The sequence below is a fragment of the Episyrphus balteatus genome, chromosome 3, assembly GCF_945859705.1.
Source record: "Episyrphus balteatus chromosome 3, idEpiBalt1.1, whole genome shotgun sequence".
NCBI classification, from domain to species: Eukaryota; Metazoa; Arthropoda; class Insecta; order Diptera; family Syrphidae; genus Episyrphus; species Episyrphus balteatus.
Window position 1 is genome coordinate 84,283,442 of NC_079136.1, and position 72,089 is coordinate 84,355,530.

The window sequence follows — 72,089 nt, forward strand, 5'->3', positions numbered from 1 at the left end:
AATTGCAAACCCAAATCCTCTTAATTATTTTTATTTGTTGAATCGACTTAGTTTAATCCCCCCTTTGATTCTGACAATGACAGTCAAGGAATCAAACGAAAAGCCTTAAACAAAGAAAATATATGTGTGCGTAATAGACGGGCATAAACAACAAATTGCGATAATAATGTACGCTCATCTCTTATTTTTTTAGGTATACATACATACAATACACATAGATTTGAAGATATATGTATTATTGTATGTATATATTTTTTGTTAAATTATCCCTTAGTAATGGAAGGCTAAAAACCACGAAGCAAAGGAAACATGTCAAAGATCAATCTTAACCGATTTATTCTTATATAAATAGTTGCTAGGATACTCTTATACCTATTCGTCTTCACGATTTGGCTTGGTTTCTTTATGCTTCTTCATCTACCACTTAGAACATACACTACGTTATCATTATGTGGGAAGGAAATAAAGCTTATTTTTAATGACCCCACTACATATAAATCAGTAATCAATAGAGGTTGGTTTATAATGTAAGAGATTATTAAAAACATGACACGTTCATGTTGATATTAAAGCGTTTCATTGAGTTTACCTTTAAAAAATTATAGGTATGTAATCAAAGGATTTAATGACTATGTCGATAAAATTAGTGTACATTAGTGCGGAAGGCACTGCTTCTGGTATTCCTGGAAAGGTCAACAGTCGAGTCAATCAAAACAAAACTAATTATAATAACAAACATTTGGAGTGGGGAAATAATTACTTATATCTTTTAAAGAAAATGCATATTGCATACATACAGCCAAACAATTTCACTGAGTGTGTTGAGTCAAAACAAGAAAAATGTCCTAAAAAGGGCCACTTCAAAAATGCTGTACCTACTCAATTTTTCAATTAAATTTTAATTTATTTCGTAATCAATAAGAAGTTAAAGATGACTATTAGAAGCTACAAAACCAATGTGGAAAAGTGCATATCTGCATCTAATATAGACTTAAAAGAAGATATTGGTTAGGGTGGGTCAAAAAAATCGAAATTCGTTTTTTCGATTTTGAACTCCGAAAAATCGATTGCTAGACACCTCTAGAATATACACACCAAATATGAGCTCTTTTATAATTGGGAAGGTGATCATTTTTTTATTAATTGACTTTTTAGCAAATTTTTTTAACATACATATTCTTGTAGAAAACAGATTGCTCCCCAAAAAAGATCTTATTAACTTTTTTCATTAATCCATTAATCCATAACCATTTTAAAGATATTCGAGGTCAAAGTTAAAAAAAATTATAAAAACAATTTTTACTTTTAAAAATTTTCCAATTCACTGAAACTTCATTATTTTCAAATTAACAAGATGTATTCTTGTAGGAGCTTAAACTTTCTACAAAAAATTTAGAAGATATTCGTATTCGTATCCAAATTGCAATGCATACGGGTGATAAGAAAACTATTGAAATCAGTGGGCATTGGTTTGATATTATAATTTTTCAATTTGTTACAAAATTAAGAACAAAAAACGAATTTTTAAAGATTTTCTTGATTTTTGGACCTCAAATATCTACTGAACGGTTAGGTAATTGAAAAAAGTGTATAAGGCCTTTTTTGTACAGCGTTTCTACAAGAATATTTAAAAAAAAATTTGCTAAAAAGTCAATTAATAAAAAAATGATTTTTTTTTCGTAGAAACTTGATGTAAAAATTTAAAATTGCGAAGCGGATGACCTTCCCAATAATATCAAAAGCTCATATTTGGTGTATATATTTTAGAGGTGTCTAGCAATCGATTTTTTAAAGTGCGAAATGAAAAAAACGAATTTCGATTTTTTTGACCCACCCTAATATTGCTGTCATATTAAAGATAATATTGTGAACTTTCAAAACTCAGCGGTCTTTCGGGTCGCAATTTTGGAAGTCGCGACACAGGTATGTACAATGTACATCCTCTTTTAAAATTATAAGTGATGAAACTGAGTTGTTTTTGAAAAAGTCCTGTTTTTAGTGTGTTGGTCGACGAGTTAGGGAAGTTTTTTTGATATTAAATCAAAAGTAAAATTAAGCACTTTCCTAACATACAATACGTTTTTGAGGATATTGATAGTAGTGATGGGAACTATCGAATGATTTGAACTATCCACATTTAGTAACTGAATGATTTGAACTATCGAATAGTTCATTCATTCATTCGAATAAACACTATCGAATAAACTATCAGATAAAAACTATCGAATAAACTATCGAACCGAAAAAAATATTCAAATGAAAAAACTATCGTTTAAGAAAACTATTCGAATGAATAAAATATTTGAATGAAAAAACTATCGAATAAAAAAACTACTCGAATGAAAAAACTTTCGAATAAAAAACTATCGAATGAAAAAACTATTCGAATGAAAATAGTAACTAAATGAATGAATGATTTCCAACTATCGAATGAATGAATATTTTACAACTATCGATAGTTTGATAGTTTTTATTCGGTAGTTCCCATCACTAATTGATAGTTTTTTTTTTAATTTATGAAAAAGGTTTATTTAAAATTAATAAAAATAAGAGGAAAATTTTAAAAAAGGTTGTGCTACAAACATTTATAATTGAATCGTTTATTTCAGAAACAGCATAAGTCCACTTTTTACAAAAATTTTTTTTTTGGAAATTTCTCATTTATGTATAGTTATTCATCTTCTGAAAAAAAAATTAAGTATGTCAGACCCCCCAAAATACGAAAACTGAAAGAAAAGGGTTCAAAATACATGGAAAATTTTCACCTGGTGACAACATTTTTGACTGTTAAATACATGACTTTTTACCAGTTTTAAATTATTTTGGCAGCAATCTTGACACGCACCCCCTTTTGTTATATACATATCTATAAAAAGGTAAAGAATTACTCTATCTATGTCTATTAAATTCATTAAAATTGTACTCAGGATTCAAAAGTTATAGCCAGATTTCTGGTGGTGGCAGCATTTTTAACTCTTGAATAATATGACATTTTACCAAACATCATGACACGCAACCCTTTAAGTTATACATCTATAAAAAGGTAAAGATTTAATCTATCTACTGCTATTTAATTTATTAAAATCTAAAGTAGGGTTCAAGAACTATAGCTAAATAAAAACAAAAGTTTTACCACAAAAATTTCGTTTATTTCAGAAACGACATAAGTCCACCGACTTTAAAGGCTTAAAAACCCGCAAAGACCTAAAAAAAAGTTTATATTTTAAAGGTTTCTAAATGCATCTTAGGCTAGATTATAACTCGGCATTCTCTAAATTTGAAGTGTTGTGGAATTTTAAGTAAAAAACAGTTTTTTGTTGCTCCTGAAAAGTTTATGCTCATGGACTTATGTCGTTTCTGAAATAAACGATTCAATTATGGCATTAAGGGATCAATGATGTAAAAATAAAGGTAATAATATCTCCTTTCAAAATTTAGAGATCAAAGTATGGCAATTTGCTGCGAAAACTCTGGGAGTTTTAGAAGAAATGAACGTTCCCAACCATAAAATAGGCTGCATATCAAAACTTTCAAATGTTTAATTAAAAAATCTCTGGCTCTCAAAAGAAGACGTTATAGCCTTTAGTAAAAATGACCACAACTAATATTTAATTTTATTTTTCCTGAGTTAATCATAGTTTAGCATATACTTACTTTGGATTATTATTCTAGAACTGTCAAGCTATTTGCAGAAGATCATTTCAGATCTAAATGCTAATGACGCGTTATTTTGTTTTTTTATAGACAGAAATCTCGTCCACCAACACGCACAAAAACGCTTCTAACCTTATTTTTTTTTTGTCCTTGAAATTTTATTTTTAATTTCTTCTAAATTCAATTTCATTTAATGTTTAAAAACTTGTAAATAAAAAAATTATTATTATTTAAATTTATCTATTTTATAAAAATTATTAAAAAAACTGCTTCATGAATTAAAATGAAATTAAAAAACAAGGAATCAAATGGCATAGTTTGTTGAGAAATGAAATAAAAAGGAGTTTTCGTTATTTCAATAATTTTTCAAATATTTTTTTAGGAAAATTATTCTTAATATATTTACATATATGTTTTTTTTTTTTACTTTTTTAATCTTCAACTAAACTATTTTTGCTTGCAATATTGAAACTATTCCTAAGGCAAGTTTAGGATTCGGAAAAAAATCGAACAATTAGACAAGACATTTTATAATAGGGAATGCTAACAAAATTGGACTCTAAATTTTGTCTGGCTGTTTGCATGAGTGTGGTTTTATCTCTATCTTGCGCTGTAATCTTAGCACCTGAAACGATTCACTTCCGATTTCGTTGCAAAGGACTTTAAGTGATTTTTTAGAGTGTAAATTAAAATTTTTTTTTGGCCAATTTTTTTATGAAATTTGGTTTTAGTTTCTATTAATATTGTCTTTAAAATGGCTTACGAATTATTTTTGTACTTTTTAAACGTCTTTGACGACTTTCAATTTTTTTTTTTTTTTATTTTATTTCAAACTCATTTCTAAAAGTTTTTGTAATTTGAAACAATTTTTTTAAGGTTTTATTTTGATTGTTTACTTGGCAAATTTTCAAACAAATTTAAAAATTGGTAATTAAAAGACAATTTGCCAAGAAAACAACCGGTAGGTACTACCGAAAAAAATAAATCAAAACCGGTTCTACTATTTCGGTTCTATTATTTCATCAGCAGTAGTCATATTAACTGAAATGAGTCCCGAAATTTTTTTTGGGACTTATGCCTCAGTAGTGAGGAACATATGTACCTAAGTCCGGAATTGGATTCTAGTAAAGTGGGACATACAAAAAATCGGGGCTTATGCCCCTGCGCTTTTTTTTTTACTAAAAAGCACTTTTACGAAAAATCACGCTTATTTGATTACTTTCGTTATTGGTTATTAAATCTTTTTTGAAAATAAATTCTCTTTTAATTTTTTTTTTTTGAGTGTGTACTAGGTTCCCATTAGAGAGTGGAATTCAATCCAACCTTGAATATGAAAGAAAACCACTTTACTAAAGTGGATTTCGTTCCCACTGAATGAGAACGAAGTCCCTCAGTGGGCTTAGTTCCCGTGGACTTAGTTCCCGTGGACTTAGTTCCCTACACCTTTTTGTACCAGCATAATTTAAACACATAGTTCCCCTATTGGTTTTTTTTTACAGTTATGTTTTTGTTGTGATAGATATTTTCTGTCTGATGTTAATATTAGTTTTGATTTAGTGCTAGTAGGTCCTTTTTTTCAAAAGTTATTACTTCATAAGTTTGTGAATAAATTACCGAGATTTCTTGATTCACCATAAAACAAAATCGTTATATATTTAGTGGATCCTAAAAATTTCCAACTAAAATCTTCCAATATATCACATATTTATTCTATATGTTACCATCAATTTTACTGACATGATTATTGTACTGTAAAATGTCCATTTTACACTCTCCTTAGTAAACGTCGTGTACAACTTAGCCCACCATTAAACTTTCTTGACATTGAAGTCGTTTTCAGATTTTGTGTGTGTTTATTTGTTTTTTTGTTCACTTTATAACCATCTAAAATTTCAGCTACAAAAGCGGACTCCCCTCCTCCGCATTCTCCTTTTTTTTGGTATTTATGTTTATGACCCCACTACATATACGCATCGAACAAAAAAAGCCATAGCGATTTCTGTAAAATTTTCATTTCTTGTTTTTCATCGTTCCGTTTCCGTTGCGCATCATCTACGTACAAGCTGATTGAAAGGATATTTTACGCCTTATCCATCATGTCAAATAATAAATCATGTGGTTTTGCTTTGATTGATGGCACAACTCAAATCGAATTCAAAAGGAAAATCACAATCGAGCTCTGTGATGCTGCTTTCGCGGTAAAATATATTGTTGTGGTAGAGTAGGATAGTGGTGGTTTATTGTATACATTGCTGTGGAAAAATAAATAGTTGATATTTTTTTGCAAATTGTAGTGCAATCTTCTATTTTTGGCTGTCTCGTAACTACTGTCGAAGAAATACCTTGAATCGTAAGAAAAAAAGAAATCAGTTCTTATAGAAAATGTAACGATTTATGTTTAAAAAATTTTCCTCACAAAAATGAATAACGTTTAAAGTAGTCAAAATAAAATGTACGACTAGGTTGGACGAACTTTGCTCTTGGAGTTCAAATTGCTTTAATTTTTAAGGCATTTTTTTATAAATAATTTTGGAAAAAAAAATTTAAAATAAAATTGTTATGCCATTTTGCAGTAATAAATTATGAATCAAAATATTCCTATCAATGTTCGAAAATTTCATTTTTGAAAAAAAAAAATCATTTTTTTTTTTTGTTTTAATCCAAAAATTAATTTTTTCAAAAGTTTTATTTTTAATTTATATTAGGATCACAAAAATGCATTTGCATGAAAAAAATCTTTGAAATCGAATTAGTAATTTAAAAGTACATCAGATTAAAAAAAAAGTTTTATGTCAGGTATCATTAATAATAATGATTGTCAAAAATAAAATTTTCCATTATAAGATTACTAGCTGACCCGGCGGACTTCGTTCCGCCATTTCTTGTATTTATTTCTAATTTTCGACTCTTTCAAATGAAAAAGGGGATACAAACTTGAAAAGTTCATAAAATGAGTTTAAAAATATTAACTTTTAAACTTTTAGCAAAAGTGGCCTATGCAAAATACTCATGCATGTGCATGATTAAAACCTATATTTCCTACAAGTTTGAGATTTTTTGCAGACTTTTAAAAATTCCAAAAAAATAAAAGACTACTCAAAAATGTCCCTAAAAATTAGTTGTTTTTCAAAAAATTTTATTTCAAAATACAGGGCCTATGAAAAAAATCCGTATTGGACCCCTAATTTTTTTTTTATATCTTTCTAATGGTGTAACTCAAATTTCTGTGCAAAATTTTGCGTACCTGTAATTAGTGTTTTGTCGAAGGTCTATGACTGCAAAGAAAACCTTCACAACTTGGTTCTGAAATTTTTTTGAATTTTTTCAATACCGTTTTTAACTATTGAATAAATTTGTCTATCATTTAAAAAAAAGTCAACTCTTTATGATTTACCGTTTAGAAAATAGCCTCTTTTTTCAATGTCGTGTTACCCCTATTTACCCTATAAAATCTTAAATTTTTTTGCCTTAAACCTTCTCCTCTTATGTCTCTTTGATTTTTTTTACAACCAATCAAGAATTTATTACAGTTTAAGTTTGTCTCAAAACTTTTTTTTCTGCGGACTACCGTTTCTCCACAATTTTGAATCAAACACAATTTTCTTCGTTTTTTAAGTTGTTTTTTACACTTTCATATAGTGATCGTGGGTGCCGTGGTTGATTTAAAAAATGTATTTATTTGCTTTTCTTAAAATGATATTTTATTATTTCAATTTGTAATAAATATTGTAACTTCAACTTCTGACGATCAAAACACAACTGGTGTCAATAGGTATCTTAAAAGAGAAGCAAGCAGCAAGTTGTGGGCGAGAATGCATTGCAGCTAAAAGTGCTGCATTGCATTCTGCGAATTTAAAGATAGATAAGATTCTTATTAAAAGCATTCTTATGAGAAGCATAAGAATTAAGAATGTGCTGACTCTATTTAAAGGGTCCGGATGTGACTCCTCCCCCCATAGATTCAACGGTCTCCGTTGAACAAGGATTAATTTTTAATTCAATAGTATTGCTTGCTTTTCCTTTAGATTTACATTTAAAATATAAAAAAATTGTAATTATAATTAACATAATTAATACAAAAGTTAAACTTGAAGTTACCTTGTGGTTATTTTCAACATATTTTATATATTTTCTATTTTCAATATTCCTTAAATTTAAATCAGATAATGTAAAGTTACTAAATATTTTACTTGTATTGGTTATAAAATGCGGTATTACAAAAGTTTCATAATAAGTTTTCTGTTTTACACTTATTTCGAATTCTTTTAATTTTACTGTACAGTTTTCAATACTAATAATATTGTGATTTTTAATGACAATTTTTTGATCAATGCAGTCTTGATCAATTTCAATGACTTCCAGATTTTTAGTTACAATGGTGTGTTCGTTAATTTTTGTTATTGAAGTTTCTTTGTTACTTTTATAGTTACAAACATTATTTTCATTTAAAAGATTTCTTATACATTTGTTCGGAAATGGAATTAAATTATTTTTTAAAAGATTTTCTGTATTTGAGAGGTAAATTTTCATCTCATTTATGATTACAAATGTTATATCAAATTCAATTTCCATTGAATCTAGGTTTGGAATAGGTATAATGGCTGAATTATAAAATTTTTCTTTGCAAAATATCGGAATTGATACAACGAATATTATAAGATTATTTTTTAATAGCACAGCAGTTTTTATAAGTGGTAACATTTCAATAGTTATGTTATAATCTCTCATTTCATCAATATTAAACATATCGTGTTCTAGTAAATTTATTTTTGATAACAAAATATTGTCTTTAATTTTAGAGATTTCATTTTTTAAATTACATGAGTACATGTAAAGCTGTAGGATCAAAGAGTTTTTGTCCGTCTTAAAAAGAATGTCTTCTGTCAAAGTCGAAATGTTTTTATAAAATTGATTCATTTTCACATCGTTTTCTATGATGTGCTTTCTGATGGTTTCAAAATTCTGAATCATATTATTATTTATTTCAACTTGTTTGTTCGTTTCGTCAGTTAATTGTTTCATATTCTTTTCTACATTTTCCATAAACGAATATATTTGCTTAGAGTCTTCACTGTCCATAGTTCCTGCTAACAATTTCATACCGTTACCCCAAATATTTATTAAACCTCGCTTTTGGCGTGTAGTTTTCATGTAGTTTCTAAAGCAATACAGTTCTTGTTTTATTGAAATTATTTCTTTTTCAATAATTGTCATTCCGATTTCCATTACTGAATTACTTGTTTAAAGCTTGTTTCAATTGCTTCTGTCGCCTCTAAATATTTTGATATGTTTACAATGTGTAAAAACTTATTGTAATGATCAATTATTTTAGTTTCTTCGAATCTGACAATGGTATACCCATTGTCATTATGAATTGGGGTAATGTCAATTCGTTGTCCGCTGATTAGAGGAACTAACAGCATTAGAATTGCCAACGTCATCATTTTGTCTGTAATGATAATTTTGGAATTTAGTTTTACGTTTGACTTGGTTCTTATAAGATTTTTTTGGATGTTTGTCAGATATCAAATGATTGCCTGCTTGTTTATAGTTTTTTATATTTATATACTTAGGATTTGACTTCCCTATTCTATTATTTCTAACGAATTCATTTTCAAAATTAGTAACAGTTTCTCTGTTTTCGTTCAACTTATTTATTTTATTTGTTTTATTTGCATGTAATAACTTAGACAATGAGGTAATTTCTTCCTCTGAAATAATATTGTTTATAAAGTCTATTGGCCTCATTTTCGTACTTGTATGAATTGTATTGTTGTATAAAACAACAGCTTTAAAAACTTTTTCATCAAGACTATCTTCGTTGCAAGGATCAGCATTAAACAGTCTTATGTGTTCATTAAATGTTGAATGCAAGCGTTCTATGTCAGCATTGCCAGTTTTCAAATAAGGAGTTGTGACATGAAGTTGAATGTCATATGAAGTTAAAAATTGTCTTATTGAAACTGTGTCTAGTTCGTTATCAGTAACGATAAGTTTTGGCTTTCCCAAATATTTCATTCGGGTTTTAAGTGCTTTTGTAATTGAAATCCATGTTCTGTCTTCTAAAAGGTCAGCCGTAGCATATTTGGTGAGTTTATCAATTGTTGTCAAATACATGACATTTCGCATAGGAAACCATATATCTACGTGAACAATATCGTTATGTCTTGTAGGGGTATCTGTTATATTAAATTTATGTTTTATAGGCATTCTGTCAAATTTAGCTGAGTTACATATGTTACAATTATTTATGAATTTTTGAATTTCTTTTTGAAGGTTTGGATAATAGTAGTTAGCTTTCATTTCTAAGAATATTTCGCTAATCCCCCTATGATTATTTTTCAAATGTTCATATTCAATGATTTTCAACAATTTTTCTTTATCGGTTAAATCTTCCAATACTTTACTAGTTTTCATTACTTTGAGATTTTTATTCTTTGAAAAATATTTTACGTAATTGTTTTGAAAAGTCAAAAACAATTCATTATCCTCACAAAATACAACTATTAAACCTTTTTCGGGTAATTGATTTCTCATTAATTCTAATAAATTGCTTTCAGAATTTATATACAACGTGGTTCGTATTTTCTTTTTAAAAATGTTTTTTTTTGTCGTGGATTCCCTTATTGATTTTTTTAATACGAATTGGTATTTAAAAATATTCAGTGGTTTTTCAGTAATAGATATAAAATCGGCACTGTCAGTGTCTGCACTGTGCACGGTGTCAATTTCGTCATCAAAGATCTCGTTGAGATTTATTAAAACTTCATCTGCATTGTCGATCTTTTCATAGTTTATTCTGCTTAGCCCGTCGGCTACTACATTTTCTTTGCCTTTAATATACTCTATTATGAAGTCAAACTCATTTAATTTTATTTTCCAACGTTGTAATTTCATGTTGGGCTCTTTTAAGGAATTTAACCAAACTAATGGTTTGTGATCAGTTTTGACCACAAAACTTCTTCCATATAAGTAAGGCCTGAAATGTTTGGTTGCCCAAACAATGGCCAAAAGCTCTTTCTCTATTGTACTATATTTTTTTTCGTGATCATTCAGAGATCGACTTGCGAAACTTATAGCCTTATTATCTTGGGTTAAGACTGCCCCTAACGCATAGTTGCTGGCGTCTGTTACTAATGTGAACTTCTTTTTGAAGTCAGGGTGTACTAAAATTGGATCATTTTTAATTAGTTCTTTAAGCTTATGAAACGCAGCTATGAATTTTTTGTCTTTTTTATTGACTTTGGTATTCTTTTTCAAGTACTTAACAAGGTGATGAGCAACTTTAGAGTAATCTTTAATAAACCGTCTGTAATAACCTGTGATGCCAAGAAAACTTTTAATTTCTTTCTGATTACTCGGGAGTGGTATTTTGTCTATAGCTTCAACTTTTTTAGGATTAGTTTTAATGCCGTCAGGTGTAACCACGTGACCTAAAAATGCGGTTTCTTTTTTCATAAACTGACATTTATTCAATTGAATTTTTAGATTAGCCTCTCTTAATCGTTTCAAAATTTTGGATAGTGATTCCATGTGTTCTTCAATACTAGTTGAAAAAATCAAAATGTCATCCAGGTAAACAAGACAAATTTTGCCAATATATTCTTTTAATACATTGTTAATCAGTCTTTGAAATGTGGCAGGTGCATTACGCAATCCAAATGGCATACGAAGAAATTCGTAGTGACCATTGGATGTGGAAAACGCGGTCTTATGAATGTCGCTATGATGCATTTCAATTTGATGAAATCCCTTAGCGAGATCCAGCGTTGTAAAGTACTGACATCGACCTAATTTATCAAATATCTCTTCGATATTTGGCATAGGCTGTCGGTCTTCTATTGTTATCTCATTAAGTTTTCGGTAATCGATAACTATGCGCCACTGTTTTTTACCTGAAAGGTCTTCTTTTTTGGGAACTACCCATATTGGACTATTGAAAGGACTATTAGATTCCCTAATTATACCCTGCCTAAGCATTTCTTCAATTTGTCTATCGACCTCATCCCTATGTACTTCCGGGTAACGGTATAATTTTGAATAAACTGGTAGTTCATGTTTTGTATGTATGTGATGCTTTACTTCATTTGTAAACGATAAGTCATCATTTTCATTGTAAAATGTTCTTTTAAATTTCTTCAAAACACTGTAAAGTAAACCTTTCTCATGTTCACTTAAATGCTCGCTTTCAATAAATTCACCTATATTGTTATTGATTCCCACCTCATTATTAAAATTAATTTCTACTACATTTTCATTATTATATGCAAGATTGTCATAAATTTCTTCTTGTTTATCGAAATACAACTTAAGCACTGCTTTATTCAATATTAACTGCTGTTTAGGGTAATCTACAATTGCATTAAATCTTTTAAGAATATTATTACCTATTATTCCATCGTAGTTATTTTTGAGATCGTGTTCTAGAAACTCGCAAAAAACATCTTCGTTTTCATTGAATTCCTTGAAAACTGGAATTGAACACATTGTATTTAAAACAAAACTATCTCCGATCGATCTCACTGGTACCTATGTGAACTTGTTTTTTCCATTTTGGATGACATATCTGAGGTTTAATGACACTGACTTCTGCGCCTGTATCAACAATAAAGTAAAGTTTTCTAATTTTAGTATTAATTATTATATAGGGAAGGTGTTTGGGCTCTCCATTAAAAAATTTCCCAATTCCATTGGTTCTGTAGATCGTGCACCACTGTTTTGTTGATTTCTACTTCTGTAGCCATTTCCTGTTCCCTGATTTTGGTTCGAATTGGAATTATTTCTGAAGGGGTTTCCATTTTGCTGGTTGACGTTAAAATTCTGATAATTTCTACTAGTACGCGTATTTCCTGACCCATAATTATCAAAAGGGTTTTGATGATTTCTATTTATGTTTCTGTAAGTATTTCCTGATACTTGGTTTTCGTTTAAGTTTTGATTATTCCTATTAATATTTCTATATGTGTTACCTGATTCCTGATTCTCATTAAAGTTTTGATTATTTCTGTTTCTAAACGTATTAGTACCTCTTTGATATACAAAAGAGTTTTGATTGTTCCTACCTCTGTATGGATTTCCTGTTGATTGATTTTGATTCAAATTTAAATTATTTTTGATAACAGGACCAAGAATCGTATAACTTTGGTGACGCGCTTCTAGAATAATTTTGTAAGCGGCATCTAAGTTACTTGGGTTTCTACTAAAAATCAAAGTTTTAGTAGGCTCTGGAAGGTTCTCTCTAAAAACCTTCAGAGCTATCCTGTTTACCTCATCAGTTGTGTAGTTTGTGTCACCATGTGATAGAATACGAATATGTATTCTACTGGTAATTTTGTTTATTTCATAAAAATACTTTTCAATAGTAGAGTCTACTCTACACATTTTCAATTTGTCTATTAAGGTGAAACTATTTTCTTTTTCACCGAAATTCTCAAGCAAAATTTCTTTGATTCTTTTCCAGCTTTCTATCAAGCCGTGTCTTTGGAGAACTGGACGTGTGCGTCCAACGCATTTATTTTTAAGGAAACCTATTAGAACTTTTTTGTTGTTGTCGTCAAAGCTGTCAATCGTAGGAACTAAATGTCAACCTGCTGTAGAAAGTCCACTAAATGGTTTTTGTCAGTTCCGTCAAAGTCTTGTATGTTCTTAATACAATTAAGAATTAAATTCATATTTTCTACTGAATTAGCCATTTTTTTTTTTTTTTTTTTTTTACAAATCTTATAATAATGTGGAGAAAAAAAATTTATGATTATATTTTGAATAATGAATAATTTTTGTTTATATGTATTAACAAAAACATACACTAAAAGACAATTTAAAAATTCACTGGAGTCATTTGATTTCAAAACAGCTTAGCTAGCTATATTATTTTTTTTCTTCTTGCACTATGTATCTCTGTCAATATTTAGATAGGGTTTGCTTTTTTGTCTTACAATTTTGGATTAGAAACTTTGTCGCCTTCTTTTTCAAATAGACCATTTATTTTATATGATCAGGTATTTATGAAATTCACTTATATTTCGTTATAAAATACTAAAATAAGAATTGTAACAACAAAAATTATAGTTCTGTTTTTTTTTTTTTCACTTCATTTGGGAAAACACATTAATGAATTGCTCATCAAATTTTATACACTAGGTAGATGGCATAGACTTTTTTTTTTATTTTATTTATTTTTCTTTCTTTTCAATTCTTTTTGGCACAGCTATGTTTAGTTAAAATATAATGTTTAATAATAATAATCACCATTTCCTGCATTTTCAATCCTATTTCGTGTTGAATTACATCTTTTGAGCTCATCCATCGCTTGGCAATAATTCTTTGTCACTTCTTCAAATTGGGATTTCGATTTTGGGCACAAATTTTTGTTGTTGTTGTTGTTTGAGTGTGGTTTTGTTGTTTTTCTTTATATTTTTTTTTTTAATCCTCGTCGCCAGTGATCGTGGGTGCCGTGGTTGATTTAAAAAATGTATTTATTTGCTTTTCTTAAAATGATATTTTATTATTTCAATTTGTAATAAATATTGTAACTTCAACTTCTGACGATCAAAACACAACTGGTGTCAATAGGTATCTTAAAAGAGAAGCAAGCAGCAAGTTGTGGGCGAGAATGCATTGCAGCTAAAAGTGCTGCATTGCATTCTGCGAATTTAAAGATAGATAAGATTCTTATTAAAAGCATTCTTATGAGAAGCATAAGAATTAAGAATGTGCTGACTCTATTTAAAGGGTCCGGATGTGACTATATCATTTAAGTCAAAAAAACACGTTAATGAGTATTAATTAATGAAAATAAACTGGGCTTAAATAAAAAGCACAAAAAATTAATACTCATTAACGTGTTTTTTTGACTTAAATGTTATGAAAGTGTAAAAAACAACTTAAAAAACGAAGAAAATTGTGTTTGATGCAAAATTGTGGAGAAACGGTAGTCCGCAGAAAAAAAAGTTTTAAAACAAACTTAAACTGTAAACTGTCCAACCGTTAAGGATGTAACTACTTATAGAAACAACAACTAAAGTTGATTAATTTTTTTTTACTTCGGATTCGAGTTCAGCACACTGAATACCTTCAGAAAATTATGTTTTGTTTAAGGACACAAAAAAAAAGTCTAGTTTTGTAAACCAGTGTTATAGATATAAACATTTACTACCGATAGCATATTTAAAAGGTTATATCCTTAACGTAAACAATGAATTTTTAAAAACTTGATCATTAAATAATAGTCTAAATAAGGGTGAAATGACTTGATAAAAAAAATTATTTTCTAAATGGTAGTATTGTTAGAAGAATGGCAAAAGTGTTGAAAAAAAATCTAAAAATTTCAACACTGAGCTATGAACGTTTTTTTTAACTATGCAGGTTGAGGTATCCTTTCGACAAAGTGGTTATTATTTTTACAGAAATTGTAGTTATATGTACCAATAAAAAGATGATGATGAAAAAAAATTAACGTCTGATACCGATTTTTTTTTTTCAAAGCCCTAATTTTTGAAATATGAATTTTAGTAAAACACCTATTTTTCTTCGAAGTAGTTTTGAGTTTTTTTTTTATTTTGAGGAATTTTTGAAAGCTTGCGAAAAATCTCAAATTAATTAAATCTTAAATTAATTGATTAACGTATGTACGTGTGCGAAATTCATGTGTAAAATATTTTTTTTTACCGAATAACGGGAAAAACTATTTTTGTTTACCCAAATATTTTGGGGGTTTTCAACCGTTTTTTATTTATATCTTTTTTTTTTTATAAATACAGTCGACTCTCTCTCTAAGTCGAACTTTCACGGGACACAAAAATTGATTCGAGTTAGAGAAAAAATTTGAGTTAGAAGGATTAATATAAAATTTTCTTCGAAAATTGTAAAAAAAAAAGTTCGAGTTAGAGGGAAACTCGACTTAGAGGAAGTTCGACTAAGAAGGAGTCGACTGTAGATGGATGGAATTAATAATTAAGATAATAGGCACATTAGTGTGATCCAAAAAATATATTTTTCGATTTTCGGTCGGGCCTACCGCTAAATTTGTTCCACTTAGCTATAACATTAACGTTGTGAAATTTCAATTTGCTATCTTACGCGCAAGAGGGTGCTTGTGACAGTTCAATTTTTAGGTTTTGTAGGTAATCTTGATTTTTTTTTTCATTTTTTTTTTTTTAATATTTTACTTACCTATGTTTTACTTGTCTTTATAGAACATATAAAATATTTTTTTTTTTTTCGGAAAAAAGTGAGAAATAATTAAAAGTAGGTAATAAATAATAAGAAAAATGTGCAAAAAAAAGTCTGTGTATTACCTGTTGACGAAATTTACTTGGAAGTGCCCCCAGAAATTTGTATTTCAATATTTTTTCAGAATAAGTACAACAACCACAACTTTCAAGTAATTTTTAACTAAAAAAAAAATATGTTTTATTTAAAAAAAAAAAAATTTCAATAGTGAAATTGATTAAACATTATCTATTCTGTAATTAAATAATAATGACGTTTGATTTCGTATATCATTCATAAGAGTACATGAAAATTTATAACTGACAAAGGGTTATTCAATTTTTAAAAATATTCCTGCACAGTAATGTTCTTTGGCTGTAGAAAAAAAATGACCTTTTTTGTTCAATTTTTTTCCTCCTCTCTCATCCTATCCATTTAGTTCTACGCGGCTGCTGCTGCCGAAAATTATTCATGCTATGGATGTGATAAAAAAAAAATACAACATAAAGCAAAAGAATCGACTGAGCTTTCAGCTTTGGTATAAATAATCTAAGCACATATGTAAATGGGAATTTAGATTTGACGTTTTTGACTGTTTGTCAAATGTTTGAAAAAGGTTAAAAGGCCTTAAAACTTAATAAAAATACAAAAAATAAAAATAGAACGCAAGTATAAAGTTTTTCTGTTGTGACTTTTATTACCTTTTTTTTTTGTTTACACACGCTGGTATGCAATTTTATGATTTTATACTAACGATCTGTCGGTGGTGGTGGTGGAGAAGGTAAAAAGCAAGGGTGTTAGTAATAGTAAAAAAACACTTTTTATTCACACAATCCTTTGAAAACGCCCACTTTTGCAGCACCCCCTCATCCAATAAAACCATATACTTGACCAAGAAAATTGCAGTGTCATAATGGTATCGGTGAGTTCATGCTGAAAATTACATCATTGCTCGAAGAGTCCTTTGCCACCCTTCGAGCTGCGCTGCTGAAAAAACTCCTTATTATAACCACATCATGCCATAGAAGTCGCGTTTTATATAGGTCGCGCTGTTTAAATTGCAGGGCTTCAAACAAGCTCATTCGGGGTGAACTATAGCCATTAATGGTGCACTTAAATATATTAAAACGAAAAAATAAAAAAAAAAAAAATGAAAAAGAAATAAAAAAAGACCGTAGGAAAATTGACGAAAACAACAGTTTGCAATATATCTACATAGTTGGAGAGTTGCTGTGTGTTGCGATTGTAAAAGACCAAGGGGAGCGGTTTTGTTTGTGGTGAAAATTGAGACTTTACTATTATAGGTCGACGGACCGTATGATTCGCGTGATCTAAAGGTGGGATTTTTTAATTGAAGTGTATCTATAGCTCAATTATGTTCTCAACCATAAGACAACTGCAAGCAAGGGTTGAAGTTTTATTTTGACATGGTAAGTAATAAGGGCGGGTGCAAGCATATATAAAAATTGTTGCTTTTATCGCCTGCAGATAATTTAAATATAAAATGTATATACGATTGCGGGTGGAACTGATGTAATTGGTAATACTGAGAGTTAGAATTCTTAGAAAAAGGAGTACAAATTTGTATGTGTGGCTGAAAACGTAACTTATCAAATCGAAATAATTTTACTTTTTTATTACTTTATTAAAAACCATTTTTTTTTTAAATACTATTTAAATTCAGTGACAGAAATCGTGAGAAAAAAGCGATGATAGTTGTTTTGAAAGTAAATAAGGAAAAAAAAGACCAGGTGACAAGGTTACAGTACAGAGCCATAGAGCGACAAAGCCTCAAAATTACAGTACGAAAATTTGACAAGGAGATAGAGCGATACACGGCAAAGCGACAAGGGACAGGGCAACAAGATGACAAAGCAATAAGGTGACAAAGCAACAAGGTGACAAAGAAACAAGACTACAAAGCAACAAGGTGACAAAACAACAATTTGACAAAGCAACAAGATGACAAAGCAACAGGGTTACAAAGCAACAAGGTGACAAAGCAACAAAGTGACAAAGCAACAAAGTGACGAAAGCAACAAGGTGACAAAGCGACAAAGGGACAGGGCAACAAGGTGACATAAAGCAACAAGGTGAAAAGGCAAAAAGGTGAAGCAACAAGGTGACAAAGCAACAAGATGACAAAGCAAAAAGGCGACAAAGCAACAAGGTGACAAAGCAACAAGATGATAAAGCAACAAGGTGACAAAGCAACAAGGTGACAAAGCAACAAGGTGACAAAAGCAACAACGTGACAAAGCAACAAGATGACAAAGAAACAAGGTGACAAAGCAACATGGTGACAAAGCAACAAGATGATAAATCAACAAGGTGACAAAGCAACAAGGTGACAAACCAACAAGGTGACAAAGCAACAAGATGACAAAGCAACAAGGTGACAGTGTGACAAGGCAATATAGGGCAGCAAAGCGACAGGGTGGTAAACGATGAAGCGACAATGTGCTAGGGCGACAAGACAACAGAGTAGGATGGTGGCTTCTGGGTGACAAAGTGACAAAGTGACAGAATGACAAGGTGACAAAATGACAAGTGACAAAGAGACAAGCCATTGAGCGGCAAAGTGATAGAGTGACTGAGCAGCAAAGTGACAAAGTGTCAGGGTGACAAGGTGATCGTGCGACAAGGTAACAAGGCGCCAGAGTGACAATGAAAAGGTACCAGAGTGACATTTTGAAGCTGTTATTTTGTAAAATAAACCGTTGAGAATCCTTAATTTTCGTCTACCCTTGAATTTGCTGATACAGTAGTATCAAGTGAGTTGACACATTTTCATAACTTTACCTTGCCGTCATTATTGCTAGAATATCTGGCTAATGTTAACTTTACCTAAACACCCATGAACTCTATAAATATTTATACAAGAAGTTATCCTACAATAATTGTTGACAGAAAGAAGTAAAAATAATTTAAATAACAGCTTCTACTTCTAATGCAGTTTCCTGCGCAAAATGTTCTAATGGTTTCCAAATAACATAAAACTTCTTATTGTTTCTAAGCAGCTTGTGTGTCATCCCTTTTGACAATACAAGAACCAAAAAGCAGTTTAAATACTAGAAACTTTTTTTTTTTGCTCCGAACTCAAGAAAAACCTTACCATTACCATTTACTATATACGTTGGAAAGCAATTAACATCGGGGAATAGTTAGAAGCGACTTGATGTTTTAATTGTACACCGTACAGTTGTTCGTGGATGGCACGATGACGACCAAAGAAGAAGAGAAAGGTGAAAAAAAGGAAACTGTGTTTAACCATGCAAAGGTGCAAATTGCATGATTTTGAGAAGGAATTCCCTGGAAAAGTGTTCTCCTTTTTCGGTCATGCTAATGTTTTCAATCCAATAATCGGGTTGGCGAAGAGTTTTTCAACAGCTGGCTCCCAGGGTACAACACAAGTGCACTCATACTCTTGCGTTCTTATAGCGGTACACCTAGGTTTTTTTTTACTTCATTTTTGTTTCTATTCCTTGTTTTGTATGTTTTTTTTTTTCGTTTTTTTGTTTTATTTTATTCCCAAAGGAAAACAGTTCACATTCCGTGTGCAAACATCTTGCAATTAAGGATCTCTGAACTTGTCATGCTCCTTAATTTCTGTTCTTCACTTCACATTGGGAATTTATATTTAAACCCAAATGCTATGTGCGGAGATGCTGTTGTACTGATGAAATGCTTTCTTTTGAAAGTGTGTCGCTTAGTTAAGAAGGTGCTTCTTATTATGTAAGGGAATATAATGAAAGCATTAAGATTTTAAAAGCAAAATACATTTTAGATACACAGTATACTTTTGCACTCACTATGTTATGCATAATATAGATATACAATCGCAATGCATACGGGTCATAAGAAAACTATTGAAATCAGTGGGCATTTGTTTGGATACGAATATCTTCTAAACAGTTAAAGCAATCAATTTGATGCCAGCAAATTTTTTGTAGAACGTTTAAGCCCCTACAAGAATACATCTTGTTAATTTGAAAATAATGAAGTTTTAGTGAATTGGAAAATTTTTAAAAGTAAAAATTTGTAAAAAATTGTTTTTATATTTTTTTTTTTAATTTGACCTCAAATATCTTTTGAATGGTTAGATTAATGAAAAAAAATAATAAGACCTTTTTTGTGGAGCAATCTGTTTCCTACAAGAATATGTCATGCGCGTTTGATTATTATAATTTTTTCAATTTGTTACAAAATTAAGAACAAAAAACGAATTTTAAAAGATTTTCTCGATTTTTGGACCTCAAATATCTATTAAACGGTTAGATAAACGAAAAAAGTGTATAAGGCCTTTTTTGTAGAGCGTTCAATTTCCTACAAGAATTTAAAAAGAAATTTGGTGTGTATATTCTAGAGGTGTCTAGCAATATATTTTTTTCAGAGTACAAAATCGAAAAAACGAATTTCTATTTTTTTTTAACCACCCTAATATACATGTAGGTACATATTTATACAAACACATAATTTAGTTTTAAAAATTAAAGAGTTTTTTAAGTTTAACATTTTTGAAGTTTTGTGCTACGTCAAAATACATACATTTTTGGGACGACAACTCTTCGAAAATTTAAAGGCTATTGACTTAGTTTGCAAGAATGAAAGGGATCTACAATTTTCTAAACGGACAAGCAGAGGTACATTTTTTCATGACAGTGATACCTCTTGGTAGCTTTATCAATTCCGCACAAGAAGCCGAGGATGGATTTGAACCCGAAACCTCTGACGTGACATTCCATCGCACAAAGCATTGCATAAAGTGCTACAACGTTACTTTACGGAGACAGTAACATGGCTTCACTTGACATATCAAGTCAGTTTTGAATCAAGCTCTTCTAATACATTTTTTAAAAATTTCATAAGGTTGCTTCAATTTTAAAATATTTTTACACAAAATGTAAAAAAAATCTAAAGCGTTAAGACGGCTTGTAGCCTCAAGACAAGGGAAACATTAAATTAGGTAGGGTTTTTTGTTTGCCTCCATATAAAAGTGAGGGGCATTTTGCAGAATGACATCCTATAAAAACAAGATATAAGGTGTCCCAAAATAAATGGTCCACATGGACCATCATACTATGAACTCTCAGAATTCATTAACTTGTTCATCCCGTTTTCTTGCGGTTTTTGAATAAATGAAAGTCTTGTGAAATTTTAAATAGAAATTGAATTTCAACAAAACTAAGCACTGTTAATTTTTTCTGTCAAACTGATGGACAAAATAAAAAATTTTCAAGTAAATACATTTTTCTGAACTATGGACCAAAGTTTAAGTAAAAAAATTGCAAAAATATAAAAATCTATTAAAATACCTACCTAGTGGTTCAAATTAGGAGTTTTTTTTTTTAATACTACAAATATTTAAAAAAATGGTTGTAGCCAAGTTTTGTAAAATAAAATATTTTTTTACGCATAAAAATGTTCACGCATTGAAAAAATTTTTAATGAGTATCATTCAAAGGAAACAATTAATGGAAAAATAAAAAAAAACTCGTATTCATAAAAACAATTATTTTTTTATTTTAAATCCAAAAAATATGTTATTTGAATACATAATTTTACTTATTTTTCTTTTGAAATCAGTTGAATCGCTTAAAAGTAAGCCAGAAGTGATAACAATACTTATATAACAGGCAGGTACTACTAATAATGGGACAACATCTATTTTTCGGAAGACTCCTTAGAGGCGATTTTGAAATTTGGTTTCTATGGAAAAATATTTCTCGCCAATATTACTGTTTTTTTTTTTCTCAATATTTTCTGCAACAACAGTATAATTTTTCTACATAGTCTTAAATAAAAGCTTTTAATCTAAATAACGGCATTCCAAACTTTTGAAAAATCAAAAATTTTTTCGGTTACTTTTTTGATTGAATAATAGACTATTTTTTCAAATTAAATTCGTCAAAAATCCAAAAATTAATATATTGTTCAAAAAAATACTAAAGCAAATTATTAGGGAACCCGGCCGAACAGCTCTGTTTTGACGATTTTTTTTTCAAACGTAGGTAATTAAAAATACTTTAAAGTTTTTTAAAATTAAAATTAATTTTTTTTTTTAACAAAACCATTTTTTTTGCTTAAATTTCATAAAACAAATGATAGCAAAAGATTCTCTAGGTAATTTAAGAAAAATATATAAAAGGCAGTAAGGGACAATCTTCCATCGTTTAAGCGATAAATGCAATTTTCTAACATTCTGACCTCAAACACAAAAAAAAATATTTTGAAAACAACGGCAACACCTACAATATTTTAAAATACATTTTTAAAAAGCCAGAAGCTCATTCTTATCTCTTAAATTTAAATCCACTAAATTTAATCAAGACTTTTTGAAAAAATGGTCCTCAAACTCAGAATTAAAAAAAAAATGTTTTTAGAAAAATTTAAAATGACTTTTTTCCAAACTTTTTCTAATAAAATATGAATTTATTTAAAAAAAATTTTTGGCCATAAATATTATCAGTTGAATTTATAAGCAAAAAAGGTAAAATATATCACACTTTTGAAAAAAAATGAAAAATTACTTCAATTTCAATGGTTTTTTTTTTTTTTAAATTAAAACTGAATTTTTGCATTGAAATAATTAATTTTCTCAAAGACTGTGGTAAATAGGAACTTTAAATTTTTGCTATTTAACTTTCAACAGTTAATAACAGTATTAAATGACTAAAAAATAATTTTATGTTTAGATGTTGAACTTAAAAAAAAAAATAAGTTACATTTTTTTTCAAAACTTTTATTAAAAAAAGTTCTTCGAAAATGAAATACTTTTTAATTTTTTTCATAAACCGTAATACATATTGACATTTCCTTTTGTAATTTGAAATCATAATAAATGCGGCCAAAAAAATTTGAAAATAAATGCATTTTATATTACGACCAAGTTTAAAAAACGACATGTTAAAATTTTTTCAATAATTTTTTTTTTTTCAAAAATCTGAGTTCACTTACCATTCTTTCAAAAGCCGTTCATTCAATTAACTTAATTTTAATTTTACATATATGACTAAGCTTCTAGCTTTTAAAAAATGTATATTTGAATATTGTAGGTGTTGCCGTTGTGTTCAAATATTTTGTTTTGTGTTTGAAGTCAATTAATAAGAAAATTGCATCTATCGCTTGAACTATGGAAGATTGTCCCTCACTCCCATATATTTTTTTTCCTTGAATTTCCTAGACAATCTTTTGGCATCAATTAATTTATGAAATTTAAGAAAAATTTTTGAAAAAAATTTGTTTTTGTTCACAAAAATCTTCAATTAAATTTAAAAAATCAAAGATCATCAAAATCTAAGCTGTTCGGCCGGGTTCCCTAATATTGCCAATTTTTGAGCTTTAGTTACTCCACTAAAAAATAAAAAAACAAAAATATCTTATTTTTGCATTTTTACCAATATATTTGAGGTTATATAAAAAAAATGGATTGAGTTAAAGTAGCAGACCTTTTTACTATCTACATCTTTTGTATTTTACTTTTTTCGATGGGAGGTCCACTTTTGACAGAAAATGTTAAAAACCACCACATTTTTTCGAACACCCTGTTCTTTATTTTCCATCTTTCATATACCATTTATCCTCAAATTTCCCACTACCCTTACGCTGCTTATAATTGTTGTCAACTTTTGCCCTCCGAAAACCGAATTGGCACTTGTCTATTAATCCAGGCGCCTACAGAGGTTAACGTTTTTTTAGACCTGAAGTATTATTATCCTTCCCAGTATTTAGATCTTAAGTTCTCAATATATATTTGCAGCAGCTTAACTCTAGTTTGAAACACAAAAAACAAAGGTTCAAGTAATTATTAACTCAACTACTGCTTATAAAATCAATAATTTCATATTTTGAAGCAAAAGATTATTTTAAAACCCTTATAGGTTCAAGTTTAGAAAAAATAATGTTGCTGTGTCATATTAAACATAAATTATAATATCTCAAATTAAGTTCTCATTGAGTATGAGTATGAGTAACACTCAAAAAGATTCGTTTATTAAATTGTTTATCAGATTTGTTGAGAAAAAATATTAAAATACAAAAAAAAAAAGGAACAATTGAACAGTCTGCTGCTTTAAAAACAATTTTGAATCAAAAATCATCTGCCTCTCTCTCTCTCTCCATTCGATTCGATGTTTATTTTGTTCTTTCGCTTTAATTTTAAATTTTTTTATTACACAATATAATAGCTTAAAAAATCTCAAAGCAGCAGTGATTTTTGCCTGAAGCACATCAAATTGCGATTCAAAAAACGGGACTCGGTTCAATTTCAATCAGAATATTGAAAGTGGTTTGGAATTAAAAATACAAAAAAAAAAAAAAAAATGATTTAGGAGGTAGAGGTGTCGCAGGAGAATAACAATAATGACGACACAGATGGTGATGGAATGAGATCTACCCATTAATAAAGTGAAGTCTATCGCGGAGGATAATCTTTCAGACGGAAATTACTTTCGAATAATCACTTCAAAAACAAAATCCACAAAAGCTTTCAAAAGAAGAAGAAGAAAACGATGCTGCTGTTATATTCTCATCCTACAAACCATCGCTTGTACCCTTGTTTTCGTCTTTCTTCAAAATGATCCTGCGACAAACGGAGTAAATTAAAAAAAAAAAAAAATGCCATGAGTGAGTAGCGGGGGACAGAAGGATGTCATCCCCAGTTATGGATCCACTAAGATAGAGTGTATTACCCTGTTTCAGTCTTTCCTTCGTTTGTTTTTGTGTCTTATATATGTATATATATTTTTGAATAATTTTTCTTTCTGTTAAAAAAAAAAACAACGAACGAAAACCTACACCATTTTCTTCATCCATCTGTTAAATTTAAGCTGGAGTAGGAAATTTCGAGGTTGAGGGATTACAATAGCTGGAATAAAAGGGGTGTTAGATGTGTGTGATGATTGTGGTAGGGATTAGGGTAGTGCCAGGAAACAAACAATGCACAGAGACTGTCTATTTAAGAGGACTCATCTTCTTAGAATTCTATTTTTGTTTTTAACGAAGAAGATATATGTAAAAATAAGATTCATAACTAAGCCGCTTTTACCCTCTTCAATTTGATCTATGTATACTTTTTTCTCGATGAGCAAAATGAGCAAACAATTATCTAGACGAGTTCAGTTGCAAGCAGCCGTTTTAATCTCGGAGGAAAAAAAATACATTAAAAAAAAAACATTTCCAGACAAGAGATCGTTGAACTTTTTACTACAGCTAAATTTAGTAAAAAACCGTCTTTAAATGATTTTATGTGCATTTTTTGTTGTTCCGCTAAGACGAAATGCAGTCTGAATTTGGGGATTATCTTAGCCAACAACCTCCTCCAACCAGCTCTATTCTAAGCTAACTACTTTCCAATATAAATAATAACTGATTTTCGGGGAGAAAAAAGAATGTTCCGGTCAGTTAAAACCCAGATTTTGCTCATTTTCGATTACATTAGGTGGTATAAATGTTAAATATATTTTTTTTTTTAATTAAAAATTTCAGACTTAATGCTTTTTTACAAATAAAAAAAAAAATATACTATCACCAATGCACTTAAATATTTTCTTCATAATAAAAACATAATCAAAAACACGCTCTTACTCTTAGCTTACACGTGTGCTAGCTTTTAAAGAAAATCTCTTATAATCTTTTTGAAAAGGTAAATATTTGAATACACATAACTTTATTATTGTTATTTTCCTCTGCGAAAATGAAAATTCACTTTTTTTTTAGCATGAAAAATATAGATATTGATTTTTCTAACCCTCATTTTTATATATACCATTGACGGGAGTCAACATTGACATTATGTTTTTTTTTAGCATTTTGACTACTACATTATTTGTCTGAAATGAAAATTCTCAATTCTTACCATGTTTTAGAGATATAGAGAGAAATTCTAAGAATACAAAAATCTTTATGTTTACAAATATTTAAGATTCAAAGTGAGGTAGTTTCAGATGAATTTTATTGTTAAAATTAATTCAATATGACATATTAACTATTTGTGCTTTCGGGTAAACGAAAAGGTGACAAGGCTACGTAGAAATCGAAACTATTTTAACGTATTCCACTCGCATTTCTCGCATTACAAAAGGTATTGTACTTACTCTTATAAAAAACGATGGATATCCACATCATTTCGGATAGTCAGGTTTCACTTAGCATCATTAACTTAAAAACTATATGGTTTTAAAAGTCAGTAAATAATCAAGAAAAAAAAATCTAAAGTTTAAGCTTGTGCTCTATATTATTTTTTTCTCAACGTAAACAATGTCAAAAGAACTTATATAAATTCTAAAGTTTCCGTTCAGCTTACCGCTTCAGTTTTTTTTTTTTAATTATTTGATCGCGTTTTAACATGGGTATAGTGTGGGTCACTGTGGCGAATGTGTAATTTGTTTTTTTTGAAAAATATTAATTGTTATTGCAAAATCTTGCTTATGAATGAAGAAAAAAAACATTTCGATTGCAAATAATTCAGCAACAGGAACTCCTAAAAACTTTTGAGTTTCACTTAAGAACAGAGTCTTAAGAGTCCTTTTATTCGATGGATTTGGAGAACATTTTTAAAAATTCCTTTCTTTTAAGACTGAATGCATTGGCCTATTCACTGTGATCTCATATCTGTAAACCAAAACTGATTTCGGGACTTTGATCCGAAAATATCTGCTTCCGAATGAAAAAAAAAATCATTTTTCTTGCAAAAAAAAAGGAAACGAAAAAATCTACCTACCTTTTTCACCTTTAAATCCATATTTTTTATATGACAACCAATGATAAATTGTATATCATCTGAAAACTTATTATTTCACCTTTTATATGACGTTTCAATCATATTTCTACCGTAACCATATGGAAATTTCAAACTGTGATTACGGTACTTCCTACCAGGGGCGTACATTTCATTGGGGCAAGCAGGGCGGTGCCCCGGGGCCCCCGACACCTCATGGCCCCGTCTGGAGACAAAGCAGAAAAGGCACGTTGTTATAAAAGTAACGAAGCAAAAAGATAAGAAATTTGACATGAATCACTTCGGACACAAGAGAGACGAATGATATTCTTCAGTGTAATGCGTAATGAATTGATAGCCAGCCACATAATAATACATCTAAAAAAAAATAGTAGCTCAGGGGCCCAAAAAACATAAATAGCTTTTTTTAAAGAAAAATTATATAAATATTATCCTTGGGCCCCAAAAAATGTTACTTAAATAATCTTAGCGACCAACAAATGAGGTAGGGCGTATACGTTCTTTTTATTTATTCTTATTTTCTATATTAAAAGGGCCCCAAATATCAAAGGAGCCTCAAAATTTAATCTTGGCCCGGGGCCCCGGCAACTCAACGTACGCCTCTGCTTCCTACACTGATGGCTAGTCATGGGCAACAGATCTCGACAGAAGTATTTTTCAAGTTTTTCAATTTAAGATTGTGTAACTTGTAGAGCACGTACCGTTATGTGTGATATATCAAATGAAAGGTAAAGGTATTATCAGCATGCGTATTAAAGTTTAATACAATTTGTATGTGCTCTTGATAAAAAGATATAACATGTTTAGAAAAAGAACAACTTTTTACCGGTATCTCAAGATTTTTAATATGAATTTAATTGAAATTTTGGACAATTATAGTTTATTTAATTTCCTATCTACAGTATTATTTTCATTCATCTATCTATTAAAGCATAAAGTTATAATCAATTGATTTTTCCTGTCGCTTTTTTGTTTCATCTTGTTTCAGATCACTACGATACTAAAGAAGTTTTCACTTCAAAAAAAGAAAAATATTTCGATTGCAAATAATTCAGCAACCCGAACTTTTACAAACTTTTAGTTTTCAGTTATGAATAGAATCTTAAGAGTCCTGTCTTTTGATAATATTTTTTATAATATTCCCAAACCAAAATGGCCAAACTGCCAAACCCAACTGAATGTGTTGAAATGCAATTGCATATTAGTCCATAAGCGAATCGTGACCAACTGCGTTGTTGGTTCCAATTTCAAGTTCGTTATTTGGAAATATCGTTGTTTTTTGCATAACTTTCAAACTATGAAACCCATAAAAACATTCAAAATTTCAGTATCATAGGCACGGTTGCCACTCGCATAAAAAATTTCCTACCAAAGTTTCCAAAAAAACCTACCAATCAAAGAAGAGCCTACCCAACGAAAATTTTCGATTTTAAGAGAATAAATTCTTGTTAAAAAAAAAAACAACAGCAATTACCTACTGATATTTTATTGGAAAAATAAAAACATAAATTATTGATTAATATTAATTCACAGTTCGTTTTTTTTATTTTAATCACAAAATCAAAACTAAGTCTAATAAGGAACATGAATCATAAATTATTTCAAAATAAATACTTATTTGAATTCAGTTCTTTTATGTTATCACAAAATCATAGTGCTTGGTACTCAAAACATATTAATAATAATAAAAATAAATTGAAAATTGCCACAAATAAAGAGAAACAAATTTTTATACAATGTACAGTAAAGTACATACATAAAAAAGCAGTATTGGTACCTATATGAAAATGGATGAGTTCAGACACCAACAATGAAGATACTTCCTTTACATACACTAGTTAATATTATTACTCTCGGTTTAGATGGGCACATTTATTTGGCACAAATATTTTGGGTAGATTTGACATAATTACAATTTTGTTTGTAAATTATTAAAAATAAAATTATTTTAGAGAAAGAACTTGGAAAAACCTACCAAATTGACTTCAAACCTACCAACCTACCCAAGGTGAAAAAACCTACCCAGTTTGGTAGGATCCTACCCACTCCGGCTACCGTGATCATAGGTACAACTTTCTACAAAAATAAATGTTCTTCCTATTTTCGATCTCTAAGAAGACATCGTTAGTTCAAAAAAAAAAAAAAAAAAAAATAATTAAATAGTGGAAAATATCTGTTTTTCGCATAGGTAGAGTCATTTAGGGTTAGATTGCGCAGTGGGTAAGAGCGCGCACTGCTTATTTCTCGAGTTGTGTCCAAACAAAATTAAAACGAAAAATAAGGAATTCAACGCTTAGTAAGGCGTCAATAAGTGACGATTTTTGCGAGTGTGTGCCCAGCTCCATTTTATTTTAAAAGAGTGTTGAAAAAACACGGCTAAAAGCAAAAAAAAAGTTGTGCTGGGAAAGTGTGTGGCGTCGGCGTGGCAGCATTAGATGCCGAGAGTAGCATATATTTTTGAATAGTGCATATTTATATTTGATTTTAGTCAAAAATTTGTTAAACTTTGTTTTATTTTATTATAAATTTGATAAATAAAAAAAAAAAGTACTTTTGTGGGTAAAATCGTGCAGTCCTTTTGTCGGTAAGAGCACGTTCTTCTCCCCACATTAAACTTTTCTTTTTTTAATCTGATTTACAGTACCTACAGAGAATTTGTAAACTTGAATCTTGAGAAACGAAGGCTGTTATTCATGAATTCCAAAAAAGAAAGGCTCTGATTTAATTAGAAACATATTTTGTTTGTTTTGTTTTATAAATAAAGTTTAAGTTTTTGTATTTGAACTTAATTTGTTTTTTTCTTAAATATTTTCATTCATTTTAGTGAAAACTTGAAACTTTTGAAAGAAAGTTTTGTTTAACTTAGTATTACATTAAGTGTTTAGAAATTTAGTAGCCGTAAACTATCAAGATTCCCATTAAAATTATGTTCGCGCTCTTACCCAAGAGTTTGCGCGATCTTACGCTGACTTAGGGGCAAGAGTGCGCACTTTGACTTCATATGGTTTTTGTTTTGAGTCATATGAAATATTTAAACTAAAAACCTTTATTTCTGTGTTTTCTTGTTCCTAAAATAAAGGTTTATCAAATGTAAAAAACTTTATGCTGATATCTCTTACAGAATCTTCACAATTTTGTCTAAAAAGTGAAAAGTGCGCGCACTAACCCCAACCGACTCTATCTCATGAAGCGTAATTGCTTTTGAAACTAACTGTTGAATGACTTTTCAAAAGTGGATAAATCATTTTTTATTTTTTTTCAACAAAGAACATATTATATTTAGTTCTTTTCTCAACATTCCTACGATTAATTAAAAAAAACTCAAGTAAGATGAAACAGGAAAAAAATCCTTCAAAAAATATTTAATTTATAAAAATATTTCCCATACAAGCTACTTTTAAAAATATCAGTGTTTCAACTAGTTTCAGTTTTATCTCTTTGCTTTTAGATAGCATGCCCTAAAAAAGGTACAAAATTACACTTTTGAATATAACAGCCAAATATACAGGGTGTCCCACAGTCACCGCCCCAAATGAAAACCATGGATTCCTGAGGTCATTTTAAGTCGAAAAACTTAAGAGGTCATTTTATCGTTTTCGTCCCGTTTTCGAGTTACCACGGTTTTTATGATTTTTGCTGTCTTGTCCTTTAACTGGCCTTATCTTTGCCAAACTAGGTTTGATTTGAAAGATTTTTTTTACAACCAATCAAGAATTTATTACAGTTTAAGTTTGTCTCAAAACTTTTTTTTCTGCGGACAACCGTTTCTCCACAATTTTGCATCAAATACAATTTTCTTCGTTTTTTAAGTTGTTTTTTACACCTTCATATCATTTAAGTCAAAAAAACACGTTAATGTGTATTAGTTTTTTGGGCTTTTTATTAAAGCCCAGTTTATTTCCATTAAAAAAATAAGTTTTATTTCATAAAAAAGGCTACTGAAAGTAATTTAAAAAAAATAAACAAACTGAGTTAATTAACAAAAAAAAAAAAAAAAATTAAATAAAAAATTTATTTAAATGAATTATAAACTTTTTCCGAGCTATTGTGGTTAAGAAAAGAACAAATAGATAAAGCTCAGAAAAAGTTTTAATTCATTTAAATTAATTTTGTATTTAAAATTTTTTTTTTTTTAATTCACTCAGTTTGTTTATTTTTTTTTTAATTACTTTCAGTAGCCTTTTTTATGAAATAAAACTTATTTTTTTTATGGAAATAAACTGGGCTTTAATAAAAAGCCCAAAAAACTAATACTCATTAACGTGTTTTTTTGACTTAAATGATATGAAGGTGTAAAAAACAACTTAAAAAACGAAGAAAATTGTATTTGATGCAAAATTGTGGAGAAACGGTTGTCCGCAGAAAAAAAAGTTTTGAGACAAACTTAAACTGTAATAAATTCTTGATTGGTTGTAAAAAAAATCTTTCAAATCAAACCTAGTTTGGCAAAGATAAGGCCAGTTAAAGGACAAGACAGCAAAAATCATAAAAACCGTGGTAACTCGAAAACGGGACGAAAACGATAAAATTACCTCTTAAGTTTTTCGACTTAAAATGACCTCAGGAATCCATGGTTTTCATTTGGGGCGGTGACTGTGGGACACCCTGTATTTTATATATAACGACCCATTTCTTTTAAAATAGACCATATAGTCTATTTAATAGACCCGAGCTCCAGAGCAAATATAGAACAAATTCGTTCAAGACTTTTTATTGGCGATTATGATTCCTTGGCTTACAAGAATACTCCAGCCAAAAGTGCTACTAAATCCGTTGGTGCATTTCTGAGAAAACGGCAACACTGGTCGGTTTTCAGTTTTTTTGATTTAACTCGAAAACCAAGCCTGACTTTGAAGTGGTTCAAAGACACTTTTCATAGCAAATTAAATTTTCTGTCAAGTTAAGATGGTTAAAAAATTTTAAAAATTATTTTTGACTAAAATTCTAACCTAAAATCAAAGAAAAAAAAGTTAAAAAATTGACAATTTTATTTTTTTTTACTAAATCAAGGGGCATTTTGTGTTAGTAGCCGGGACGTCCAAACTTTGTACTAATGAAATAAAGTAGAGGTAAAATCCTTTGATAATATGCAATTTTTAATTTTTTTTGTCAACAAACAACTTAAATGTACCTATTCAAAAATTAGCACTTTTTCTAAATGTTTGACTTTTTTAGTTAAAAGCTAGTTTTTAAAACTCGATAAAATCGTATTAATTGGTAACTTTTAGACTTTTAAAGTAAACATACTTCGAGGGATTGATTTAATATAAACTAAATATGACAAACAAAAAAATTTATTTGCATCCTTATGGCCTTTTGTGCAATTTTGTGTATGTGCATTTTTATAAATACGGGTCGAATGGATGGACGGAGAGCCATTAGCTTTGGTCTATTGCATAGAAGAACATTTTATACCAACTCTTTTACTGTTTTCAATGGCCTGAAAAACAATTCTTGTAAAATCCGCGACCAACGAAAAGTTTCTCTTGAAAAACGAAAAAAATACTCTAATGAGTTTGAAACAAAATAGCTCAGGCAAATTAGTAAATCAAATTGCATTTTTCGCGGGACAAATTTTTTTCATGGAACGTGTTTAGGTGAATGTCCTTATCGTAAAAGTGAATTTTTTAGGATGATAAGATATCGAGAACAGCCGCCATCTTGGAAAAGAGGTCGGTGCCGTTTTTATTTTATAACTCCATTTTTACTCATTTAAACCAAAAATGTCCGAGGATAGACTTATTATCAATTAAATTATCTAAAAAATGATATACAAATGAATTCCGTGAGTTAGTTAAATTCCATTTTATAGTCGGTCAAAGTCCGGGTTCTTCTCGCAAGGTTAAGACAATATGACATTTTTTCAAATATCTGAAGAACTTTTTATTTGTTTGGGATTTTCTTAAAGAATGAATTATGGCACTTTTAATTATCTATGAAATGAAGCCTTTATCGTAACTGTAACCATCATAATGTATAAGCCATCTAACGTCGAAGTTCACATTCTACTAGTCAAAAGTGAGAAAATAACAAATTTTCTTCTATTAGACTGAGCAAATTTTTGAAGTGGAGGTGTAACCAAAATATAAGTAAACAGTTTTTTAACTATATTCGTCTAAATATTGAATTCAAAGTTTGAAATCCTTAATGTTAACCTTTATATGGTTTTCGAGGTTTTAAATGAAGTGAATTTTCCAATTAATGTGAATAAGCTAAAGTGACACTATTTAAAATTCTAAATATAAGAACTGATGCCCTGTCATTTTTCCTAAACATGAACACCTCAATCTCAGCATTACGATAAGTATAACTCAAGATATGAGGTGTGTAAGCCGTTATGTTTTCGAGACTATTGTGTTTAATTTTTGATTGTTTATTTGAACTATTGAAATCCCAAATATGTTCAGTTAAAAAATCGTATATCATGACTTCGACGTTTTGTTGCTTCTATAATGTGATGGTTACAGTTACGATAAAGGGCTCATTTTATAGATAATTAAAAGTACTATAATTCATTCTTTAAGAAAATCCCAAACAAATAAAAAGTTCTTCAGATATTTGAAAAAATGTCATATTGTCTTAACCTTGCGAGAAGAACCCGGACTTTGACCGACTATAAAATGGAATTTAACTAACTCACGGAATTCATTTGTATATCATTTTTTAGATAATTTAATTGATAATAAGTCTATCCTCGGACATTTTTGGTTTAAATGAGTAAAAATGGAGTTATAAAATAAAAACGGCACCGACCTCTTTTCCAAGATGGCGGCTGTTCTCGATATCTTATCATCCTAAAAAATTCACTTTTACGATAAGGACATTCACCTAAACACGTTCCATGAAAAAAATTTGTCCCGCGAAAAATGCAATTTGATTTACTAATTTGCCTGAGCTATTTTGTTTCAAACTCATTAGAGTATTTTTTTCGTTTTTCAAGAGAAACTTTTCGTTGGTCGCGGATTTTACAAGAATTGTTTTTCAGGCCATTGAAAACAGTAAAAGAGTTGGTATAAAATGTTCTTCTATGCAATAGACCAAAGCTAATGGCTCTCCGTCCATCCATTCGACCCGTATTTATAAAAATGCACATACACAAAATTGCACAAAAGGCCATAAGGATGCAAATAAATTTTTTTGTTTGTCATATTTAGTTTATATTAAATCAATCCCTCGAAGTATGTTTACTTTAAAAGTCTAAAAGTTACCAATTAATACGATTTTATCGAGTTTTAAAAACTAGCTTTTAACTAAAAAAGTCAAACATTTAGAAAAAGTGCTAATTTTTGAATAGGTACATTTAAGTTGTTTGTTGACAAAAAAAATTAAAAATTGCATATTATCAAAGGATTTTACCTCTACTTTATTTCATTAGTACAAAGTTTGGACGTCCCGGCTACTAACACAAAATGCCCCTTGATTTAGTAAAAAAAAATAAAATTGTCAATTTTTTAACTTTTTTTTCTTTGATTTTAGGTTAGAATTTTAGTCAAAAATAATTTTTAAAATTTTTTAACCATCTTAACTTGACAGAAAATTTAATTTGCTATGAAAAGTGTCTTTGAACCACTTCAAAGTCAGGCTTGGTTTTCGAGTTAAATCAAAAAAACTGAAAACCGACCAGTGTTGCCGTTTTCTCAGAAATGCACCAACGGATTTAGTAGCACTTTTGGCTGGAGTATTCTTGTATGCCAAGGAATCATAATCAGCAATAAAAACTCTTGAACGAATTTGTTCCATCCAAAAGGGTCTATTCAATAGACTAATAATCATACTTTAAATTAAAAAAAAAATATCTGTCAAGTTAAATATTTATATGAAAAAATTAAATACTACAACAAAAAAAATTCAGCTATTTTTAACCTCTTGGTTAAAGAGATATTTCTGAGAAATAATATCCTCATTCAAATATAAATTCAGCGCGCAAATATAAAAACGAGTTCAAAGAAAGAACAGTTTTATAAAAAATAATTGCCATCAATTCAACAATAACGGGAAAGCAGAAGCAACAAATGGTCAGTCGTTTATCTCTAAATATGTAAATCCGGGTGTAGACAAATACATAACTTTTTCCATGGAATTCGCTCGCCATCAACAAACCCCTCGTCATTCGTCGTCGTCCCATTCCACAGCCCAATTGCGCTCTTGTACTCGAGAGGAGCCCACTTGTAATCTTAGATAAATATCACATTCTACCCTTTTATGTTGCTGCTGCCAATGCTTCTATCTATGTTTATGTGTTTGGGTGTGTGTGTGTGTGTAGAATCCTTGAACTTTTAACGACATTGGACTTTGCCTGTTCTGCTTTTCTCGTGAACTGAAAATTATGTATTTTTATTTTTTTTATTCGCTGGTAGGAGTGTGTATCTTTTATTTATTTTTTCCTTTTGCTATTTTTTTCTTTATTTTTTTTTTTTTGTTGTTGTGTTATTTGTATCCCAGTCGTAGACTGATCTTGAAGTACTTGCGTGCCTGCTTTAAAAGGCTGTACACTTCAGAGAGCAACTTTGAACCTGGCATTTAAGACCAGCCAGCCGACATTACCCTGGGTTACCTTTAAATGAGAGAATAAAGTAAAGAGTGAGAGGGAGTGGGTGGAGCGGGGTATGATTAAGCATATCATAGCGGACATGGACAGTGCCTAGTTTTGAGGAAGGCTGAAAGATGGGTAGGTTTATATATCTACCTACGACACGAGAAAAGGAAGTCTAAATTGGACAAAAAATAATAATAATAAAACACAAACATTACTTAAGGAGGTCTTAGCTCATCAGCAGTGCGATGTAAAGTGAAGAGGATGTCAAAAAGGATAAGTACCTGGGGATTGTTTGCGAACAAACATTACACACAAATAAATGTTACGTTAATGACGAAAGTCAGTGAAGGTATACAGGGTTGAAGACCAGTTAAGCGTTGTTATGGAAAATAACGTAAATCATTATTATGCCTATTATATTTTTGAACTTGTTGTTGTCAATATTGATCCTTGTCAGAAAAGATTAACGAAACAAAAACAAAAATTTTATTTTGGCTTGAAGTAAAAGAGAATTTTATGATTCTAGGAAAGAACTTATCACCTACTTCTACCGGAAAGTTTTCTAGTTTGTAGTACGTACTCTGTTTTAATTTGTCAATGCCTTTTTTACCCAAAAATCCGGATATTTACAGTTTATGTTAGTTTTCAAAATAGCGTAGAAACGATAAACAATATTTTGCAGAACTTGATGGCAAAAATATTATTAAATATACTTACAATGTAAAATAAAATTACCCACTTCCTTGTGGAAAAATGGTAGTGAGTAGGGGAGTGGGGGCAGTTTAGGACAGACGTACCTTTAGACAAAGTCAAAAAAAAGTATTAAAACGAATAGTTTTTATTACTTCAGTACAATTTTATAAGTGAAAACTATTTTTTAAAAACATGTCTTTTGACATTTAAGACAATACCTGCCAACACAAATAAAAAATACAAAAATAGAAAACGGTTTTATGGTACTCCTTTTATTTATTTTCGATCTGAGACGTGAGTGTTTATCCACATTATATAGGTACATAATTAAGGAGGAATAAAGTATTTATTCTTGTATTTAGTTTAAATGTAATGTGAATATACATTAGAGTGTGTCAAAATGCTAAAGTATGGAATTTTCAAATGTAATAGCTTTTAAAAGTTGCATTACTTATCAAAAATAAATCCTGCGTTTACAATTTTCATTTTAATTAATGTCTTTGGATCGCTCAAAATATAGGCAGAAATCAAAGAAATTCGGATTTTTAGATATTTTTGTTAGTTAGTTAGTTAGTTAGTTAGTTAGTTAGTTAGTTAGTTAGTTAGTTAGTTAGTTAGTTAGTTAGTTAGTTAGTTAGTTAGTTAGTTAGTTAGTTAGTTAGTTAGTTAGTTAGTTAGTTAGTTAGTTAGTTAGTTAGTTAGTTAGTTAGTTAGTTAGTTAGTTAGTTAGTTAGTTAGTTAGTTAGTTAGTTAGTTAGTTAGTTAGTTAGTTAGTTAGTTAGTTAGTTAGTTAGTTAGTTAGTTAGTTAGTTAGTTAGTTAGTTAGTTAGTTAGTTAGTTAGTTAGTTAGTTAGTTAGTTAGTTAGTTAGTTAGTTAGTTAGTTAGTTAGTTAGTTAGTTAGTTAGTTAGTTAGTTAGTTAGTTAGTTAGTTAGTTAGTTAGTTAGTTAGTTAGTTAGTTAGTTAGTTAGTTAGTTAGTTAGTTAGTTAGTTAGTTAGTTAGTTAGTTAGTTAGTTAGTTAGTTAGTTAGTTAGTTAGTTAGTTAGTTAGTTAGTTAGTTAGTTAGTTAGTTAGTTAGTTAGTTAGTTAGTTAGTTAGTTAGTTAGTTAGTTAGTTAGTTAGTTAGTTAGTTAGTTAGTTAGTTAGTTAGTTAGTTAGTTAGTTAGTTAGTTAGTTAGTTAGTTAGTTAGTTAGTTAGTTAGTTAGTTAGTTAGTTAGTTAGTTAGTTAGTTAGTTAGTTAGTTAGTTAGTTAGTTAGTTAGTTAGTTAGTTAGTTAGTTAGTTAGTTAGTTAGTTAGTTAGTTAGTTAGTTAGTTACAAGCGAAGTAAGTAAAAGCGCATTAAAAAACTTTATTTAAGGTTCAAAAATGCATCTACAAAAACCAAGAAATTAAAAAAGAAATATTATATTTGCTTATTTGAGCGTTTCAAGAAGACTTTTGTTAAGAACCTCTTCTAGAACATGTGACAAAAAGTTGTAGCACCCATTAGATTTAAAACGATTTTTGTATGTAAAGAAAATTAGTTTTTTATTATTTCGCTTTTTTATAATAGAAACTACGAATATTTTGTGTACTTAGTCAAAGAATTCGCAGTAAAAAAGATTTAAAATAAACAGAGATTCTGTAAATAAATAAAATACCTCAAAATCGCTTTTTTTTTTGTCCCACCCGTTAAAGAAATCCTTGTGCTGACTTTCCACGAGTCGATTTTTGCCCTATACGGCGAGACTTTTTGGAGTAAGTCGGAATATAGTGACAATCCCTGTAAAAGAATCCTATTAGATTTTATCTGGGCGACGTATTTTGTGGATAAAATAGACTCGTGAAAAGTCGGTATAATAGTAAAACTTTAAAAATCTTAGAAAGACCCATATTTGGATTAAAAAAAAAATCTTGAAAAATTTTCTTTAAAAATATTTTTTTGAAAACAAGTTTATTATTTTTTTTTTTGTTTTTGTTTTTTTTTTAAGTATTTTTAAAATTGCATACTTGTTCTTTTTTCCTGAGCAAATAGAAGATAATTTTTATGTGTACGAAAACGTTGAATGTATAGGTATTGTATAAGTTAAAATTTAAGAAATTGACTTATTAAATTGACTTTTTCAAATAGTATAATCCGGTTTAATCACTTTGTCAATACAACAAGACAACAATTCAGCCCTATCTTCTAGTATTTTTTTCCTACCATTAATATGTCTCTACAAACCTTTTTACTTGCTCTATAGGGCAAGTATTGGTTTCGTGTCAAAAAAATAATTCGAGGTTTTAATCAAAACTAACATTACGATAATGGAGAAGTCTGAAAAAGTGGTTTTCGTCATGACGTCCGTCGGTCTGTGCGTCGGTGCGTCTGTGCGTCTGTGCGTCTGTGCGTCGTCAAAAAAAGGTGTACAATAAGCTGCAGCCTAAACAGGTAGACGAATTTTCTTGAAATTTGGTACAGATGATTATTTCGTAATTTCCAAGGTTTGTTTTTTTTTGTTTTTTAATATCTCGCCTAGAACGTATACCTCCCATACAAACTTTTCGAGGTATTGCAAATTTCTCGAAAACGGCTCTAACGATTTTGATTAAATTTGACACAAGTAATGCTGTACGTATATCTAATATAACTGCGTTTTTAGTTTTTCTCAAAAAATACGGATAGTGGAAATATGACAATTTCTTTTTTTTTAATCGCTAATGTCGGCTCTTCCCGTGTATCGTTAATGAGTTATTGCAATTTTCTCGAAAACGACTCTAACGATTTCGATTAAATTTGGTATTCGTTATAGTCTTAATGAGTCTAATAAAACAGCTTTTTTAGTTTTTCACAAAAATTTCCTAGAACGGTATGGCGTTGCCGTTTTCTGCCAAATTGATGTATTTTTTAGTTAATGTCGTATATTTCATCAAAGGCTAAGCCAATTTTATTCAAAATTTGCAGACAGATATTTCTTGTCATTTAGAAGTGTAAAAAAAAATCTAAAAAGTTTTGAAAAAAAATTTAATTTCCAATAGTTATCTAAGATATAGATACTTTGAACTACAAGAGCAAGTACGTGCGGCCCCAGTCGTGCATTTTATTTTGGTATCAAATTCAATTAACAAACCAACAAGTAAAACTAATTTCACTTTGTTATAACAAATCTTTATTAAATAAAACAACTAAACAAAGAAAAACCTGTTGAAGAATAAAATCACAAAAATTTCTTTTGAACATTTTGCCTCTTTACACATTCCGACTCTATTCCAATCGCCTTGGCAAATTGAAATTGCCTTCTTTTGTCATCACGTCATTATGGCCACCTTAACCAATCCACACAAATGACCATCATGAAGACTTTAAGCAACTAAAGCTATATGCTATACAACAAAACGTTCATTCTTTGTAGGTGGGTCAGCTTTAGCAATTGACTATCCGCCTCTTGATGATTTCGAACGCAGCATTCAAGACTCTATATAGCAGAGGTGTTGTCCTTTGGCACAATTTTATGACTAATCCCAAATGATTTGCTTTCGTTCGTTTTTCGTCCCAAACATGCTATAGCCAAGCTTATAAGACCGATAAGCAACAAGTTCAATGCGTTACCTCAACCAAAAAGTGAGGGCGTTCTTAGCTGGTCTGTTGAAGATACTTTTTCCTTTTTTTTTAATTCGAAGGTCTGGCTGCCAAAGTCAAAGATATACCCGCCCAAAAACAACAAAAAAACTCATTTCAAACTCTCTCTCTGTATTATAAATCGAGAACAAATATTTTCGTGTTTTCACTGTGTTCGTTTCGAATTTCATTTAATATTATGCCAACTTACACCACCATCGCACCAAGACCAGACATCACCTTGTATAGATTTCTAATTCCAACAAATGTTGTTTTGAAAAGGTTAACCCGACAATCCTGATCCTGGATACATCTTAGTTCACTTCCCACTTGGAAGATATCTACTTCTTGGTCGGAGGTTCATTGAAGCTCGATTCCGGTGTGCGAATCCATAATCCCTCTTCTTGACTCCAAGGCTCTCGAGAGAATTATGGTTATGCGGTATGGGTTTTATAGGGTTGGTGTTAGTGTTGGTATTATGGGGTTAATGCTATTGGGGTAGCAAAAGGCATGGAACATTATATTTGTCTTATTGATTCGCCAAAGTACCTTCATAATATTGGTTCACCTGATGTGGAAGCGCAGTTCTGGAGTCTCCTCAACAAGGCGGATTGCGATTGGTATCGGGAATCGAATGTAAATGGAAGTTAAAATTTCAAGGCTATGCATACACTCATGACTTGGCTTGGAAGTGGAGGAGATGCGAATTCCTCACGGAACGACTAAGGGTCGATTAGTAGCTGAATGACGAGTGTTTAGCCAGAGAAAAGTTGTTTGCTCGCAATGGAGTGTGGGATTTCAGTGTGTGTGATTTTTTTTTTTTTTTGTTAACTTTTGGTTTTCTTCATCTTATTTTTTTTTTCACCACGCTGCTGATGTTACTGGCTTGACTGGCTTTTACCTCTGACTTGGGATTTGTAGAAATGAAGTCGAAAAATGTGTCAGGGATTTTCTGCAAGGCTTACAATGAGGTAGCATACGATCTATTTGCGTTTGGGTGGGTAAATAAGCACACCGTATGTGCTTGAGTTATCACACTTGGATGCATTTGATTGAAAGTCCTCCGAGACCGAGGAAAAATTTCGTTTTTTTTCGTTTTTTTTTTTTTTGCTTTCAATTCAAGGACATGGATTTGTGTTCGTATTTTTCGATTGGACGTGTTGAAGTCACACGACGAAGGATTATTTTAAGAAGATTGAAATTCCATTTTCCGAAATTATTTTTTTTTTTTTTTTATTTTTCCCTTTTTTACTTTTGTGTGAGTTTTGCTTGTTTTCTTGTGTCCTCAAAGTGTCTGAAGGTTAGGATAAAAATTGAGTATTACATTTGAAAAAATATGAAATTCAATGATTTGAGAAATATGTAACATGTTTTTTTTTTTTTTTGTTGCTTTTGCTTTTTTAAACCGATTTTGTTTGTTGTTGATCTCTTTTATACAAAACAAATCCATTAACAAAAATGATTCTCAATTTTATTTGAATTAAATTTTTGTTCATAGATTAATAAAATGATTCATTTTAGAAATCAAAAACATTTCTATCAGGAAGAGTTAGTGATACAGTACTTGTCAACAGCGTTGGGAGTTTAAAATATGACAGCTCATGATTCATTTAAAAGGAAAAGCTTTACAGAGGTCATTCATAAGGGTTGACTGACTTTCAAAATAAAAACAGATTTAAACGGCGACAGATATAGGTAGTTAAATCACTAAATAAGACCTAATTTATTTTTTATTTGTTAGTTTTTTTTTTAATAGTTTTTTTATTTTATCTTATCTTTGTGTTACAGTGGTAAGAAAAATTATTTCAAAATTTAAAGTTGCAATATAATTGGTCACTGTGGTGTATGTGTAACATTTTTCTACCAAATTTATTTTGGTTCGAAAAACGTTTTCTTTTGCTAAACAAATAAGATCTTTGTAAAACATTTCTTGTACAATCACATCATGAAGGGATTAACAGAAATTTTACTTAATTAAGTAAACTGGTCGTTGTTAACCATTCAGAGACTGTCCCACATTAGTAGATGAAAAAGATCATTGGAAAAGAGATTCAGGGTAAAGTGCCTTTTAGTTTGGCTGGTTGTACTGTATCAAAATGAAGGTACTGAAGTATGGCTTATGTTCTTTCAGACAGCAAAATCCACAGAACTGAATCTGGTTGGTATTAAAAAGGGATAGTGATGAATGTCAAAAAACCAATAATGGGTTGGTGATGAATGACCAAAACCCGTAATCCCAAAAAGAAAATCCCCAAGGCCGAAATACCCAAAGACAGACCTGGGTAAAGATAAAATCTCCAGGAAAAAATCTCCGAGAGAAAATCCCAAAATTTCAAATGCGTAATCGCGCTAGCGATTTGATTGCTTAAGTTACCTCAAACATTTTGCTTAGTTCAACTTTTGCTGTATTTAACAGTGTGGTTAAGGCACACGAGTGGTAGGTCAAACAACGAAGGTTCAAATCACGGTTGTTTACATATTTTTTTTTTTGCTGTTGCGTTTTTAAAGAGGAGCCTTTATGATTTTAAAATTGTCGTGCTCAGTTCTGATTTTTCTTTGACTTACAGTAGTTTTGTATCATTCTATACCGTTTTGTTTTTGTTATTTGGAGATTTTTGGGAATTTGGAGAAAGTAGGAGAAAAAATTAAAAATTGATGGAAATTTTGTCCATTGGGTATTTTTTCCCATGGAGATTTTATCCAAGGGTTCAAAAATTTTCTGGAGACTTTATCCGATTGTAATTTTTTTTTTTTTTTTTGAGAAAGTGTTTGTCTCCTTAATGGGAATTCTAAAAACGATGGGAAATTTTATAGATTTAATTTTTGTATTAAAACTAAAATGTAAAAACGAAAATATTTCTTGACATTTACAAACTACTATACTCTCTATTGGTTGGGATTATCAGTTTTTGATAATTTCAAAAATTAATTATACGACTGGGTCGTACTATCTGTTATAGTAAAAGTAGATTTAGTTAAATATTATCATTATTTTGATTTAGTTTTTTTAACTAAGAAAAAGTTTTACCATCAGACAAAAAATGCCATTTTATTTCTGGAACACGAAGGAAAGAGTTTTGTAATTTTTAATTTGAAATATGTTGGAGCCGTGAATAATTTTCAAAAAATTATTTTTCAAAAGTTAATTTAAAAAAAAAAATGTTTATTTTCTTAAATCCAAAACTAATATTTTAGATTTTTTTTTTTTCTTTATTTTTAAATTAACGTTTTCTTATAAAAATTTTCACTGAAATCGGTTGACTGGTTAACTAGAAAATTAAAAATTAAAAAAATCGTTATACGACAGATACCGTTAATAGCAGTTCAAAAAATGATTGATTTATTTCCAAAGTAGGAGATTATTAACGGCAGTACTTGAATCGTTTATTTCAGAAACAGCATAAGTCCATTTTTCCCAAAATTTTTTTTGTTTGAATATTCTCATTTATATACAGTAAAACCTGTTTAATTGGACCACCCTTGGGACCGAAGAAAAGTATTCCGATTAGGAGGTGGTCCACTTATAGAGGTTCCTTTTTAATCGGACCGGTCCATTTAGAAAAAAAAATTCTCTCATTCATATCTCTAACCCACTTAAAAATGGCAATAACATTAACATTTTTTTTTTCAAATCAATTTCACAATAAAATCAACTTCAAAAACTCTATTGCACTGTCAAATTGTTTCCTTGGCCAAGAAACGAAAAATAAAATTAAACATTTTGAGGAATCCCCGCATATAACAAGTATAACTTTGCAAAATTGGAAAAGAAAAAAAAAATGGGATGCATACGTACATGAATATTGAACACACATGTTTCATATTTTTGACTTTTGGTCCAATTAAACAGGTAAAACAATAGGCAAAGAATGTTATGAAGGTGGTCCATGGTCCGATTAGCAGTTGTCCCAATTATAGAGGGAAATTTGTATGAAAAATAGCAGGGAAAGCAATAAGTGCGGTCCAAATAGGAGGTGGTCCGATTATAGAGTGTCTCAATGAAGAGGTAAATATTTACTCTGTCTACTGCTATTTTATTCATTAAAATCATAGGCAGGGTTCAAAAGCTATAGCTAGATGAAAACAAAAGTTTTACCAACAAAAATTCGTTTTGAGCAGAAACGACATAAGTCCAGCGACTTTAAAGTCTTAAAAACCCGCTAAGACTTGAAAAAAAAGTTTATATTTTTAAGGTTTTTAAATGCGTCTTTAGCTAGATTATAACTCGGCATACTCTAAATTTCAAGTGTTGAGGAGTTTTAACATAAAGAACAGTTTTTTGTTGCTCATGAAAAGTTAGTGCTCATTGACTTATGCTGTTTCTGAAATAAACGATTCACTTATACTTTTTCAGTTGAAATCGTCAGGGCCGTATTTTTGTCAAAAACAAACTTTTTTTTTTTTGATTATATGGAACCGTTTATTTATAATGAAATTATTTTGATCCTAAGAAAATTTCAATCTCTCAAAACTACTCAGTTCGAAGCACATTGCTTCAGTGGTTTGGGCTCTAGTTTGAGATAAAGACAGACACACAAAATACCGTTTTCGATCTTTAGGCAAAAAATAGGTATTATACAGGATAATTTGCATAAGGTGTAACAAAAAGCTTAGGCGTATAGGTTGCACTCAGACAAGAAAAAATCGTTATCCCTTCTTTTAGGCGGGATAATACGGGTTTAACGACATCTCCATATTTCTGTGGAATTAAACTATAGGTTATGAACTGAAGACAGAAATATAAAAATAAAAAAAATTCATGGTTTTCTTAATAAGACTGTGTTAAAATGCTTAAATTTAAATTTAAATACAAAATTTTCAAAATGTATCAATATTCTAGAATATGCATTTCAGATAATATTGAATAAAACAAAAATTCAAAGAGAATGTTTATTTGATTTTTGTTTAATTTATTATATTCACCTTTCATAATACATATGATGAAATGCAATGTTAAATTTGCTTTTAATTCGCTTAACAATATTTACTTTATAAAAGTATCAAGGACCTTCTCATGCATATATTTTATATTTTTTTTAATTGACGACTTTAACAATGTGATATACAAAACCATCAACCAAACAAATAATAATTAAAAATGTAAATACAACAATCTTTTTATCGTTTATTAAATTTACGCTGCAAGTTGAAAAATACATGTTTAACACCAAACAAATTAAAATAACTCTTTATTGAAGGGGGTGGCAACTTAAATTACACGATCAATTTAGTAAATTGCAACAAAATCTCCATATATCCCAGTTATATCCCATCTCTAGTATAGTTATTATATGCATATAGATATGCATTTAAGTATGAATTGATGTCCATATCTATATAGTCAAAAGGTATTGTATTAAAAGAGGAGTTGGTATAAATTGCATCATGCATATCAATCCTTCGTCGCGCAAATGACCACGTCTGTCACACAACCATGTACGAGAGTAGTACATGTAGTTGTATAAGCAATGCGTTAATAGGCATTTATCTGACCACAAATACAGCATTTTCCCACCATTCAAAAATTACCTTAGCGGAATGAAAGTAAACAGAATTTCGATGCAATAAAATGTCGGTTTCCGCTAATGGAACACGCTTAACCACGCATCCTGCATATTATGGTGAACGCGTTCTCATATTATAATGCTGGTATAGTCCAGTTCAGCTATAGGACCAGTCAGTCTCAGTGCAGCAAGCACCCTCCCCAAATTGGGTGGTTGTTATTTTTATAATATTCTATGTGTGTATAACCACTTTGTTTGACGATTATTCCATCGTATTATGGAAACCTCGGTATAAAATGTTAAATTAAACTTGTTTGAAACTTTATTGGTACAGTTAGTGTGAAAATTATGGTTTTTTATTATTGCAAAGAAACGAAAACAAGCTAATCCAAAATATTTTGTTTTATTAGTAAAATCCGAGAATTTTGTTGGGAAATCTCCGTATCCTAAGAAATCAGAAATGGCTTACTGTGAACATTTTTCAAATGTACAACCTGCCTTCTTTCTCATTTTCTCTATCTTATCCAATTTTTCACAATTTACAAAACCAATATTGTGAATAGGTATCTAATCTTCTTATTAACTTATTCAGTAGGACAGCACTTAAAAGGCTATTTGAAGTTGGCACACATAAATGTTAATTTTTTTTTTTCAAGTCGATTACCCAAGGTTAGCCCAAGAGTTTTTTCTCTAGCCCACCCTTAGTTCTAAAAGTATAACGAAATTATTTTTTTTCTTTTTTTCACCTCAAAAATCACAAGAAATATTTTTTTATTCAGTAAAAGTTGTTGGTTTTGCACTGTGGTTCTTTTGTCCAATGTTAGTCCAAGATAGTCAAACCATTTTTTTCTATTTTCCACCATTTTTTCAAAAGATACAATAAAAAACATTTTTTCATATCCGAAGCCGAAAAAATTAGGTATGATTTTTTCTGTGAAAAAATTGTTAGTTTAAAATTCTGTTTCGTTTGCCCAAGTTTAGCCCAGGTTAAATCAACATTTATTTTCGTCATTCTAACAATAATTGGTTACAAAGGCCAACTAGAGTTTCATTAATGATTTAGAAAAAAATGGTACACATACGCCGCAGTGACCCTTTTAATAATTTAAAAAAAGTAAATCTACTTTTATGGGTACTGCACCTCAAATTTTATTTATTTGACTTAGAATTCTTATTTGATTGAATGTAGTCCATATAACATTCCTGTAAGCTTAACCTGATTTGTTTTATTTCACATTAAAAACCAAAAAAAAAAAAAAATAATTATGACAAAAAACTTATACATTTCTACCAACGCCATCTTCAGTTTTAAATCCATCGGTCGTGTCGGTATCAGATCGAATCATCTTCCAGGAATGCTATGTCCTTTCTTTTAGATGCGTTGGTGAATACAATAAGTCATCGAAATTAAAAATTTAGAATAAACATAAAAAAAAATATTTCGAAAAAGTATAAGCCTGTCATTTAGTAGGTATTTAAGGAAACAAAGCTACCGAAGTTTAGGTCAAATCATAGAGTTGCCAGGTTTATCAATGCTAATATCTTAAATAAAAGTCAAACTAAAACCTGCAAATGTTTAGAAGATACAAAAATGGCACAATTGTAAACTAAAAAGAAAAATATAGAAAACAAGTATGATAAATTAAAAAGACAAAAATTAATATATTGAAAAAAAAAACTTAATTGGCAGTAGCGTAAATCCAGTAATTTAAATAACAGCCATAAAGCGTTGCGAGAGTCTCGTTGACGATTTTTAAAATTTCAAAACAATGAATTTGTATGAAACAATACACAATTTTGCGACTCTCGTTGCGTTGAAATTCTGAAACACGACGATTTTTCGAAAATTAAATTTTAATATCAAAATATCCTAGACAGCTTACGCTCTCGTCTTGTTGTCTTGCAATGTTGTGAATCAGGCTTTACAAAAACACAAGAGAAACAAAGAAGGTGCCAGAAGACAATAAAATATTTAAATGATTTTCCTTATACAAAGCTGAAAGCTATGAATTACCAAAAATTGGTTGCATATTCAAGGAAGGAAATAATTTGAGAGGTTTTTGATGTTTGTCAAGATTCGTTTCTTTTGTTCCTCAATTTTGTATGTTTAATTCAAATGCCAAGTGTAACGGCCATATTATTCATTAGTTAAAAAAATACATCTGGATGTAAAATTGTCAAATGTCAAAAATAAATCCAAATCCAAAATAGTTATCCCGATTTTAACTATGAAAATAGTTAAAAATTACTACTTTTTTCTGTGTGTTTGTGAATATCATAGATGTGGATTTATTTTTGACATTTCAATTTCTTTACATCCAGATGTATTTTTTAAATTAGTGAATAATATGGCCGTTCGAGACCATTTGTTTTAACTAAAACGAAAAATTACTTGACTAGAGATTCAGCCATTAAACTTGGTAGTAGCAACATAAAGTTTTTGTTGCTGCTAAAAAATTACTATTTAGAACTAACGAACAGAAGTAGCCTAAATGAAGTTAGGGAAACTTAGAAAATTAGAAAATTAATTTCACTTGCGTCGAAGAATAGTTCGGTGCATAGCTATTGCCAGAATTTTCGTTAAAAGAATTGGAGCCTCATTGTGGCTGTTTTTGAGATGGCTTGCAACACAGAAAATTGTAGCTGAAGACTGGTCTGAATAACTAAGTCTGAGAGCATATAAGTGCTTCACAAGAGTTGTTTTAGTATCGATTGTTAAGTGAATCTACCTTTGATCTACTTAAAGATAGGCTTGGAATCTTCTAATTGAACTAAATTATTTTTGTAAGTTGTAAATGCTGCTCAAAAAGTGGGAGTATGCTATTCTGATATTTTTCGAGGAGAGAAAAGTCAAAATAATGAAACCCCTTACGCTGCTTGAGACTGAAAGTTCGTGTTTATTTACGAGCCGGAAGGTTAAGTAAATTTCGTTTTTAGCATCAATGCTTCATCAGAAAAACAAGGGAAGAATAATGGCTTGAGCCCAGCGTTACCAACCCATTTAGTCCAAATTATGCCTCACTTGAAAAAAAATTATGCCTTTTCAAATAAATTATGCCTCAATTTAAATTTCTTAGTTTATGTTTAAAAATTATTATATACGAAATGTTTATTTAATCAATTTATACATTAAGGGCTAATTTTTCAATAGTCATATAAACCTCACTTAGAGATTATTCCTAGGAATAAAATTTTTTATATTGAAATTTATTCTTCTGATAGTCTAACTGACGATTGAAAAATCGGGGCTAAGGCAACTTATTTGTCACGTAACGGAAATTTATTTTCTTCGAAAGGAATATTTCAAGACGTTGCTTCATATAATTGGAAGAAATTAGCGGCCAATTTTTTTCACCAATAAAAAGTATTAGCCTATTTGCAAGCGTCTTAGAGCTTTTTACAGCAACAAAATTAGATTCTTTTCTAGTAAAAGTGATTAGTGTGAAATAAAAATCTTCGAAAAATTAAACACTACCAAGAGTTAAATGGTAAAAACAAATTCTCTAGATAAAATTTCGAACAACCTTTATTTAAAAGATATAGAAAATATTAGTTTTTAGTCTTTTTATCAAAATATTTAAAAATTATAAGAAACCTTTAAAATATAAATCAAGAGTAGAATGAAAAAAATTATGCCTTTTTGGCAAAAAAATAAGCCTCAATGCCTTAGCTAATAAAATTATGCCTAAAAGGCATAATTATGCCTCAGTTGGCATCGCTGCTTGAGCCTGAAAACCTAAATCTAACCAAAAATAGGTCGCATTTCCTCCAACATCAAAATTTCACATTACATTACTCTTGATGCTATGCTAATTACTGTCAGAAATTAACTAAAAATATCCAACGGTCAAATTACGCTCGAACGAACATTTAACATTTATTAAAACTCAAAAATATCTTTTTGAGCCACTGTACCCGATGAAAATTATAGAAAATTCACTGAGCCTTGAACGCCAACAGCGAAAAAAAAAAAGAATATCGTTCTGTACCGCAAACGAACAAACTCCCAAAATTAAATTATTGATAATAAATATACGCGAACGTATATATTTTGTGAATTGGTGATGTGACCCTGTCCGAATGATTGACATAAAACCTATTTTAGACCGAACCCTACTATACAACGACTACATCAGGCTATTTTCCGCGAGGATATTCAGTTTGGTGTGTGCCTAATGGCCTTAACGACTTTCAGTGGCTTCAAGCACAAGGACTGGACCCGCATCGACCGACACTGGCACCAATGCGAAAACATAATAACCGGGTCACATTAGTATCACATTAGCTGGGTTCCAAATGATGCCCGAATACCCTACAAGCGCATATACACAGCCCATTCACATCATCCAGGTTCAGCGTTTTTATATATGTATAGAATAGAGATATCCCTATCTATAACGAGCAGCAAGCACAGGGGTAAGAAAATTGAAAACAAAAACCACCGAATATTGAGTGATGGTCTGTCTATATGTTTATCAAAGTGGGTGTATAATTGTGATGGTGGGGACTCGCTGTGATGTGGCTTTACTCAGATTGCAGTGAAAAATAACATTTTAGCTATTTTGGTTGAGAAACCATTGGCTTAATGAAAAACTGGAAGCCGTAGACAAAATGGCGTGGTCTGTGACATGCTATTGCAAGAGCAACGCCAACGTGGTTATTCATGCAATTGAATAGGAATCGAAGCTTTGATTATAAAGTTAATTTGTGAAGCGTAACAAAAATAATAGAACCGTCATACATATACGTAAGGTTATAGGTAAGTTTAGAAGTTTCTATAGAACATGTTTACACCTAATGACGGTTTGAATTGGTTGGGTTTTCATTAATGCAAATGGGCAGAATAATTGGAATTGACATTACTATGTTTTGGTTAGCATCTCTAAAGCATATCTAGTGCGTGGTATAGGATTGATACTCCTCTGTATTATACTGTTTGATGAAAAAGTTTCTTTATAAAATATTTATTAATTGTATGTACATCGCTGATAAAACCATACAACACTAATAGCCCTATCCAGGTATCCGTTCGGAGAAAATTTTTTTCCGATTTGTTCGAAATCGGAGAATTTTCTATCGAGGTATCCGTTCCGATTGACATATCGGAGAATCTTCCTTGTGTTCAACAAAGATTTTTTGACAGTTGTGCTTTGAATTTCATCGGAAATTCTCCGACATAAAATAGTTGCGGAATATTTTAAGAAAAGAGGAATTTCACAAAAAGAAATATAAAAATGGAAATATAATTTTGATTTTTTAGTGTAGATTAATAAAAAAAAAAATAGTGACAAAGCCTCAGCAAGAGACGTTGGTTGTAATTAAGAAGACTTGAGCATCACAAGGATTTTTATTTATTGAATAAATCACGCTGACATATGTGTCAAATGAATGCGATTGTATACTTTATTTTTTTTGTTCAGAAATGGATACCTTGAAAGATATGTAAGTTCCGATCGGAACGGGCTATCGTTTCGGAACTTTTTCCGAACGGATACCTCGATAGGGCTGTAAAAGTTGTATCATTGAATAATTATATATAGAAGTGACACCGGAAAAAACGTCCGCTATGTTTGAGGGGTGGAGCCACAATCGTTTGAGGGGTGGCGCCACAATCGTTTTAGGATTGTGTATTCGATGGCCGAAAAATCCCTGAAAAGGACTTTTGGTTACTAAGTAACCACATTTACAATATTATTTATATTTGGTGTATTTGTATTAGTTTTGTTTTGTGCTAGTAGTGTGTTTGTTTATTTTTGTTTCTGTAATATTGAAATTGAATTTATTTTAAATTTTTGTATTATTTTGAATTGAATATTTATTTTTGAATGTTTGATTCTTATGTATGTTTTAAAAGGATTTTGTTTTTTGTTTTTATTAACGAAAAGAAGAAGATTTTCTTCAGTTATAGAAGTGTTTATTTAATTTTGATTAGGGTGCTTTTTGTAATAATATCTAGGCCAAAGTTGTAGTTCACATTGTTTGAATGTTTTCCACATGCACTGTGGCATATACTTACTATTTTCTTAAACCGCATAATGCAAGAGTAGGTAGGGATCAAGTTCATACAATATGGCCATATTTCACATTATTTTAAAGTATTTTAATACAATACGAAACAACCTCGTTTATTTGCTTAAACTGATTTATGTTTGCGAACAAGGACTCTGGATATACGGCTTTGTTCAAATTTGCAACTGCAAATAAAAATTAAAAGTTTTTATAAAATATTAAATTTTAAAAACAAAATCTTTTCGTACCATTTTTGTATACTTTTCTTTATTTTTAATTAAAACATTTTTGTTATCTAAAATTTAAACGATATTTATAAATAAAATGTTAAAATAAACTCAAAAGGTAAAAGGGCATATTTTGATCGCAAATGCAAGAAAATGTGGTTTTGGGATAGTTCCAATGATTTTTCTATTTCACCATTTGAAATAAAATACATATTTGGTTCTAAGATTCTAAAACTAGAAGAATGTAGCTTTTACATGCTTTTTATTTTGTCATGATATAGTCAAGCTATGCATTCGTACAAAAAAAAAGTTGAGATAACAATCAGACATGGGATTACTATAGCCCTGTTCCACTGGAGGTGGTAGTCTGCTAATAGTAGATTTTTTGTTTAATCTAGTACTATCATCTACCTACTCATGCTCTTCTTCCCGAGTGGATACGATTTGTATTGAATTCGTTGAAAGTGCGTTCCATTGAAAATCGCTAGTTAACTATTAGTAGTACTTTGCCACCTCCCAAAGGAACAGCTAAATGGATCTACCGAGTAACATCAAACTTGGTATGTAGCATTTTTTTGCAGAATCTCCATAGGGGTTTTTAGAACTAATTTTTTTTTATCAAAAATAACGATACCTGTCATAAACCAATTTAGGAAATGTTTAATTTTCTCGAAAACGGTACCAGTGATTTTGTTTAAAAAAATTATATAATAGTTTTTGGGCAATCATGGACATTTCTTAAAATTATTATTAACCTACCGTAGAACCGTGCCAAACTACCAATTTAATTTCAACGAATTTTTTATACAAAAGCATTTATATAGTTTAGATATAAAACAGAAAGAAAATTTGGGAAAATAATAGTTTTTGGATTAGTAATTTCTACAAAATTGCATACCAATTTTATTTTTGAGTTTTTTTTTTTTTTAATTTATAAGGTTCCAACGATTTTGAAATTTTTTTTTTCTAAAAATCTATCTTAGTAGAAAAAATCAAATCGAATTGGTACTTGTTTTGGAGCTATCACGAATTTTCCTTTGTTCCTTAAACTTTTTGGGCTAGTGTATAAAAACAACTCAGGTTAAAAGCTAATGCTCGGTTAAATTTTATGGTTATGAAACTCAAGTATTAAATTTAGCCGAGCTTTAGCCTTTAATCTGAGTATTAAATTGTTTATATTGGTTGAGAGAAATATGTATAATTCAGTTAAATATTTAAGTGAACCTTTAATTTGATTACACTGGTCTGCAAAATTTAACTATTTTTTCTCCTTCAAATAACTTTTTGATATTATGAAAGATTAGATTTTCTTAAATCTAAATCTGGTTTCAGAAAAATTCTATCAGGTACCATTTTTGTAAAAATGATTTTTGAAAAATGTGGGTAGTTTCTAAAAAATCATCCTTTTAGATTCATTTGAACTTGTATAAAATTAAAACTACTTGTCGCATTGAGCTCAAATTTGAAGTACTTATTCCTCATAATATGGCAGGACAAAAATTAAAAAATTACGATTTTTCAAAAAAGTAGTCACAAAAAAGTTTCTTTATAAGGGTGAAAATATTTTTTTTTTCGGAAATGTGAATACAATATTCGAATTCCTCGGAATATTCTACATTAATTTCATGCTTGATTCTCTATAAAATATTGTGACCGAAAAAAGTTCTAGCGACATGAAAAAGCATAAACCAAATTCGCACCCGTGTGCCTATCACGTCAAAAAAAAAGAGGGGTGCCTACAGAGGGATATGTAAAGAAAACCATAATAAAATACATTAAACAAAATTTTTACGTGTTTTGTAATTTTATATACTATTTTTCTAATTATAAATATCTTATTCACTAAACCGCCTTGTAATGCTTTTTTTTCTCCTAGAAACAAAAGTATACTTGTCTTATAGTATTTGATGTGATGAGTTAGAATCCGAAGTCAAAAAAAATTCTATCACGTCAGGATTCTGAGATATTCGCATTAAAGTATTTTGAAAATCTCAAAAAAAACTACTATATCTTAAAAATCAGTTGTATAGATCTCGCCAAACTAACTAATTTAAGGTGTGCGTCTAATCATGTGAACCGAAAAAAGCTGCCCTTTTTCTTACATCAAGGACAAGAAGGACTAAAAGGTACCGTTAACTTCCACTCACCCACTAATTCTTTTTGTTTTTCTATTAAGAACTAAATAACCATTCTAATAAATACAATTTTTTTGGTTATTCTTGCACACACACAAAAAAAATGAAATTTATGTAAACGAAAATTGGTGCGTCTAACCAAGTGAACCGCACTGTACATATAAGCGTGGTCGAATGTTCGGTATTCGACCGAATCATTATTTGCAGCATCTCTAGTTGGTGCCGTTAAAAAATTTCAAATTTCCCTCCTTGGAATCAAAAATAAACAAAAAGTTTGAGCCAAAACGACTTATTGGTTTGAGCTCTTACCTCATTTAAATTATTACATTGAGTTTTTCTTAACGTTTTTCTTTTTTTCTTTAAGGGCCATTAGCTGAAACGAACCTTAAATAATTCATGTTGAACATAAATTTTAAGGCTCTATTTTGACTTCGGCGTAAACTGTCACATAAGGATTTATGTTGTAATTAAATGCTTAAGTTTCGATTCAGCAAAAAAAGACTCTAATTGTTACGCATTTCATAATATTCCAAAACAAAATATAATATAAAAAAAATAGCAATCTCTGTGGGGATACGAACTCAGAAAGCAAAATTAAACAGCAATCACCTTGTCACCTACGCTAATAGGACTATTGAAACAAGGGTAACTTTCATGCCCTATAAGCTATAACGTGCCTAGGATATACAACAATAATATTTAATTTTGTTCAAATTCTCGTCGTTAATACAAAATTTCTTGTTTTTAGTTTCGAGTTACTATGGATACATTTATAATGTCAACTAACTTTTCAATATTTTTGTTTGATATTTGTGTAATTTTGTATGTATGAGTAAAATTTCCTTATTTTATTTTTTCATTTATAGGATGTCGATGTGTCGATACGATTTATTTTTGTTTGATATTTGTTTTATGTTTTATGTGTGAGTAAAATTTCCTTATTTTTTTTTTCTACTATAGGATGTTGTGTTGATACAATTTATTTTTATTTGATATTTGTTTTGTTACGTTTGTATTTGTGAAATTTCCTTTTTTAAAAACAAATTTTTGGAAAAATAGTTTTCTAAGACAAGCCCCATTCTCTCTGGGGATTTTTTAGTACATCTGATTGCCGAAAAAAATAAAATTCTGTAGCGCTAGAAACTATCGGTGTCACTTCTATATATAATTATTCAATGGTTGTATTTTTAGGTTCAATTTATCTACCCCTTACAAACTATAAATTCACATAGGAAATCGAGATAAATCCCCACTGCCAAAAAATGATTTGTTTATAAAGCCCACTTTTTCAGTACCTACACTTGAAGGTTGTTCCCGTAGAGTTTTTGGTGAGCCAATGTATCGAAGGAGAACATGTTTCTAAAAATGAGGCATTTATCTGTTGGTACAATGGAGAAAATAAGCCAAACTGCATGTCTTGGATAGTCTTGGATAATGTAATTCTTCTTTGAAGACGTTTCATTAACCTACCTGTGGAACGGTGTTAATATTTTTATCTTTTTTTTATTTAAGCTTACCTTAATTCGATTACCTTCCGATTCCTGTTTAGCGGTAATAGTGAGTGCGAAAATTCCGAAGAACAAGCAAAGTTGGTAAATCCTGTAGAATATGAGCAAAATTAGATGCTTTATAGTTTTTTTTTCGGTACAGTTGGCTTTCATTGAGAACTTCACGGAGAAAACAGACCACATAGAATTAAGCGGATCGCACCTTAATTTAAGCGGATTTCTGCATGGTTTCTTGTCAAGATGACTTTCACCTTAAAGTAAGGTGACAACACCTTAAATTAAGGTGACAAGTAAAATTAATTTCTTGAATGCTCAAATAAAAAAAAAAAACTGGCAGCCACCAAGGATCGAGTCTACAACTGTTGGGCTACTTGGCCAGTGAATTACAACTGTGCTATCTCACTGTTGGAAATAAGTATGATAAACTTCGAGTAAAGCTAAAGTGTGACTATAATTTTAAAATTTTTATTTTTGGTCGTTTTTCTTAAGATGAACATTCACATTAAATTCTTATAAAGAAGATGAAGTTCACAATAAATTTAACTGAGTTTAAGTGGAATCACCTTATTTTAAGCTGATATCACCTTATTTTAAGGTATTGAAATTTAATGTCCACATCATCTTTTTTTAAGGTGACACTTTTTTCTCCGTGTTAAAACAACTAAATGTTCGTCTGTTGATTTCAAGCGCAGTCAGCTTTAGCCTACAAACTAAAAATTCTTAGAAGTGTTTTAATTTCCTTGTAAATTTAAATACATAGGTATGTAGTATTTTGAATTTTGTACATTAAAATTAAATTAAATTACCTGTGAAACATTATTTAAACATTGCATATAAACGTGTGGTTGACGATATTTGCAAAGAATTGGCTGAGTCGTTTCTGAAAAATCTAGAAAAAAGTGTAATAAACGTAATAGGTAGGTACTCAAAAAATGTATTTCATTTAATGCAATGATACTAAGGATAATGTTTAGTTTAATTGTGTAAAATTAGAACTAAATCGATCAAGCCGTAAAAGATATATATGGGAATAATCCAAAAAAAGGCCGCTAGGTTTAAACTGCTAATTTCAACAATATAACTAACTGTCAAATTCACGTTGCCAGATTAACTGTTGCCAATTTTGAGCAGCTTGGAATCAATATTTTTGCCAATTGGCCTGGTAGATAATCGGATATCAATATTAATGAAAAACTTTTGGTCGATGACAATCTACCAAAATGAATTATTGCATTTTATATGACACCAGAGGCAAGTGGATAAAATGTTGATTATGATCATCCAGAAAATATGACTTTAAGACCAAAAACATGAAACGCGGCTTTAACCTTTCGCACTTCATCGATTTCAAAAATGCAAAAAAAAAACTTTAAAAAATCCAAAATTTAAAATAATCTATGAAAAAAAAAGTTTTCTTATTTAAATGCAAATAACCTTAAATAAAATAAAAAACCGACCAATTTCACTGGTCAACAAAATTGAACTTTTTTTTGCCACAAGAACCAAAATATACTTTTCTGAAGATTTTTGGAGTGCTGAACTCAATTCAGAAGTCAGAAAAATTTGAATGGCCTACGTTTATTAAATAATAAAATGACAAAAAACGTTATTTTGGCCGTTTTTAAGGCTATATTTTTATGTGAGGTAATTTATTACAAACAAATTTGTAACGGTTTCTATGAAAGATTATTTTCTTCTTCCAAAAACAGTTTAAATCTTTCCGATATCTTTTTTATTGCTTGAGATATCTTATGTTTAAGTTAATTATCCAAAAACAAACTTTATTTTGTCTAAAGATTAGGTCACTGGTCAACAAGATTTTTGCCACAAGAACCAAAGTATATTTTTCTGAAGATTTTTGAAGTATTGAACTCGAATCCGAAATCAAAAAAATTCTATAAGCCTTTGTTCTTGAAATATTACCGTTATAATAAAAAAGTTCAGCATCTCAAAAACCTTCAGAAAAGTATATTTTGGTTCTTGTGGCAAAAAAAAAGTTAAATTTGGTTGCCCAGTGCTGTTTTTGAGCAAAAGACATATTTAAACTTAAGATATCTCTGGTTATAAAAGAGATATCGGAAAGATTTAAAGAGTTTTTGGAAGAAGGCAACTAGTTTCTTTGTAATGAATTACATCACATAAAAACATAATTTCGAAAACAGCCAAAATGACGTTTTTGCCATTTTATAACGGTAATATCTGAAGAACGTATGTCAATCAAACTTTTCTGACTTTTGATTCGAGTTCCACCACCAAAAACCTTCAAAAAAGTATATTTTGATTCTTGTGGCAAAAGCCTTGTTGAGCAATGTTTCATAAGTTTTTTTTTTTGTCATTTTCATAATTTTTTTCAATGTGGTTGTTATCTTTTTTTCGTGCATTGTATTTCCTTATTGCCTTAGTACTCATTTTCGAATGTAATTTATCTTTATTGTAATGTAAGCTTAAATGATATAATTTTTTTAAATCAAATAAGATATCTCTTCTTTCAGAGATTTCTCAATGACATCAGTGATTTGTAAATTGTCGAGAGCTTGCTTCTTAACCATACAAAGTCCTCTATTTTATAGTTCGCTTAAAACGCTGAAGAATTATTTTCTCAAAAAATTTTGAAATTAAATAGTATGTCATTGCTTGAACAACTATCTATTCAGACTTATCACATAAAGTTGATCATGGTTCAAAATAAATTTAACAAAATTTATTATTCACTCTTTTAGTAGGTATCACCCTGTTTTGATGAATCGATAGAACTTCAAATATTTTTCCTGCCTTCTATAAATTGGCAACACTTTATAAAATCGTATTGAAAGAAAAACAAAACAAAGACCTTAGGAAGGACGATGACGGCAGCAGCAGCGACGGCGGCGGCGGCAAAACAATATAAATAATTCCAATTGCTTTTAAGCAAAAGAAACAAGTTGAAAATCGAGGAAGAGGTTCCTCCAGTATCTATACAACGAGTAAGTGTATATACTCTGTGTATAGATACCACGTATGTATATGGCAAAGCTCCTTGTACTTGCTGTTGGCAAAGATAGATGACAGCGCGAAAGTCGTCTTTTTCATTGTTAGGTTTTTCCTTCAATCCCACCACCGCCCCTCTCTATTAATGGCGTTCCTTCTGTTTTTGTTGCTGATGTTTGTCACCCGCTGTTCTAGGCTTTCGAGGAGAAAATTGAAATCGAGGCCGACTAGATGTCATCACCCTATCAAGTTCTCTCTCCCCCTAACCCATCTTTCTCGCTACAATATACGATTCTCAAATTGAAGTGGGTCTGGATAAATGAAAATTGGGACACTTTGATCCTTCCATTTTGTTATTTTTTTTTTTTTTCTTATTTCAAAACCCGACTTTCAGTGTAAGTGTATGAACTTGAGAGTGTATCTGTGAATGTGTGTGTGTATGTGTGTTGACTGGCATTGCCACCCTTCATCAGAGATTTCTATCGGCAGCGCAGTGGCATCTAAAAGGACACCCTAAAAATACTCGGAAATCCTCTGCCTTAACATGTACTGAGATTTGGATCAGCGTAATTTTCGTGCCTATTTGGAGAGGGAATATTATCTTTGACTGTGTACTTTTATCTCTCTCTATAGCTATATATATATATTTAGCCAGTGGCAAAGTCGAAAATATACTTATATAGACGGTCTTGAGGTCCCCCTTTATAACAACTACTACAAATGTGGCATATCATTGGCTTCGTTTGCTTAGATAGTAAAATAAAATAAAAAAAAAAGAAAAAAATAGAAGAACAATTCTACGTTCGTATGCTTATAGTTCCTACCGCTGCCTAATGTACCTCCATTCGAGGAGGAGGTACAAACGATTTTAAGTTTAGCTTTATTGCTGTCATTAATCACTTTGGCGGAAGGCTTTTAAGAGCATTTCTATTACAGTTTTTTTTTTTTTTTTTTGTTCGCCTAAGTTAAGTATGTGTGTGTGTTTCCATTCCTTTTCGTGGCTTCTAATGCTTTTTGCCAGAAATGCATTTTTAACCTTTTATGGACTCATTCCCACAAGCAACCAAGCAAGCAAGTCCTGTCCTATTCTGCTGTTCTTCAATTCAACTGGATGAAATTGGCCGCTAAGTGGTTTGTTTTAAGATGTCTAGTGTCTACTGAGGCGCTTTGACTATTCCTTTTTGTATTTTTTTTTTTTTAACAAAAGAAAAGGAGTGAATTAGTGCTGCACTTACATGAGTAGGATTTTTGTAAGAATGAAAACTGGCGGAACTATTAATGCATGGTCTTTTTTACGGTTGCTTTCTGCAGGCAGAAAAAAAAATAAATGCAGGCGATTACACTCCTAATAAATTAAATCTAAAAATGTTTTTGGAATAATATTTATTTTTATTGAAACAAAAGGATGTGGAGTAAATGCGGCCCACTTTTCAAATTATTTTTAAAATAAAGCCATAAATTGAAGTGAATTCATTTTATTATTTTTTTTTTTAACAGTGTTAAAATTATTTTACTTCAGTGTTACTGACTTTGATTTTAAAAAAAAAACTTAATGAAGGAATTTAGTTTTGGGACAAAAATGATTCAGTTGGTGTTAAACTTCAAGTAACTCATGTTCCTTACTAAATAAATTATTTCAACCTCAAGTCCACGTAGGAGTTACAATTACTTACTTTGATTTTAGTTTGGAAAATATTGTAGTACGCCATATTATACATGTGGGCCACATTTACCACACTAAATCCAGGGAAAGTCGATGAATCTGTAAAACTAGTATAGGGCTGAATTATTAAAAGGTCAAATAAGAAAGTTCAAACAAAAAATTTCACCGCTCTCGATAACAACAATTTTTTAAGACCGCTTACTGTCATTCCGTATGAAAGCGTTCAATCGGAATTGCTGCCTCATTTTAGATTTTGCTCAAACTTTGTAGGGATGATCTGTAGGACTGTAAAGAAGCAAATCCATGATGATTTAATTTTAAGTTGGGTGGTTTCCCTGCTACCCGCATTCGAACTTTTGGAAAACGTCATTTTCATGTTACAATAGTTTTGCGTCTATTGAAGATAGCTTTTTGTTTGAAACGGCATTTTAAAGCTTAAGAATAGTAATTTTTAAATAAATATTAAAAAAACTACGTATATTAATTATCCCTGAATTAAAAACAATTTTTGAAAAACTGGTATTTTGACTGGTTCCAGAACCTTGGTTATTTGACTCGACTATCTTCTTTTTTCTCAATGAAAGGTTTTGTATGAATATAGAATATCAAATCTGTTCAGTGCTAAGAGGTGAAAAGAAAACAAAGGCCTTATGATTCCTCGGGCCTTGAAAGATTAAATAATAAGTTTTTTTTAAATCCTAAGTTTCACAATGAAGGTAAATTATTTAAGTTTTTTGGTTTTAATAATCCAGTTTTACCTGTAATTCAATTATTTACTATCAAAGTAAATAACAGCTTTTCTAATCGGAGAGATTATGTATTGGAAAATTTAACTAGTTTTGCGGGACACTTAGGTGTATACGTAACATTTTTTTCTCTAGAAAAACAATTGATCGCTTACCAAATGTAATATAATCGATTGATTTTTCAAATGATTTTTTCAAAACTTATCTTTATAAATTTTTTATAATATGTACAAATGAAGCTTGTTACCCATTTTCATGGTCCTAGTAGTTTCTTTTATCTAGCATTAATATTGTCAATTTCATGAAAATTTTTTCAATACTATTACACAGAGAAAAATATGACCACCTAAAAACTAACAGATTGCTATATTGTTATACTGCCCATATGTTTTATGAGGAAATCTTATTAACCCTTTCGGACCCAAGCTATGAAAATCAATATTTAAAAATGTTTTTTTCAGTATTATCGTATCAAAAAAATCACAACTAAGAAATATGAATAGCTAAAAGTTATTTTCCAAAACAATAAATAGCAAAATTAATGTGTTATGGCGTTTTCGATGGGCAGTCCGGAAGCGTCCGGAATCATTCTAAAAAAATTTTATTCACACAAAACTGTCAGTTTTGTACGAATAAAACGCTTTCAGAATGATTCCGGACGCTTCCGGACTGCCAATCGAAAACGCCATTAGTAACATGCACACTGCCTATGACCACCAAACAAAGTCGGACAACTGAAAAATAACTTTTTATAGAACAATAATATACACTACGCGTCACTTGAATAGAAACAACAATTTTTCTTTAGAAAATAGCGATTGGAGCTTCGGTGAGGTAACTAAGTAGATTTTTGGTTTTGCAGTTTCAAAGAGGACGTTTTAACAAACAATGTTGTAAAAACAAAAAACCCAAAACAGAAACCGTATGGCTACTAGTTGCGTTTTTTCGCATTACTTCACAAAAAACAGTTTTATTTTTGCGTCACTTGAATAGAAACAAGCTCTTAAATTAGATAAAAATGATGAAAAATCATGGACAACACTAATTTTAGTAAAGCAATATTTTACTTTGACATTATTTGCACATTATAACCAATTATGGGCTACGAGCTACCATTAGGCACCACAGAAAATGCATAAATAGAATTACACATTGAAAATGCACTTGTACTGTACACAATCGTGGACCTAATTGGAGAAAGTGATAAAAGTGTTTGGTAACTTCTTACAAATTAAGAAAATGACATTTTCTACAATTTAAGGTTTGAATAAGTGAAATAAACTTTCGTTTTCATCCGGAATGCATCTGTTTTGTTTCTATTGCGTTGTTTTTTCTGGAACTATCCTTGTGCAATCTCTAAGAGGGTTGTTTTTCCACGTTCCTAAACTTCCCAAGAGCTTCTTCCATTATTTCTTTGTAAAAGTTTGCATCTTTTTTCGAAGCGTGAAGCTTCAATTTTGCTATTGCACATCATAAAAACAAAGCGTATAACACATTTTAGTGCAGTTCGGTGGCGTTATTCTTTCATAAACCCATGAAATAGGACTAATATTAACGTGGTCCATCTGAGTTGGTATGTTTTCCTTTAAAAAACTACTCTTTACCTCACTTCTTTTCAGTTCGAATGCAACTATAAAATAGTTAACTTTTTTGTAATCGTAGTAGAACTTAAAATGTTGTTATTTTGCATTTTGAGGCTTTTTAAATGTTGTGCACCTTTTATAACTTCCATGATGGAACAAACCAACACATTACCATCGCACCAGTGTATGCTACTTATTCTAAGCCAAAGAGCAAAACACTTTCTGGATTAACTTTTTTATATATTTTTTTCAAAATTATAACAATTTATAAAAAAATTTTTTTTGCAAAAAAAAAGAAAAAATGTGAAATTCAGTTCCTTTTTCGATAAAAAAAAATTAAAGGTATGATATTTGACTAAATTTTTGTAGTAATCCAGTAACTAGGCATCATTATCTTTCAATTAAGCCATCGAAACCTAAAAAAAATATTTAATGGAATATTTTTTACGAATTTAAAAAAAAATGGTACATGAGAGTAACGCTGGGTTCGAAAGGGTTAAAAGCAACGATTAATAAGGTTTTTTTTATAAGGATTTCTTATTATTTTTATAGAGAAAATTTTATTAAAATTTGAGTAAAAAGTTAATTTTTTTTGACTCTAGAAAAAAAATCGCGATCAATATTTTCATGGCAGGTTGGTTCAGGTTCCAGTTCGATTCCCGGCCAGGTCGTCGTTTTTTTTTTTTTTTTTTTTTTTTCTTTTCAAGTGCAGATTTTAAAACAATAAATAAAACCCGATTGTTTTAGTAAGGTTTCCTTCTGGGAAGGGTATAGCCCGACTCAGGACAACACGACTTTGTACACCCCGACTCACGACAGCCCGATTTAACCCATAGCCCGACTCAAGATAACCCGACTCATCGCAACTCGACTCAGGTCGAGTTCTTACCTGAGTCGAGTTGCGATGAGTCGGGCTATCTTGAGTCGGGCTATGGGTTGAATCGGGCTGTCGTGAGTCGGAGTGTACAAAGTCGTGTTGTCCTGAGTCGGGATCTGCTTCTACTTTTTCGATTACAGAAAATAACAGATTTTACCCACCTTTTCATCCAGATAACGCTGTTTATAAAAAAATATCAATTATGGTTCTCTTCCACTGAAGGTGCTATTATGTTTTCTCTCATTGGGATATTATAATGCTAAAAATATTATAAAACACGTACCTATAAAATAAAGAGTGTCCGGCTGGCCGGTGCAAAATTTATGTTTTCGAACGCGAATAAAAAAAAAAATACACTAAGACCGTTGATTAAATTTCTTAGTTTATTTTGAAAGCAACATTATTTAAATGCAGTTCATTTAATCGCATTCACTGTCGAAAAAGGTCCATCGGATATGTGTATGTATAATTTCGCGACTGATAATTTTCTTCAGCTCCGACGCACATAGGAGTTTTTGCAGTAAAAACCTGGTCATAAGTCGATTTTCTGAAAATCAAAATTGACACCAAAAAGTTTGGCAAAATGGGTGCAAAATAAACATGTGTTAATATGCTGCACTCATTGTTTTGTTTTTAGATCGTGTCTTGTTAAAAAATAAGTTCAAAGTTAACTGTTACATCTACCTCATTTTTATTTGAATGCGAAGTATCTAAAAAAATTTTAATGGAAAATTCTTCTTCAGTTATTTATTAACGATTTTAATATAGTTTTGGAAATGTTGGATGGTGTTTTTATTTTAATTTGGGCTTAAAACTAGTATCTAAAAACTTGATATTTTTGTTAAGTTATTATTTGAACTTTAATGATTTTGTTTTAGTATACCCCGTTATTCTGCGATGAATTGAAAATTATGACTTAGTTTATATATTCTTTAACACATTGCAACAAAAATTGGGTGCTCTTACGTGCTCTTTAGAGAATTGAGCTTCAATTAGTTTTTCACTTTATGATAGAAAAAACTCCTTACTGTATGCAAAGTTTTTTATTTTTAAATTAAATTTACTGATGTTATTAGTGTATTTTATTTTGGTTGATCTGAAAATTGCGTATTAGGAATGAGGAAAAAAATTTGAGAAAAATAATGTCGACAGGCGGAGTACAGGCCATTAATTAAATTTTTGAGTTTTTGCTAAAAAAATAAAAATAACAAAAACTAGGTTTATATTGTATTTTCTTGTAGGAATACTCATTTTAAACAGAAATAATAACAAAAACCAGGTTTTTGATGGCAATACTCCTACATATGTGCGACGCTCCGTCAGAGATCACAAAATATTATTATAAACTCTTTTTTTTAAATACCTACCTCATACAAAAAATATTAACATATCTTCGAAATATTAAAAAATTCGTTCAACCACGTTTTTGATGTCCCTTGACCATTGAGTGTCTCCTTCTATTAATAAGATTACACAAAATATTCCGCTATAATTTGCCATCAGATGAACACAAAAGAAAATTAACAATTCAAAATTTAGTTAAATGTTGTGTTTTTTAGTCAATTTTATAATTGTGCATTTAATTTGTCATGTCAGTCAAAATGGACAAATGAATTAAGGAATTTCTTCAAATTTCTTTAAATCGATTAAAAAAATTCCATATCTTTAATCTTAATCGTTATTAGAAGCAAAACAAAAAATCGATATTTTAGTTATCACTATTTAATTAACTTCTTGGTGAAAGAGTCTTGAAAAAAAAAACTTTCACAAGTTTGCAAACATTCTTGATAGCCATATTTTTGTATATAAGCCATCATTAAAACACATAAATTTATGTAACTCAAATCCTTATGCCATGACAGGAAATCATTTGGGTTATAAGAAATTCAATTTAAACTTTACCCGTTTCCCTTATGAAATATGATTGAACAAGAAAAACTGATTGGAAGGCCTATAAATGTTTTATGTATGTATATGTGAGTGTGTTTGTATACATATAGATTTTTTTGCTTTGAAATACTAGGGTACACAGTAGCAAGCAAAATGCGTGCTCAAACTTCCAACTCAGCTCCATTTTTATTATGTTCTTTAGATATGATTAAAAAGTAACTTTTATTGGTGTTGTTATGTGTTTATGTCCTTTTGGACGCCTCATCCTGCCTGACGACCGACCGGTAGAAATACACATATCGAGACATGGTCTTTTAGGATATGCCTGGCCTGGCCGCCGGACGATAAGCCATAAAAGCTCAATATTAATAATGAACCGAAATCGTTCTTTATGGTCTTTGGCTTCAAAACGAAAAACTCATTCGACTCGAAGACGATGACGACCACATACCGACACGACGGAAGTATATGTAGGTTAGGTAAAAGGCCCTTTGCCCATATCGAGGTCTACAAGATTCCAGATGAATACCATGTTGTGCCAGGCTTATGGCGTGTCGCTGTCCCGACCGACCCAGTCCGGCCCAACACACACATGTTGTAATAGTTGTAATGATGGAAGAGTTCCAAAAGAGAAAAAGTTACATGGAACATAGTTTTTTGGTCATTTAACAGAGGCAAGGAGTGTTTTTTATTACACATGGCCAGGGCCACGGTGTCAGGACAGAAGTAGGTATCTGGGGACAACCACAAACAGCCAGCGGATGAACTTCCATTACATTGCCAAATCAATAGTAATTTTCGCAATTTATTCTTCCTCTGGAAGAAAACCAGCCAGACCATCATCAGCCTTATAACTTTGTGCGTTTGTCCTCGTCGTCATGGTTGTCGTTTTTGTGGATGTCCTTCTTCTCCTCACACTGCGACTATACTCTAGCATCATCGACCGGTTTCTTTGGCAAACATTATTTAATTTACGATCGGAAACGGATTACCACAGAGATTTTCCAGATTCAGATTTATTGCTGAGCTTTACTTTTAATTTGGTTTTGATTTCGGTTCACGACAATGGTGTGGTGCGATGCGGTAGTGCGGTGATGCTGGGTTGTCTTGGGCTTGAGCCTCCATCCCAAAGTTGTTATATTATATAAACTTCTAACAAAAAAAAAAAAAAAAAAAAAACTAAAAATAATATGTGACCAAATAGTGATTTTATAGATACCGGATGTGGAGTTAAGGTCATTGGGAGGGATCTGATCTAAAATAATGTTTATGGGACACAATCGTTTTGACGGTATATTGGCTGTGTGGATATTGTGCGGTTTTTGTGACCAATGGGACATTCATAGAGCCATATCTGACGGAAGGACTGGTGTTCTTTTTTATGCCGGATTAGTAAGCTCATAGTTGGGCGGGGGGTAAAATTTTATTGGCAATAAAATTTAAGCCTAACAAGTGTGTGAGCAATAGTTGTTATTTGTCATTGAAATTTCGTCAGAGTAGAAAGTTTTGGTATAATGTTGGTTGATGAGAGTTCTAAAGTTGAAGTTGCTTTAAAGATTGGAGTAGAATTTATGGTATTCAATTTAAAATAATTGAAAATTGAGTTTTTGAAACTGTTTATTGTGCAGAGGTTCAGTCAGCTTGGGACCAATTATTTTTTATTATAAAAATTAAGCTATTTCATCGTTTTTTCATATTTAGATATTTTTATTAAGATTGAAACCATGAGTTGATCAAATTATCTACCAAAATACTGCTGCTGTTTCAGCGTCACGTTGGCAAATTTTGTGAAGGATTCTTGGGCTGCATCCTTGTGTCTCCCTCTAGATTTAAAGCTTTAGGATCAGATTTATTATTTGGAGATTAAAAATTAATATAAATATGTACAAAGGAGTTAAGTCAACTTACGCCCTTCATACCACAAAATTTAAAAACTTTTTGTGGAGTGACTAAAGCTAATTATTAGGAACCCGGCCGAATAGCTCTGATTTTGAAATTTCAGAAAACAAATGATGGCAAAAGATTCTCTAGATAATTTTTGAAAAAAAATATAGGTAATGGAGTAAGGGACAATCTTCCGTCGTTTAAGCGATAAATGCAATTTTCTCACAAACTGACTTCAAACACAAAAAAAATATTTTTAACACAACGGCAACACCTACAATATTTACAGACACGTTTTTAAATAAGCCAGAATCTCATTTCTATCTGTAAAATTTAAATCCACTAAATTTAATCAACTCAACTCAAAATTTTGAAAAAAAAAACGTTATTAAAAAATTTTAAATGGCTTTTTTTCAAACTTTTTCCTAGTAAAATATGAATTTGTTTATAAAAAATTTTTGGCCATAAATATTATCAGTTGAATTCCGAAGAGGAAAAGGTAATATATATATTACAGTATTGAAAAAAAAATATAAAGATTACTTCAATTTCATCGGATTTTCTTGATAAAAACTGAATTTTTGCATTGAAATAATTGATTTTCTCAAAGACTTTGGCAAATAAGAACTTTAAACTTTTGCTATTAAACTTTCAACAATAAGGGCTTTTAAATGAATAAAAAATAACTTTATATTAATGTTGAACTTAAAAAAAAAAAATAAGTTAAATTTTTTTCAAAAGTTAAAAAAAGGTTCTTCGAAAATGAAATACTTTTTAATAAACATATATTGACATTTATTTTCAAATCATAATAAATGTGGCCAAAAAACAATTGAAAATAAATGCATTTGATATTACGAAAAAATTTTAAAAACGACATGTTAAAATTTTGTCAATAATTTTTTTTGGTTAAAAATCTGAGTTCAATTACCATTCTTTCAAAAGCCCTTCATTCAATTAACTTAATTTTACAAATATGACTAAGCTTTTAGCTTTTTAAAAATGTATACTTAAATACTGTAGGTGTTGCCGTTGTGTTCAAATTTTTTTTTTTTGTGTTTGAAATAAATTAATAAGAAAATTGCATCCATCGCTTGAACGATGGAGAAATGTCCCTCACTGTCATTTATTTTTTTCCTTGAATTTCCTAGACAATCTTTTGGCATCAATTAATTTATGAAATTTAAGAAAAATTTTTGACAAAAAAAAATTTTGTTTTGTTCACAAAAGCCTTCAATTAAATTTAAAAAATCAAAACGGCAACAAAGGCAATCTAATATAATCTATAGACTTCAAGTATTTGTATTTTAACTACCGACGTTTGAAAAAAAAGTACATCAAAATCTAATTTGTTCGGCTGTTACTCTACTATTTTTGACTTGAGTCCCTTGTACCAAAGTATTTTTACATAAAAAAGTAGGCTGGAGAAAAAACTTAAATGAATTAACATCACTTCTATTAAAATAAGATGCCAAGCACTAACCTAGAACTACTTTACGTATACTTTGCAAAAACTGACAATAATGATTTTTTTAGAACTAGAACAAAAATGGTCACCATGGCGAATACGTACTTTTTTTATGAAACCAATTATTCTGCAATACAAATACTTGCATTACTTTAAATATTTCTTTTCTGTCCGTCTGTGCGGTTGTGGGTCTATATATGCCTGTAAATGTATACCTATTTCCACCACCTAAATGTTTGGACAGATTTTTCTTAAAATATGAAAATAGCGCCTTTTCATCATAGACAGTGCATTTCATAAAAAAAACTCAGTATTAGATCATTTCACGAAAAAAAAGTATTTTGTGCTCTAAAAGCTTTACCATAGAATTTTTGTTTAATGGTTAAGTCCCCTGATGAGTTCATTAAGAATTGAATAGTCAAGTTTCATGCTAAATAATAATTCTTGACAAATGAAAGGCTTTTGAGATTTCAACCTGCGTTTTAGAGCATACCAAATACCAAATGAACAAATTAGAGATCCTTTGTGTATATTCTACTTGACTTTGCCGATACAAAAAAAGAAACTTATTGTATTTTTGCTTGTTTTCATCTTTTCGATTGCTTGCTTTTCTCCTTTTTCTATGATGATATTCCTCAGAAATACAAACACGCATTTTATTGATTGCACACAACGAGCATATTCTCATCCATCACGTCGTCGTTTCGTTGTCTTATAATTGCTACAAACAGCCTTTATAGCTTTTTGCATTTTCGTTGTTTTTTTTTTCTGTTGCTTTTTTTTGTGTTTAACGCTCTCGCAAGAAACATCCATTCAAGTCTTTGTCATTCCCATGCCAATCATGTTTTGCCGATAAACAACAATCCTAGTGATACTCGCTCCGTTTCTTTGTTTGTGTACAATTTGCAAACATTTTTTCTTCAATGGCACTGTAAACACTGAGAAAACGTGGCTTCTTCATACCATAGTCGCTATAGCCCGCCATTGCCGTCGGCTTGATGAGAGTTTTTTTTTTTTTTTGTCTCTTTTTTTACGCTGTCAAGTCAACGATAGTAGGGGCCGAGCCCGGTCCGGCCGGTAAAGAAGACGACAACGGCCAAAGGGAATATGACAAAAGAAAGAACTCACATACACAGAATTTATACGTTCAGACAGGACAGCATATGAATTGAGTCAAGCAAGTTAGTGCTTTCATGCTGGGTCGATCTGCAGTCTTCTCTATAGTCCCCAGGATTCCAGACTGAACAGACAGCCACATCCCCATATTGTCTGTCGATGGGAATTTTATTTGCAAGCACAAGGTAAACGAGTAAGGATTTTCTTTATCCAACACTCTCTCACAGTATACGGATTATTTATTTCTTTTTTTCTGGGTTTTTCTTTTTTTTTTACCAATTTAAGTTAAGGCTTTTAAATGCTTGTACTCAAAAGGGAAAATGTCCATTTTATCCAAAGGACAGACGACACGATGACGACGATATGGTGTGATGGTGGTTGCTCAAAAATTTGTTTACTGCAATCGAAGTTCTGCACTAGTAGAGAGCTATTACAAGGATAGTTGTTAAGTAGACGAGATGAAGGTGGTGGATTTTTTTTTTTTTTTTTTTTTTTTTGAAAATATCCTTGTATTTTTAAAGGCCTTCCCATGTTTGCCTTGATGGAAGGGTCTGCGCACAATGAAAATTCAGCCTAGGTTTTTCTTAACAAGTCCGCTGATTAATTTATGTCCCGGGGATCTTTCAAGCAGTTTTTTATTTTTTACTGACCGCAAAAGCAAAAATGTATCTTCTATATTAAAAAATCTTAAAAATGTACATACATTAAATTTTTATAAACATTTTTTATAATAACGAATATAATAACAGATAAATCATAGTTTCAGACTTCAACTTAAATTTCAATTCGAACAAAGGTCAAAGAGCAGAATGGAGAATTTCAAAATTAACAATAATAGACGATGGTATTGTATACACATATGATACATGATTTTAAGGTATTTTTTAATGCTGATTCCAAAAAATCTAAAATCAAAGCCATCTGACGTCTCTGAAAAGTTATAACTGTTTTTCATGTGTCAAACCATACACAGAGAAAAATATGACCACCTAGAAACTAACAGATTGCCATATTGTTTTACTACCCATATGTTTTATGAGGAAATCTTATTAAAAGCAACGATTAATAAGGTTTTTTTATAAGGATTTCTTATTATTTTTATAGAGAACATCTTATTAAAATTTGAGTGAAAAGTTCATTTTTTTTCAACTTGGCAGTAGAAGAAAAATCGCGATCATTATTTTCATAGCGAGTTGGTTCAGGTGGTAAGATGGGCGACTAATGATTTGAAGTCTCCAGTTCGATTCCCGGCCTGGTCATCGTTTTTTTTTTTTTCTTTCCAAAAACCCTACAAGTGCAGATTTTAATACAATAAGGAAAACCCGATTGTTTTAATAAGGTTTCCTTCTTGGATGAAAACCAAAGAGAAATCTTATTGTTTTTGTTCTATTTTATGTGGTCTATTTTTCTCTGTGTATTATTATAACAGTTGCAAACTTACTACCGAAAACCCCTTAAAAGTTATGGTAGAAGAACCAAATTTTGAATGAAGGTTTACATATCCATTATCATTAAAAATCAAAACAATACAATAAAAAAAAATCATATCTATGAAAAAATGGTATTTTTTGAGAAATGGGGAAATTTTGGGATATGCAGTAATAAACATCCTGGTGCAATCTTGGAATTAGTGCTAATAGGCTAATTTTTTTTTCTTTGTTTGGATATTCTACAACTTATGTCAAAAATCTAAGAAATCTCATGCCCGCAAGTCCGAATTTTCCTGGTTTGAAGATAAGGTGCAGATTTAAAAAAATTGAAAAACTACACTTCCGATATTTGTTTAAGATCAAAATGAATAAGGTGCATTAATTTTCAGGGATGGTCAGATTGACTTGTTTGTAAGTTTTGTTGAAAAAAGTGTTAAAAAAATATCTTAAATCATGTCGCTTATGTTAGTATACATTTAAAAATCTAAAGTTTTCTTATTAAATTTTTTAAATCTGCACCTAACTTAGGACGTTTTTTAGTGCATTCTAAAAATTTCCCTCTTTCTCAAAAACTACAATTTTTCATAAATACATGTATATGCTTTTTTCATTACACTGTTTGGATTCTTAATGATGATAGATATTTTAACTTTCATGCTTACTTTACCATAACTTTTAAAGGTTTTTCGGTAGTAAGTTTGCAACTGTCATAATAATATGGTTTGACACATGAAAAACAGGTATAACTTCTTTCAGAGACGTCAGATTAACTTGATTTTAGATTTTATGGAATCAAAATTAAAAAATACCTTGTCTATTATTGTTAATTTTGAAAATCTCCATTTCGCGATTTTGATCTTGAAATCGCGACTTGCGGTCATCAGATTTTTCTAGAATTTTTAGCAAAAAAAATTGCTATTAGCATTCATACCGAGGTTAAAACCTTATTTCATTGGATTATAAACATTTTTATTTTACTTTCTTGGTACGTTAAAGATATCACAAATTTAAAAGTTCTATTAGAGTAGGTGACAAGGTTACTGCCTCTTACTTTCGGTGGTTTGGGGTCAAATCCTAAGGAAAATTGATATTTTTCAATTTTGTTTGCATTAGTAGTATTGTCAATTTCCCTACAATTTTTGAACGGTTAAAAAAAAGATTATGTGCTTCAAAAAAACATTCATTATGTTATGGACCTACTAAAGGTTTGGAGATATCATAAATTTCTTTTACAATATCTTTGAGAAAATAATTAATTTAAAAAAAAAAATGAATACATAAATGTCATCAAGCCGCTTTTTCATTTTTAAAATTTTGAATTCCTCATTAAAAACACTTTGTTTTATTTTACTTTAAAATACTCTCATAATTTTTTCACTATTTCTTTGACTTTTTGTTTCATACTTTTTAAATTTTTTCCAAATTATTTTTCTTGAATTTATCAAGACGCATTAACTTTTAAAAAAAGAAAATTTATTACTGATTGTTCATCGTTTTACCAATTTAAAATAAAATAATATTATTCCACCGTTTAAAAAATTCCCAATAATAACAAATATCGACCCAAGTCTTGATTCCGTTATAAACAAAAAACAGAAATCCGAATAATAACCAGGATAATTATGTACCTACTTGGATTTTTGACATGTTAATATAAAAGTATACTTCA